At 39.9% G+C, this 72,089-nt stretch overlaps 1 protein-coding gene across 1 annotated transcript; it reads right to left on the bottom strand.

Annotated features, from left to right (window-relative positions):
• Positions 1–18,220: 18,220 nt before the first annotated feature.
• MOXD1 (monooxygenase DBH like 1) lies at positions 18,221–67,922 on the bottom strand. Its single transcript, XM_061474916.1, has 12 exons — positions 67,647–67,922; positions 56,095–56,241; positions 54,468–54,635; positions 54,258–54,341; positions 35,511–35,690; positions 33,315–33,417; positions 31,358–31,524; positions 29,701–29,892; positions 26,734–26,793; positions 24,679–24,821; positions 20,260–20,428; positions 18,221–18,716 (listed from the first exon to the last, which is right to left on the bottom strand). The coding sequence occupies exons 1-12, from the start codon at positions 67,917–67,919 to the stop codon at positions 18,552–18,554; spliced, it is 1,851 nt and encodes a 616-aa protein (XP_061330900.1). The 5' UTR covers positions 67,920–67,922; the 3' UTR covers positions 18,221–18,551.
• Positions 67,923–72,089: the final 4,167 nt, after the last annotated feature.

The raw sequence follows: 72,089 nt of genomic DNA, 5'->3' as shown, positions 1-72,089 counted from the left end.
TAGGTGTATCCACCAGCAGCAAGCTAGAGAGCTGCGAGTACCTTGACCACAAGCCAATCCCATCAGTATTGTACTGTTTATGGGCCATTCCTCACATTCACAGCCAGCCCTGGAGTAGGCTGTGTCGGGACAGTCCAAAAGAGCTGGGTGTTCTTGGCCAAGGAGAGAGTGTTTTTCCACAGCTGGGACAGGAAGGACTCTAGTGGGTACTCGTGAATGGGAGGAGAGCTGGACAAGCTTCTGCTCCTGGGAGGAGGTAACTCCTGGTCACTGGTAAGCTGTCAGCAGAGGAAGAGTTATGTGCACGTCTTTCAGGGAAGACAGAAATCTTGGCAGTGACTACGCTCGTTTTCTACTGAAACGCCTGATGTTTGAGGTGCCACCTGGAAGTCTCAATTGACAGGCATAAAGGATTTGTAATGTTGTATGTCTGCACAGATATTTCCATACTGAGATCAAGTGAAATCTCTATATTTGAGATGCACAGGAGTGCACCATATCTAATGTCATTCTAACCCTAATTAATTTACTCTTTTTTTCTGGTAATCAGAGGCAATTCTCCACCCACAGAAGAATACTTTGAACCATCCCTTTTCAGTATTAGGTAACAGAAAAATATTCACTCTGTGACCACAGGAAGCATCTATTTTATAAGCTGAAACAAAAGATCCCTTAGCCTTAGAAAAAAGTTATTCAACCCACTTTAAACCCAAGTGTGCTTTAGAATCTTAAAAAATGTATGACATGAGCTACATAAACTGACTGCAAAAAAAAAAAGACAATGTTTGTTCTTAAATTATTGCACAAGAATAGCTACAAATAACTCTTTGTGTTGCGATACAGCATAACAGAGAAACTGTTTATTATTTTGTTTTCAATAGATCAAGCTCCTCTCATCTCTTCTGAGCCAGATGTGTACCAATGCTGCAGTTTTTCATGGTCTGCCATAGCTCATCAGGTGACTATCTCTAGCTCAGTCCTATTTGTTAGCCATTTTCATTCTTGGCTGTAGTTGTAGCACCCATAGACCACAAATGAAAGCAAATTTATGAGCTGCTCTAACTTGCAGCCTCCCATCCATGATTCTAAACTTTTCTATTACCTAAAATAGGCATTCTGTTTCAACAGTACTGTGCTTTCCCCTTCATGTCTGATGGGTTTCATCCTCTTACAGATCCTTCACTGAGGACAGGGAATTCATGTGTCTAAGGCAGGGGAAACACCATCCTGAACCATGCGCTCTCCCATAATCAATGGCTTTTCTATGCTCAGTGGCTTAAAAGTTCATCTAGAGCCTTGGTTTTCAGGGCCAGCAGCTTGATTCTGTACAGGTTCCCATTATACCTAGACTGCATCAAACACCTGATGAACTGGAAAACATCATCTTTCTAGTAATCCGTCTGCCTCCTATTTTACACCTCTTTTCTTCCTCCAGGAGGTAGTTCACAAGATGCTACTGTAGAAGTCCTTGCCTTCAACATGAGTATGTAACTTCCTCCCTTTGCTGTAGAAATAACACAAAAAAGACCACAGCTGTAGAGTTGTTCCTACAGGCCTGACCAGGCACTTTTCAAGGTTTATCAGCTGGGCAATGGGATATAAGACAAGGAGATTTTGTTTGCAAACTTGTTGTTTATTAAAAATCTAACTATTGAAGGGTACAGTTGAATATAACATTCTAGATAAACATACACAAAGTCATTTTCTGATGATTGCTCAAAATATTTTCACTCTGAAGCCTGTGCTCTGTTTTAACTTTCAGAGACGTTACTACTCCCTTCATTACAAGGTCAGGACAAATATTAAACAAATCGGAATTCAACTATGGACTTACTGAATTATGATGATGATGATTCCTACAGTATATCATGTATCATTTTTAAAGAGCCTCACAACCAGAAGAATGGAAAGAAGTTTTTAAAATACATTTCACTGAATCTTTAAAATCAGAAGTTTTTAAGGTTTCCATCAGCAAGCGAGGGAGGTACAGGCCAAGTTATCTGGTTGCCATGAACTGTAAAGAGCTACAGTTGAGAACTCGTGTTAATGTGATACAGTGCTACGAGATTACATGCTTCAAAATACATAGACTTCTCTGAAGAACTGAGCATCATCAAGCTGTTATAAGTGATTAGAGATATGCAGGGGCTTTCAAATGAGAAGTGAGTGAATAGACAGGCTGGATAGTTGGAGTAAGAGAATGGCAGAGATTTACAAAGTCATGAATGGTGCAATAAATGTGAATAAGAAATTCTATTTAGAACCTGTAGGCTGGTTTTTAAAGGTTGTATGTGTCAGTAGTCCTCATGAGACTGAATCAGAATTGTTATTTCTGAATATATATGAAGGTATAAGAAAGTTTGCAAAAATTATTACCAGTTCTTGCCAGTACTTTTGAGCACTCAGCCTGGAACAAGTAACACAATGCCTGTTAGAAGTCCAGGGCATCAAAATTTCCTTCAAGGAAATGGAGTGAGTAAGTGGCCAGTTACATATTTCATTAGACAATCAGTGAAGATCATCTGAAATTGTCATGTGAAGTTTCAGGAAGCCAAATTCTTGAGATGTTTTTGTTGCTGGTTTTAATTACTGGTTTTGTTGGTTTTAATTGTGAATGCCTCAGATTATCAATCTTGAAAAGGATCAAAATTTACCTGAGACATAGTATAAGATAGTATAGATGTTTCTTGTATGTTTTAAGATTGTCCTTTGCAAAACTTACATGTCTTACTACAGATGTGGTCATAAATTGATATTAGTGAGGTTAAATGAAGTGCATTTTCATGTGCTTTAAAATAAATTGTTCTGCAACACCTGTGAATGAAAGAGAATCTCATATAGACAAAGAGGATGGCTAAAGCTCTAATTTAAATTTGGTTTAAACAAATTAGAAGATCACAGACCATCTGAGTAAGCCCAGACACAAACAGAACATCTTGACTTGGTTTGCACCCAGGTGCACAAGAAAAGTTTAAGATTCTTCAAGGTAACAATGAGTGATTCAAGCTGACTTCTAGTCAGAGGCTGTCAGATATCCTATTCTATCTTTTCTCTCTTTCTCAGCAAAACTCTAGCTTCTAGCCCAGGGCCTTAGGTGGCAACATTACCTCTCTGATGCTCTCCTGCTTACAGTAAGCCAGTCATTTGGCACTGCATTGTGACATGTGGTGAGAGAAACAGCATCCTGCAGATATTGAAGATTATCAGTTCCTCAACAATGTGTGTGTATAAATTGAGAAAAAGAGTGCTGGTGTTATGAAGAGAGGGAAAAAGAAAGAGAGACAGAGAGGAAAGATATCATTTGTTATTGGTTAATATTTACTATCAGGACAGCCCCCATGCAATGAAAATATTTCCCCCCTCAGGCTCATTTTGCTTTTTTTTTTCCAAACTACAGCATGAAGAAAACAGGAAGAAAAAAAATTCCTCTGTTTTTCCAGATATCATACCAGGATGCCAGCCTTTAGCTAGGTCATCATATCAACCTTGCCGATTGTTCAGCCCACTGTGATCTGCGTAAGTTGTTTTAGCAGTTGTGTACCAACGGCAAACATTCACCTTTTGCTTTCCTGTGTCACTGAGCTTCTCTCTTTGCCCAAGAGCTCCTGGCCGGCTGCCACAGACAGAAGATTCACCATCTTGACTCGGTCATATTTATTAACTCAGTCTAGATAAACACAGCTGATCAGCAGCAGCCAGCATACCTTACTCAGCTATTTTCCCTGACAAGCTCTATAGTCATGGGGCACAACCATGGTATTGACTTGGAGGGTGACTATGTGCACAGAGATCTGGAGAAGGATGCGGCATCAGTGAGAACTGCAAAAACACAAGGCTTCAAAACAAGTCCTGTGAGCCTCCACAGCTCCTAGGAAACAACCTTTTCCAAGCTGACCAAAGAAAGTATGAATTAACAAACACAAATTTAATTAATTCACTGATTCCAACGGAAAGTGACATTTCTTGGCCCATCCAAAGAAAGGAAAGAATGTGAGTTTAAAAACAGGAAAATATTACAGCCAAAAGGACATAATTATCTTCAGGGAGGCTGATTAATTGCCTGAGAATTACATGGTCTGAAAGCTGATGGATAAATGTTTAGTAAGTACCCATGACCAGTTCATAATAAATTCCCTTGAACCTAACTTTTGCCCCACTTGTGGCAAAATTGCTTTCAGCTTAAAGATGTAAGGATGTTCTGGATTGAGTGTGCAGTTATGGAAAGGAGGAGTGCCAGTGACTGATTTAGGTATCTGGGAGAGATGCTGCAAAGACGATTGCATCCTGGCAGCCGTTTACCACCATAATGATGTTTGTCATCTGCAGCCACTCTGGCATGGGCAGAGGTACATTAAGCTCACATGTACTAAAAGAAAATCTTGAGAATCAGAGAGTAAAAATGGTGAGCAATATGATTACGTGCTGTTGTCCCATCTGTCTGCTGTTTAACCATCTGTTACTGCACTGAATTACTCTGTCTTTCATTTTCTGATTGACATTTCTCTTTTAAACAATACAACTGGCTAAATGCTTTCTGAAATCTTCTGTGTGGGACTATTAATGCTGTGCTAAATAAGCCCTGGAAGAGGAGAGTTAGTTTGATGGGTGCAGTTACTACCAGAGGTCTGTTGTGGGAAGAAGGAGAATGGGGTCTTTTCACTGCTGACAGCTGTAGCATAAATCTTTATTAGTTTTATTGTATTAGATTAAAACAGTTCTCAGTTGGGCTCTGTGAAAGTCAAGGCTAAACATTGCCTCGGTTTTTCACCCTGAATAGGGATTTTGTTCCTGTAATCCTCTGATGTCATGAGCTTGATTTACCCCTGATGCAATGCCCACTTGTACGTCTTCCCTGACTGCCAGCAGCACAGTAAAAGGCACAGGGGGATGAGGGAGCCTGTGTGTCCAGTAACCTACCCACCGGGGCATGGCACTGAGAACAGAAAAGGAAGATGAATAGAAAGCAGTCCACGTTCCAGTCCAAACAAGCTGAATAAAGTTACAGAACTGGATAAAATAGTCCCTCTTACCTTTGGACCTGCTGTCTCAGCTCTGGAGGCAGTAACAGGCTGGCTTTGTTTTTGTGATCCAGCCTCTGGTTTGTGGAAGAAGGCCAACTGCCAGCTGCCCTCGCCCCATGCTGGCAAGGGACCTGGGGATGCTCTCTCCAGGACAGGCAGCGGGGAGATGCACACCTCTAAAAGTCTTAATTTTCCACTACTTTGATGTTATTTGGGCAAGCATGAACCATTCCAAGGGAAGGGGTGATACAGTAGAAACAATATGTAATATTTTCCAAGTAACTTTTCCCTCACCTACTATCTTAAAAAAGAAGTTGATATTCTACTATTGGCATTTACCCTTTTCTACAGTAAAATTACATCAGCATAGAGTAGAAAAGAAAGGAAGGCAAACTCTAATTGCTAGTAATATGTCATTTTCTGGGCAATTTATATTTCGGAGTCTGCTTTTTCATAACACAAAAACAAACCCAGGACTTACTGACCATAAAAGTCACAACTGAATTAGGAATTAACATGTGTGGAACAGTCTGTCTAAGCTTGTGAGAAACCCAAGAAAAATACTGCATGTGAAGTTTTTCATAATTCTCACTGCTAATAATCATAATTCAAAAAATCTCGCTAATTTTTCCACATGTGATAAAAATGCTGAGGAAAAGGATGATCACAGTGAAGGGTAATACTTTATATTAGCTTCTGAAAGGAGATGTAAAAGTGCACTAATGTCTCCGGTACTTCTATATATCTCCATAGGAGATGAGTTAGAAGGGAGGCAAAAATCAGCATTTAAGAAAAAAGGTAAGAAAGAATAAAAAAGACATTCAAAAGACTGTTAAATTATTCAGCTTTCCAGTAGGATAATTGTAAAGCTTCTTAACAGACTCAGTTACTGCTAAGGTTTCCCCATCATTTCCCATTTACAGGTCCTGTTCTCAGTTGTGTATAATGTTTCTGAATGCTTTGTTTGGACAGAATTTTCCATGTCTAGTGTCTGCTTTAGGCTGCGATATTTGTGGAAAAATTCAGCCAGAATGATTCACTGGTTTCCAAGTAACAAGTTAGTTAAAAATACATTGTTTTTCACACAGTAAAAATGTTCTGGTTGCCTTTTCCTGAAGGCACTGAAGCACCCCTCTCATTTGAAACGTAGAGTACAAATTGGTCTTTGCACAAAGACTCAGAGAAGAGGGGTGCTCAGGCAGTAAGAATGGGCTTAGAGCACACTCTGATGTACAGGTAGTAAATCAGCATGTCCAGTAATCTCTCCCCACTGGGCTGCTGTCAGCAGATGTCCATCAAATCTGTTGTTGGGTCAAGCATCTTTTTCCCCTCTCCCTGTCTGCCACTCCTGTGCAAATACCCTGCAGCAGTCTATATGCATCAGGGAGCTTCATGTTTTCTCCCTGGACTGCTCCTTGGCTGGTACAAATCATTGAGGTCAAAAATTTCAGATGCTTCTCTCTCCTTGTCCAGGAGGAACCAAACTGTAGTCATTTGGTTGCTGAATTGTTGATATCTGGGAAGAGCAGTTGGCTTTTCCATAGGTAGCACTAGCGGCATCTCTGATTTTCTTGCTATTTTTGAAGATGAAATTGCAGAAGAAAACTGGTTTTGAAAACCTCCCAGGTTGCAAAAGCAGGCAGTGACAGATTGGCTCTTCTCCATGTGTGCCTTTTCATCATTTGCTGTTGGTTTGCACAAGATCTCTGCCTTATTAGTTACAGAGAATAAATGGTGGAAAATAGTGAATAGCGCTAAGAACTGACTAGCAGGTTTTAAGTAATGCAGCAGCTACTTATGGAGCCTAGGAAAAGGGATATTGTTATGTGGTTCATCTCTTTACACAGGGGAAGAACAGAGAGGTGGTGCCACTGGGGAAACCCCAATAATCCATCAGAGAAATGGGGCATTGCCAAAACACTGCCAGCGTATCACTAGCGGAGTCATCAGCCCCATGGGGAATGACTGGGTTTGACACTCACCACAAGAGTTAAGGGGATAGGCTCTCCAGAGCATGCTACAGACTGAGGGCTCTAGATCTAGGGGTATGTGACTCCTTATGGGATGCAGAGGACAAGCATTTTGGGGCTTATTATAGGATGCTTAGGGAAGAACCAAAGGCAGGGAGATGGAGAAATCAATGTGGTCTGGGAAAAAAAAACATGGGTGGAAAAATAAAGAGCTAAGGGGATAAAAGGGGCCGGTCGCACATAAGCAAGCTGCTGGTCAGTACGCTTGTCTGGCCATGCCCCACACTGCATCAGCACAGCCTGTTCTGGCTTCTCATTCAGCTACATTTCTAATTATTTTCCACTGCATTTGTGTGTGTGCGTATGGGGGACTCAGTGTCAATAGCTGGAGTAGGACCATAGGGGTGCCAGCACCTGGATCTGGTGAGAATGTGTGTGTGAAAGTGTTCCAGAGAAGGGAACAGGATTAGGCTGTTTGTGCTGTCTGTGCATGTGTGTCAATGTTGGTGGCGCTTTGTGGGGCCAGCAATGTATACGTGTATATTTGTGTATATGCATACATTACGTTTGTGTATGTGTGGCTGTAGGGGAAACACACTCAGCCTTGCTCCAGGCTGGACCTGGCAGTAGCTGCATCTCTGTTGGGATAACAGATTCAGCAAAGTCCAATAGATTGGGTATTTCTAAATGTAGATTAGTCACCCTTTGTGCTAATGGGAAGATGAAAATGAAATGGACAAAAAAAACAGGCAGATAAAACTGATAAAAGCCTTTTAATAGTTCCCATTAGGTGAGCACTGAAACATTACAGTATTTAAAACCCTGCCTCTCCTAGGGCCTGTCATTATTTTAAACACCGGTGGTTGGTATGTTCAGACACAGCAGTCAGGGCTGATTGGATCTTCCCGCAGCAGGAGCAGCATCCCAGGGAAACGTCCGTCTCTGCTTGGCTGCTCCAGTCAGGAGAGATGATGTGGGCACCCTGTGTCTCAGCAATGCTCTCCTCAAGAGTCAGAGCTGAAAAATCACCCTGCAGTTTTGGGTGCTGGAGCCACACTGGAGTTATTCTGCCTTGGTACCACAAGATGGCAGGGCCTTAATTTTAAATTTCTATTTCATTTTCTGCTTTATTTATTCTGTTTGGGTTTTGTTTGTTTGTTTTTGTTTGGTTGGTTTTAATTTCCTTTCATTTGCTGTCTGGCACTCTCAGTTATTGCTATTCATTTTATTGAGCTTAAAAAAAAGAAAAGAGTTTAAATAATGGTTTTTAGTGAGGAGGTTTTGTCTGCATAGAAGTTTTGCTTTAGCTCTGGAATGGGTTAAACTCTTCAAAAACTAACACCACTTGACGAGTATAACTTGGTGCATGCACTGTTTTGGTTCCTTTTGGTACCATTTATTTCCTTTCCTTTCTGGGAGTGGGCCAGCCACTGCAAATATTTCTATACTGGTATAAATTACAGATGTAATAGCTTACACATAAAATGCCTCAGCTTTTGTCCCTAGGCAAGATTTTAGTAAAATGACTTTTATTTGAAAAAGACAGATATTTGTGTGTGGTGTTTGTTGTGAAGGTATTTTCTGAAGTGCACAGAGCCCATTACTGATGTCAGCTCCTCCGCTCTAACCTCTGTGCCTGCACAGGATGCGACACCAGAAGAGGTAAGCCAGGCAGGGACTGAGGATGGGGTTTAATGCAGGTGTGTACACTGAGTGCTTCTGTCTTCCTTTCCTTCATTACTACCAAGCTATCCCCCTTGCCTGTAAGGGCAAACAACAGGCTTTAGGACTGGCATCAAAGACTGTTCAACACCATCCCCTCTAGCTCTTTGTCAGAAGAAGGCATTTTCTCGTCCTGTGAAGCGTCCTTTTTAGCCTGGAGAAGCTTAGAGCCGATACCACATGTAGATCTCTCAGGAGGCAGCAGAGAGTGCTGTTCAATAAGCAGTTACTTTTTCAGTCTGGTTCTCTCTCTTACCCCCAGAGTTTTAATGCAAAAAAAAAGAAAACATGAAAAGGTGAGAAAAATAAGTACTTGACTCCTTCTGATCATAGGAAAGAGCCCTCCATTCTCTGCAAATTAAGTGGTGTACTAAGTACAAGCTGGTGTGGGACCAAATAAAAGACATTAACGTCTTGTACAACCTTACATCTCTCTGTGTGCTTGGCAAATCCTTTTCTTCTGCCTGGGCACCTCAGCAGCACATTAGTTTAAGGCTAGCAGGGGGTGCATAGGGCACCAGATTCACAGCATGTCATGAGGAAGGTGTCAATTACCTGCTACGAAGTCCAGAATTCACCCTTTTAAAATTGCTCTTCTGCTGTTACCACACTCTGCAGACAGGAGCAGCACCCTTGTTCTGGCAGCCATCAAGGCTGAACAAGCAAAATAACTAATTTTTTAGTGCCAGTCAAAGTATGTGGCTTTTCTTCTCAGGAGAAAAAAGAAAAATGAAAACCTTGGTTGTAAAAGCAAGATCAGCGGGGATCTTGCATTAGATGTGATGAGGTAGTGGAGGAATAGGAAAACTCTAGTGAGGGCTGCGAAACAGGAATAAAGGGAGGGAAGCTAGAGAAAGGAAACTATATCAGCAAACCAGCTGGGAACTAAATCCAAATAAATGAAGACAACCCCTAGTCCAGCAAGTACTGATTGAAAGGGAGCAGCCCTACTTTTCCCATTGCTACAGAATCTGAAAACTGAGAGTTTTCAGTGAAAATTAAACTTTGAAGAGGATACTGTATAGATGCATCTATTTTAGTGTCCGTGCTGGGGTTGAGGCTAACAAATATATACAAATATTTTTCTGATATGAAATCTTTTCGTCAACTTGCAACCACCAAAATTTCTAACCTGTTCCAATGTCATACATTTTTTAAAACCATATATATAGAGACACACTCTACAAAATGATGTTTAGACAAACTCTTAAAGAAACAAAACAAACTTAACAAACTAAATAAACTAAACAAGCCAAACTAAAGAAAAGAACAATTTCTGAGTATCAATTTAGACAAACAGATATGAATCCTTTAACAAAGTTTTGGTTACGATCATGATGCATTCAAAAATATACTTACAGAAAAAGGAAGTGTTTGGAAAAGGCATGTTTTATCTTTGGATTGACAAACGAAAGTTCTTATCTTGTTACCAGACTGTCTTTGGCCAATAGAGGAATGTTCTGTAAAACAGGCAGTTTTTAACAAATCTAAGATTACCTTTCCGGATAGTAAAACCCCAGAACTTCAAATAGGAGATGAACAAGTGATTGGACAGATTTCATAATCTAGAATTCTTGGCTAGTTGTCTTTTCCAGCCTTCCATAATTTCAGTTTGCCTAATTGTCCCAAAACTCCTTTTAATAATTCCTTCTCCTCTTCTGCAGCAATATACTTGCTGTACATTTCTGGCAGCCCTCTATCTGTGTGGTATCCAGCTCATTTTCACAGATTTATCCTCATTGGCCTGCTTGAAATGGTTTGGAGTATGTTTTAGTTGAACTGCAGATATACTTCTGGTGATGGCATGGGAAGGCTACTGAACTTAAGACTTCTAAGTCTGGTTCAATGCGTTAGATATGAAGCTAGTTGTTCTTTCCATCATGCCTTTCAAAAATACCTACAGATTTCATATACAAGGAGCGTCTCTTTTCTCTCTTCAGCTCAGTTCTTCCCCATCTTAGCTAAAAAGCACTAACCTTTGGAGATATGTTCGCCTGGACACATTTATCTTTAACTTTTTTCCCTGCTGTCTGGTTCCTATGATAACTTTCTGACCTGCTTTTCTACATCTTGCTAGTCTTCAAGGAATAACTCCTCTGCTGCTGAAGCATGACGTAGACTCATATTGCTCTATAATGGATTTGTGTCACCTTCCATCAACAGTGAATCCAAACCTGTTAAGTCTGAAAATGGGTCCAGGTTCAGTATTTCAATTACAGGCTCCCCAGAGAGGCACAATCTGGGAATAGCTTCTCCTGGATTTATTACATGATGCCACAAATAATGGCCAACACTTGAGCAGCTTCTATGGCTTTCACAACATACTGCAGACTTGTAACTTGATGTCTAAAAGACATAGATATTTATAGAAGTTTACTGTATTCCCCAGAAATGCCTTGCAAGGTTTGCACAGGTTTTGAAGTTTTCAAAACCTTTCCCATTAAATATCTTTGAACATCCTTTGATAACAAGCCAGTCATGCGATCTTAAGACTATCAGTGAAAAAGAAAAATACTGCACAGCATCCTTTTTTAGACCTGAGATCAGAAATTCTCTATAAAACCAACAGAAGACCCACAGAAATGCTGGTTTTCTAATTGAAATAGGTATTTTTAATGTATTTTCTCTTGTACTGATAATTTGTGCTTAAATAAACCTGAAAGGCATTTGAGATTGTCACTGGTTTTATTCCTTCATAAAGCAAGATTCTTCACAGTATTGTGTCAAGCTGTAAGAACCTTGTATTCTCTAGTCCCCACGTTAGAGCAAGGGAAAGAGTCAGCAGCTTGGATTTTGCCAGGTTTCCTTCCAAGAGATTAGAAAGTGCTAGTCAAAAAATTTATGTTTCTTAAAAATCCCTGCAAACAGGGAACTTAAAGCACAATTGAATAACAGCGTGCTGAGGAAATAGTTGCTCAGGCCTATAAAATTGAAAGAGTAATTTTCTTTTTTTTGTTGTTGTTTTGCCACTATTTTGTAGGGGAATTGTAAACTACCTGTAATGAGACTGCCTGGCGGCTAATTAGTGAAAGAAACACATTCAGCTCCCAGCTGGTTTCTTGCTTACTAGGATGGAAGAAGGTGGAAGCACTTACAAGGTGGAATATATGTAACCCATGCGAGGCACACATAGGAAAAGAGAGAACGGCCTTATAAAAGGCAATTTACTTTGCCAGTGACTCTTTGAGTCTCCAGGAGTACTTATACAATCTGTTTGTGTTTTACAATAAGAATTTTCTCTCTCTCTCAGAGCTCACATTAACACTACAGTGTTAGATGCCACCAATGGTGAAATTGCAATATGTTGTCCCAGATCAGATGTGGTGCCCCCGATCCACAGTTACATGAGTCTGGTATAGGGAATAGCAAGTGTAGCAAGATATTTACTTAAAGTAAATATTTTGTCATTATGATCTTGTGTAAATCATTCCTTCACATGAAATATTGTCAGGGGAGAGTTTTCCATCAAGGAGGAGCTGTGTTCTGCACTGTCCTCTTACTAAAAAGCAACTAGAGGCCTCAGGTGGCTTGAAGCTGGGTAGACAGAATAACACTTGGTGTCATTTAAGGAGCTCTGACTTATCTATCCCAGATAAAAATCAACAGGGAAGGACGGCAGCTGTGGAAAAAGGACTGCCTTTTGGACAAGTAAATACAAACAAACAAAAAAAACCACACACACAAAAAAAAACCCAAACCACATGCTTTTAGCAACTGAGGCTTACAATACAAAGAAAAGATATACGTTAAATGAAAAATATGTCCCACTGTGTATTCTGTATCTTTTAAATGATTAAAAGGTTGTGATATTTCAAAATAAGTGGTCAACCCTCTCCCAAAAATTATGCTCTGCAAGCTAAGAACTGCTCTGCTGCAATATACATCTCTTAGTTAGTTATCTATCTATATGCTGACTGTAACATAATAGAAGTTGATTCCTGCAATATGGTCTGGACATGACCTTAATTAAAAACATACCAGAACTCAAAATTGAATAGAAATAGTTTAATAGTTTAATCCTAACAAGTCTAGGACATAAAAGCTTTTGCCTGTCCTAGCTAACAGAAGCTGTGCTCTGTCCTGCACTCATCCAGACAAGGGAGCAAGCAAAGAATCACACAATGATTTTATTCTGAGTAAGAAGTGATAAGGCAATTGCTACTATCTAAGCCTGTAACATTATCACTTACACACTTTCAGCATACCACCCTTTCTCTTTCTGAAGTCATTCATTTACACTTTAGGATTTGTTCACATTTAACTGAAAAGGTGGATATTGAATTCCAAAGACTTTCTTAAGAATCCCAACAATACGTCTGTAATGTTAAAAGAACACTCCAACAAGTGTTTAATGAGCCACCTCTACACCATTCATCAACCTTCCTAATGGTGCATGATGGTTATATGCTATAATGAGGATTTTGCTTCTGAGGCAGGTATTCACAGGGTACTGAACATTTTATCTGTCTATCAAAGCAAACATCCTCCTTTGCACTATTAAAATGTCCCACTTTCCTTACACCTTTACATTCAACAGCTGTGCATATTTAAAATCTATACAGTATATACAATCCATCTATGAGTTTTCTTCAGTTAGAGTTCCCATCACATATTAAAACACAGTTTTACCCATTATTTTTGGTGCATTTTAAAACCAATTAAATGTATTTCGCCTACTTCTTCTTAGTTTCATTGAGACCCAAGGCAATTTGCTGGGCAGCCATGAAAAAACTGGTGGCCACCATGAGTTCCAGCCCTCCTAACCACAGCCAAGGGGCAAAGAGCAGCAGAGCCTTTGAACTTCCCCATGCACAGCCAGCACAAAAGTCATCGCTGAAGTCCTAAATGACAGGTCACCCTCAGTGCTACAAAGGCTGGGAAGGCAGGACATGGAGCAAACAAATGCTGATGGGGTCAAAGCCTCGCTCACACAGTTGCCCAGGAAAAGCTTCCAGTTCACTGCATATTTTTACAGCTCTGGTACATGTAGTCTTGACAGTTTCTACAGGTTGTCTTGAAGGTAGATTTAGAGCAGGTACTGGAAGCTGGATTCGCTGTTATCCTCTGCTTTCTGCAGCTACATGAACCAAGGCAAAGTAGATTTTAGAACAATTACATTAATGACAGCATTTAAAAATCATTTTGCACCACTTAATGTTGGCACTTACACACCATGCAGAACAAAATAATACTCCAGGAGCATTACCTCATATAGGTAATATTCATCTCACCTTGGAGAAGGATGAGTAAAAGAAACAATCACAAATTTAGCAGAGAAGCACATTTGTACCTGAAAAAAAAAAATTGCAGTGTAACTGTACCTCTTGAAAATGCTTTTTAGCACTGAAGTAGATGCAAAGAAAACCAAATGGGTAATAGGAAAATCCCTATCTGATTATGTGGGATTGTTCAAGAGGTGATAGGTGTGATTCTTGTTCAGCAGTTTGAAAGAGCTTGCACTGAATTTTTGCATGTCTTCTTCTGAGTGGGAAGCAATAACTCATGCTGAAATGGCCAGCCCTCAGAAGCAGACTGTAAGTCACGTTTTCTAGTCTTGATGTACAAACAAAAATTGTCTTCATACCTTTATACTAGGTCAGTGCTTTAAACACCAGACTTTAAGTTTTGGTAGGTGGAGGTGGCACCTGCCTCGCAAGAACTTTGAAGGGGCTTAAGAAAGGAAACTACATGGCTGCTGGATGCTGCCACTCCTTTCTTCATCTTGTGCCAGGCTTAGTGTGCCCACAGGACACTGGTGCCATGGCCACAGGACACTGGTGTCATGGGGGAAAGATGCTCTTAGGGGTACCTATGGCCTAGGGAAACCTGTGGGGATGGAGGAAGCAACCCAGAAGAGCTCTCAGTGTCACGCCTGTTATTTTCTTGTCCCAGCTTTCCCCTCTTCTAAAAGGTTTGGGGTAAGTTTCCTCTCTCCCTCTCATGCAAGACAGGGATGTAGTGAAAATCAGAAATAAGCGTCAGAGAGCAGAAGGAGTGGAAATTCTTAAACATTCCATAAGTAATAATTGGTCTAAAAATAGTCACTTTCTTCATGAAGGGAGAAAAGAGGAGAATGAAGCCAGTGTTTCTGCTGGGGTTTATTTATTAAATTCATGCCTCTTCAGCATCTGGAATAATACAGCCATACAGTCCCTCTTTTTAACCGGCCAGTCTGGCTACCAAGGCAGAACTCCCAAGGGAAAGGTCTTAAGCCCACCACAGTCTTACTCCCACTAGCTGAGGCTGCTTATCGCCCTTGCATTGGTCCACACTTACACCCAGTCTGGATGTCACTATGACGGAGGAACGAATGGGCTGACATGGTGTAATACAATGCGCCTCATGGATGTGAAGTGTGAACAGAGAATGACACCCTCCTCTATAGGGGCAAGTGAAAGAGCTACATAGAATTCGGTGCTCCCTTCTCAGTCTTCCTGAATTCTGGTTTGATGACACACAAGCAAAATTCCAAACCGTTGTTGATTCAGATAACGTGAATATTTGAGGAGAGCCATATGCTCATTAAGTGGAAATTTCATAATGAATAAAAAACAAAGCCAAAAGGAATCAAATAGTATTAATAGTATATCTATAGACAGTCTACAGGTGACAAACAGCTGAACCATTGTGTGGGGCATGTTTTAAGCAGAATGGAATTTTCAGTTTCTATTCCAGAAAACAGCTCCTTATCCTACTAAAATAATTATATATTTACCTTCTTGCTAGAAACTCTTAACACATTTCTTCACACAGAAAAGCTCTGAATGGCAAAATTGTTAAAAGAAGGTATTACTTTTAGTCTTTCTGTGCTCATCATTCCTAACTCATTGATTTTCCATTGTATACTTAATATCTTCTCTGCTACCATGTATACTTATAACTATTAGGAAATATTTGGAAAGCAACACAGTGCAGGAGTATATGCTTTAGCATAGCACAGTATTAAAAGAAAACTACAGAAACCTGTGCTTTAGAGCTTTTTGAAGTGCAGTCTGACTGGGTATCTGTTTGTCCCATCTGTTTTTTCTCCAGCAGCAGAGTTACCTTGTGGCATTTCTCACCTTCATTCTCGCTTTGAGTTTTTGACAATTTCAGACTTGAATCTTTTATTTCTTATTTAAAGTTTCTTTAATAATGTAATGTACTCACATTTGGTTTGAATCCTTTTAGTTGGAAGCATCTCAGAACTCCATCACTGGTCTATCTTTTTATTTACCGGTGAAACAAAATTTTCCTTTCCATTATTACAGAAGTCATAAACCAGTTTCAGGTTAAACAGAAATGAGCTTTTAGTGTATACAGCAGGTCTTGCTGATATATTGCCAGTTATCTCTCACAGACATGCTTTCTGAACTGGCTTTGCTTTATATCATCTCTTGGCACACTGGATGGCAACAACAAACACCCATCTGTTCACATACCCTTAGAATGAGTGCTCATGGAAAGGAAATCCCCTTAGATAAGAAACTGCATCAAATCAAAGAACAGCCAAGTAAATGTAAAAATACCCTAGATCTGCTTTATCTCTGTGGCAGACCAAGCCAACGTAGGACTGATGCCAATAGCCCATGCCTATTAGCAAATGAGGCAGTATTGTGTGTGGAAGGGCTCCCCTGTCCAACCAAGACAAATGCTCTTTTCTCATTTCATTCCAAATTATTTTTCCCCTTGCTCCCTGACAAAAAGCTGTCAGAACATTCCCACTTTAAGGATAGCTTTAAAAGAAAAGTTAAGTCTCCTGCTGACTGCTTTTACAATAAGATGTACCCTGGACTCTGTGACATGTTAGCTTGTAGATGCCCTAGCTTTGATCTGTACAAATAATGACTCAGATTTTTCTGCGTATAATTCTCCATTACCATTATTTGATTTCCATTTTCCAATGACTTCTATTCAGGAACATAAAAATAGAAAAGCATAGTTCTTCTGTTGGCAGGAAGGAGACACATAAATGATTACGTTTCTTCATGCAAAATTCAGGGGTTTGACCCAAAACAATATGCTATTTGACATACACCTTTTCCTTACCTTATCCAGCACCAGTAGGAAGGACAGCAGAACACACTACTGACCAGGTATATTTAGGGCAAGCAACTGCCCAACAATAGAAAAAAAATTTTCCCAGGATTTGGTGGGAGTTGATCTTGCCCTAAGTGCAGACTACAGCTTCAGGAGGGTTTTGTAGGCCCTGTGAACCTCTATCTTCACAGCATAAAATTTGTAATGAGATTGTTATAGCTTCTAGAAAATTAATCTATACTTGAAATTATCTCATCTCTACTTGAGGCATTAGTTGCCTCAGTGCCTCTCTTCTGTGTCGATTATCACACACATTGTCATGTTGGCTGGCTGCCCATAAAGGTGTCTTACCAGCTTTGTGATGCTTTCTTTCTCACTTTTCAAATGCAGAGCAGACAGATCCTAAATCATTTCCTCATTTGCTTTCTTATGTGGCGTTTCTCTGCATCAGAACAGCTTGCCCCCATTAAGAGGTAACTGCACAGGCAGGTGTCACTGTCAATGAATGAAGGTGTTTAGAAAACCTGTTTATCTCATCTCATCTAAGTCAGGTTTTTGACCTGCTCTGGACTCAGCACACTGCACAAGAGCGTGCTCAGCGACATAAAATGAACATAACAAAGTCTGTACGTAACCAAGTCTACAGAAGTTGTAGTGCAGGTGTTGCAGGGGTCAGGGAAGCATTCTCTACATCCAAAACAACCTATTTTTGTAGCCACACACCAGTAAAGTTCACATAGCACTGTGGAAAAATTGTAATTTACTGTAGCTGCAGCATGGCTATGAAAAGAAGGGGTTTTTTGGATGTTCAAAGCCCTTTTCTACTGCATTCATAATTTTCTGGGGGAGCAATAAATTAGGTACCTTTTGGGAATCCTCCCTGCCCAGCATCATCTGAGTAAAAATGTTGCAGATTTCCAAAGAAAGAAAGAAAAAAGTGTACATATGAGACCCAAAGATAATCTCTTAATCAACAGTATCTTGACGCTCAGCATGTGCTAACAATAGCTCCTGGCAGGCTCGTACTCTGTTTTCCCATGCATGCCAGAGTCTGGCTGCAAGACAGATTTTTATTGCTACTGCTATCCAGATCAAATCTAGCAAAGGTGTGCCTATCTCTGGCCAAAACTTTACTCATTCTACAAATACCTTAAGATGAAAGAAATACACTGATTTGCCAGGGACTGGAGAAAAGAAAACCGCGCCAAATTGAAAGACTTATACAGGAATCACTATGGGGAGATTTGGGGTTCTGCCAGCATTTTCATCACTTTCACAGCCACAGTGCCTGCTTCTTTCAAGAACTGAGATGGTTCACAGTGTCTTGCTTCCAGAAATGTCCTCCCTGAATGAAATCTTCCTGTAGCTTTATGGCACGTGTCAGTCAGACACGCCCAAATATCTGTTCACAAGACCTGCCCATATAACAACAATTTCATACGATGCAGATGTTAAGAACAAAGACAAAATGATACAGCACACACCAAGTTGAATGTGGTTAACTAAGTTGCTTTTAGTTTATTAATTTTACCCATATACATAGTTGATTTTGCAAACACCATGTGAAAGAGCCAGGACAAAGTGTAACAAAATGGTACAGGAAAACATTTCAATATGCAATGTGCCAGTGTACCTATTGTGTTTTACACATACTTTACATTGAAAACCAACACCTCCCCCCAGTTTTCAGAGGAATACACATTTTATTTTGTACTGGCAAATTTAGTTTATTAATATGTAAAAAAATAAATCTACTATAGCAACAGTGCAAACACATCAGAACTTGCGTGGCATACAGAACACAAATGAATAAAAAATATTATACAAAGGGCACAATGTTTCCTATGGCACTGGCTGTGACACGTACAACAAACAACAGAGTTAGGAATAAACTGCAATGTAAACAGGAAGATGAGCTGCATATTACCGGTTCTGTCTTGTATGGTCTTTCTATTTCAGGGGGTAAAGCTGTCATGCCTTGGATCTGCAATTAAAATAATAAAAAATGGCACAGATTTATCTCATAAAATTAGAAATCTGTACTTTGCCCTCTAACAAGTTGGCCGCTTGGCTGCTTGCACGAGAATCTATTGGTAGTTTTGTGTTCAGGTTGTGACTTTTGCTGTGGAGATATCAAATTCAGTAAAAATATTAATATATTGCCTGCTGAATGATCAAGCCAGTGTGCACATCCATTGTTCTCAGCTCAGGAACACCTGTACACACTGGTGTCCTCTCCTGCAAAGCAAGGTTAGGCTTGTGTTGGTTGACTGCTATGACCTTATTTTGCTTTGTGGGATTGTTCAGTTTGTCTGGTTTTGTTTTTTGTTTTGTTTTCATCTTTCTCACAGATAAAAATGGAAGTTTACAGTGTTACAGTACTATAGAGGTGTTAGATGATATTTTAACACGTTCATTTGTATATAGAAAGCTTACACTTGCATGTGCAACGTAGCTAATCGTTACACATGATTTCACAGAATCACAGAAAGGTTTAGGTTGGAAGGAATCTCTGGAGGTCATCTGGTCCAGTGTAAAGCAAGGTGACATGCAGTGTCATGTGTTGTACTTCAATATATTGAGTATTTTTTACTATTCCCTTAGAACTCAGTGCAATTTTTATGCAGCTGGACATAACTGCCAGCTTGTAATGGTTTTGACAAGAAATTAGAGAGATTTGGATATGCTTTTTCTAAACGTATTTGCCTATGCTTTTCCTAAATGTACTCCTTACACGCTAGAGAAAAGAAGCTCTGCAAAATATGAACTCCTGGGACAAACATTTTTGGAAGTCTGAATGGCCACTTGCACAACATGTCCTTGCTTTGGTTTTGGTTTATTTTGATATGTTGCGACTATCCTGCACTGCAGAAAAAACATCTAAATATTGTCCTAATCTTAGCAAACATAACACAAAACTAAAACTGATTGAGGGGCCATCCCTAAATAAGGATTAAGGTATTTTCAACTCACTTCCTCTGCTTTAGGTTTTTCCTCCTGGTAACAACTCACTGGTTGACACTATGAATCTGTTCTTGATTTTGAATGTCACTAATAAGGGAAGGGAAAGGAAAAAGTCCTAATCTTAGCTTCTATGAATATGCCTTAGTCATTTGAAATAGGAAACTATGATCAAAAGGAAGAGCTAAGCACTCCCAGTTCCAGTGAGCTCATTCTTTGATTACATTTTTTAAGTTGTAAGTATTGTTCCTTCATCCTGCAAGACAAAGGGGAACAACATTTTCCAGAAAGTGTATCATTAAAAAAAACCCAAAGCCTATTCCCTCTTGATAAAATTTCTGTGTGCTTTTCATCATCTTAACTTGTCCTCTGAAAATAATTAGTGAAAGAGTGGCTAAGCAGCTGTACCAGCCAGTAGTTGCAAAGGTTAAGAAGTTTAGCCGAAACTGGAGAATAGTCACATAGGCTGTTAGTAACCACTTTTCACTTACTGATAGATGGTGAAGCACAGTAAATCACATTTATTTCATGGTACTGTTGCCTCCTTTTTAACAGTTAAGACTTACCGACCATTCTGCATTATCCGTTTTTGAACATCTCACATTCACTGGTAGTTTAAGCACAAGCTCATTATAGGAGACACCCTCTGATCTGGACCATTTGAATTTGTTCATTGCATCCATAAAAGACAGGTTTTTATATTGCTTAGGGCTCTTGATAATGAAAGGCCAAGTCCTAAAGAAAAATAAATAAATAGATTTTTTTTAAAACAGATAAATACCATCAAGTTGTAACTGATGAAGGAAAGAATCTACTCAGAAAACCAAATGTACTATTAATATGTATATTATGCCTCGCTCATTCTCAGCCAAGTTCTCTGCTACTGATAACTGATGCTGTTTCACGTATTTTAACAGACTTGCAAAAGGTTGTCAGCAGTTTAGGACTTGCTACCAGGTGCTCTTAGAAATTAAGGACTTTAAGTTAAGAAAAATAATTACATTGCTCTTCTCTGATCTACAAACTGAACACACAGGCAACACAACACAGATCTTCTGTTGTAATTTCTCAAAGACTCAAACCAAAACAAAAAAGCCACACCCTCTACTAGGCTTGGCAGGCAGTGTTGCAAAGAAACATTTGCCATTAGAAAGGTGATTCCGCATGGCTCTGCCAAGCTCTGGTTGTAACTCAGGTAATAGGTCAAAACACAGCCCAGCACAGGAGTTGCTCTAACATGCATCAGCTGACAGCAGTGCCAAAAGATCAAATTACTGGTGCTGTGGACAGAGACCTGCTGCTCTGCTGTGAGAGATCTGACTATCTGCCCACATGCGGGAATCCTCCCCAAGAACAAGTGAGGCCAATCCCATTGCCCACCAGCCAAAGATGTGGAAAGGGAAGGAATGAGATTTCTTGTCTTTCGTTTAGTAAAGAAAGCTCAAAAATAAATACAAAGGAAAATAAAAATAAAATAAATAAATAAAACAGCTAAAGAAAACCTTTACCATTGTTCTACCTTTCTCCTTATTTGACTCTACTAGGATGAATGGAAACAACATGGTAGACAGGTCAACTTTTTAAAAACAGAAAATCCAGCACAGCTAGTGGAAGGATGAAAGCAGCTAAAACTTTATCTAAATAACCTAATTAATAGTTTGGCTGGAGGATGAGTTATCTTTTCAAAGCGCTTTAGACAGATCTGTATTATCATGCAGTAGGCTGTCTCCCACTTGCTTCAGGTAAAGCTCTGCCTATGCCAACTTTCTGCTCTACTCAACACCTAAGCACAAAGGACATAATTTTAATCAAGCAACTATTTTACACTATTGTCGCCCAATCGCTTTCATCTCAGCCTCTCATGATTTATACCACTATCTGCGCCACCAGGCTGAGAAAAGAAACTAACTTTTAAAGTAACCCACTGTGCCTTGATCCTGCTTTCAGTTTGCCTTCATGTGTAAGTCAAGAGAGACATTAGAGGAGTCAGTGAAGCAATTCCAGTGTAAGACTGACACAAGAGAGATGAGTATCAGGTCACATATCCTTAGGCTGACAGAGCTTAATGAAACAAGAATTGTGGATTAGGTCATAAATACTAGAGGCATTAATAATCTCCTCTTCTAATTACTATTCCATTTGTGGCAGACAGTCTGCATACTTACTCTATTCAAAACATCTTTTATTTCCCCAGGCCAAATGTGCATTTTTTTCTTAAGTACAGTTATCATGAATGAACACTCAAAAGAGCATACATTTGTTAGAATATTTTCTTCCTAAGCTCAGAAAGACTCTTTTAGCTAGGACTAATTTAGAAACTATGTTCTCTCTGTATTAAAAGGGATTGTAAATAGCAATAATGTGGAAAATGAAGTAGACATTGATAGCATGATGACTTTCTTCAGACTCTTCTGTCTTGAATATAAATTTCAGAACTAATACAAGTAAGCCTGCCATGTCAAATTCCTTCACAGTAATACTTTTACATGGTTTTGTTAAGATAAACTGTATAACAAAAGGCAAGTTTTAAAATGGAAATAATGACGACACACTATTAGTCTATCCATTTCATTTTAAAATCTTACTCTCAGTTTAGTGCAAATAAAAATATAATTCACCTTTCACTGATAATAATGCATTCTACTTTCTATTGTTTGATTTTTTTTCTCCATTTCATTCATGTGGGAACTTTCTTTTTTAGACTATTCTTACTTTTTTTTTTTTTTACAGTCACTTCCACTGCTGATCTGCTATTGAGGTGCTTTGATTTTAATCATTGTAAAGAACACTAAAAAACCTGAATACACTATGTATTGTTTTTTATGTATTTACACAAATTTATCCTGTCTATAGAGGGCTTCCTCCCATCTCCTACCAAAATTTAGATTTTATGTTATATTCTGCAAACCACTCTTGCTCTCAGTGAGCAGTACCATTGTGCAGATCACACCACTGATATTAAAGGGCAGAAAAGCAAGATCCAACAACGTGATCAAAGCATTTTGCTCTTGCCAAGGACAGCAAGACTTCTAATGACTTACTGAAGAAACTGTAAAACCTTGTTTAACATTCAGTAACCTGTAGTTTACCCCAGCAGCCAGATGTCAGCTGAATTGCATGGACCTTCACGGTGGTTATTACAAGATCCTGAGTTGCCTAAATGGCAACAGCACCCAGTCCCCTCCACAGAGGGGATATTTAACATTTGTGGTGCACTATAGTAGACAGATGTTACTACAAAATTATATTACTCCTTTTGAGCTGAGTAGTGAGCCAATTTTCAAATTTTTGTGGGTTATTTTATTAGAAAGAAAAATTCCTGAATGAGCTCCATCTTTTTCTTTCTGACATGGATTTACATCTCAAAAATGTGCAGTGTCCTGCTTTCCTGAACAGTAGGACACCAAGACTCAGAAGACAGTGCCTTTGCACAGAACTGAAAACCCCTGCAGCTAACAGCTCACCCAAAAAGCGCTTTTCTTCCTCTTGGCTTCCATGTTTTACTCTCTACTTACTTTACATATCCTCTGATTTGTTATTCTTCCAAAGCCTCCATTCTTTCGTTTCTCCCCATTATAGTGCTTATTTACCATTCATCTTTTACTATGAACAATTTAATATTTTCTCAATGCCTCCATTTCCTTTCTAACTTACAGCTTCTTCCCCTTTTGTGCATTTTTGTCAGTGTCACCAAGACAGTGTTAAGCTTTTTATGTGAGCAAGAGTTCTAGGATCTGGTTCCATCAACTTTATGAGGTTTAACCACGACAAGTGCAAGTTCCTACACCTGGGTCGGAACAATCCCAGACACAGCTACAGGTTGGGCAAAGAAGAGATTCAGAGCAGCCCTGCAGAGAAGGATTTGGGGATGTTGGTTGATGAGAAAATGAACATGAGCTGGCTTCAGTGTGCACTCACAGCCCAGAAAGCCAACTGTATCCTGGGCTGCATCAAAAGGAACGTGACCAGGAGGTTGAAGGAGGTGACCCTGCCCCTCTGCTCTCCTCTCGTGAGACCTCACTTGGAGTATTGTGTGCAGTTCTGGGGTCCTCAACATAAAAAGGACATGGAACTGTTGGAACAAGTCCACAGGAGGGCCACAAGGATGATCAGGGGACTGGAGCACCTCCCGTATGAAGACAGGCTGAGAAAGTTGGGGCTGTTCAGCCTGGAGAAGAGAAGGCTGCGTGGAGACCTCATAGCAGCCTTCCAGTATCTGAAGGGGGCCTACAAGGATGCTGGAGAGGGACTCTCCACTAAGGACTGCAGTGATAGGACAAGGGGTAACGGGTTAAAACTTAAACAGGGGAAATTTAGATTGGATATAAGGAAGAAGTTCTTTACTGTTAGGGTGGTGAGGCAATGGAATGGGTTGCCCAAGGAAGCTGTGAATGCTCCATCCCTGGTGGTGCTCAAGGCCAGGTTTGACAGAGCCTTGGGTGAGATGGTTTAGTGTGAGGTGTTCCTGGCCATGGCAGGGGGGTGGGAACTCGATGATCTTAAGGTCCTTTCAAACCCTAACTATTCTATGATTCTATGGTTTCTACGGATTCCATGATTCTAATTACTGACAACAAATCTACCCAGGGTAATTCAATACCCATGCTCCCAAACTCCCTTCTCAAAATTATCTTTAGATATGTGTGAAACACTGACATGTTTTAATAAATGGATAGTTTTGAAACACTGATAAGCCATTGATAGTCTTTTTACAGATGGTTGTGGTGAAAAAAGATGCTGTGAGAAATATTATTTCTTTAACATAAGAAACTGCTTTTTAGTAAAAAGAAATAAAAATAAAGGACGCAAAATAATTTTGCAGGAGAAATAAGTAGCATCACGGCATATTGATCAAAAAGAAGTGGCATGAGTGACCCTGCAACAGGCTGCACTAACAGAAAGGAATAAAGGTTGTCTAAAAATGACCTTATAATCTCACAGACAGAAACAGAGGAGCTACATATATTCATAAACACTTTACTTGCCTGACTGGTCTATAGATTTCCTTAACACCAATGAACTGGAGCTGCTCCATTATATCTGGAATACTTGCACATCGAGTGAGGTTGATTCTTGGGTAATAGAGCAGATACGATAGGCACATTTCATTCCTGGTGCTCAGACCACCCTGAAAATGGATTTTTCTTTTAATCAAGATAGCACTGGAATCCCACAGATAAAAGCACTGATTAGCATTTATATGTTAATGAATTGTGTATCAGGAGGCCCAATTCAACATGTTTATCTTGCACTTTGGGTTATCAAGCAGCAAGAAGTTATTACATAATAAATTACAAAATACACTGCAAGCTCAAGCAGTATCTGCCCAGCTTAAAAGATACAAGAAAGTAAGAATAGCAATAAAATAAGCCTCCTATTATATTGAAGAGTACTATCTGAGAAGTTCAGTTTTAATTTCAGCTATCTTCAATGTACTTATATTACCAGGCTTCAGCAAAAGGCCTTCAAAATGAAGCTGATTTAGGAAAAAACTGGTAAGATAATTAGCCTGTTCAAATAAGAAATTAAATGTGCTTTGTCTGGTAAAATAGAGGCTGGGGTGGAAATATATCAATACAGACTATTCTTCTACATACACATGCAAATAGAGTAAGAAAGCAGTTAATTAACATACAATGTTGACTCAAGAACAAATGAGCACTAACTATACAATAATTAATTAGGGTAAGGTTTTTAGCTAGCAGAAGAAACAGACTGTTAAACAGTGTTCCATTGAGAGCCACAGGGCAAGCGACTAATTTGAAATCAATCTTGGCAAATATGGGAAATATTATGAGCTGCACATTCCTAAATCCTGTGTGGGAACAGTTCCACAGATCTCACAGAACCACGGGAATAGGAAAGGAGAAGACAAAGCACTTGAACCAAGGGCCTGTGTGGCCACCACACAGGAAAACAGGACAAAAACTCAAAATCCTTTGTTCTCACTCCTTTGCTTCTCTTTATATATCTAAAGCATGGACCTGCATGAAAGCTGTGATTCAGGGAGAGGCATCCCTGTACTCTCTGCATGCCAGAAGCAGCTTTTCCTTTCCAAACAGAAACCTCTTACGTCTCACCTCTTGGAGGTTTGGATCCAGCCCCTCCAGAGGAAGCAGGATCAGCCCCTGCCAAAGGCTGGGTGCCAGCAGCTACATCCCTCCCATAAATAGAGTGGGTCTGGCATCACTCTCTGCTTTTGTAGCCAGCTGGCACAGTCCAGCTCATGTCCCAACAACTGAATTTGCTTCACCTCCAAAAACAAGTGGCCACATCGCAATGGCCGGTGCCTGGCCTCTGCTACCCTAAAAACTTGCATCTGGGAGACCAGGTGCTGTCATGTGGCAAACCTGAGCCGGACCCTATTGATCCCAAAAGGGATACTCACCCCCTGGGCATGGCCCTGCCTTGTCCACTGCCAGAGACATGCACCCAGGGCAGCATAGCTGCTCCTCGTGCCTTGGCTGCAAGGCTGCACAGGTATAGCACAGGCTTCTCCTATGCTGCCCACGGCATGCAGTTACAAAACATATCGCATGAGAAATATAACTGTGCCAGCCTCCTCCTCCCAGCCTGAAGGACCTGCATTCTGCCTGCATTCTGTTAGGCACAAAAGTAACTGGTCCTGTCTTGGTCGTGGCATGACTAAAAATCAATATGTAAGAACCGGCAATTACAACTTGGGGAAAAATGCATAACAATATAAAAATAATTATTGAATATGAAGAATTTGCATGTTAATACATGTCATGAAGAAAGCATTCCCTATACTAGAGAAGTCTGATTTTTAAAGATCTTCTATGAGCTGGCTTTCTTATAATATAGTCATATGAATGCCTTGCGCAAGAAAGAGATCAGACTATGATCGTAACAGCTCTGATGACTTTAAAACCCAAGAATCTATGAAAGGAAAGTTAATACATAATTACTTGTGCACAGGCATTAGCGTAAGTTCATACTTTTTAATAACATTTTATGAAAATATTTTAGTTCCCGATATTATCTGCGTACTTATTTTGATCTATTAAAACTTTTCTTACCCATGTCATGCGAATTCTGTCCACAGTACTGTAGTGACATTCTGTGATTAAGTTATCCCCCTGAAACACAAGATTTAATAAGTTCACAGTTCTGAAGTTTATCAAGACCAACTTCAGGTAACCACGGATGACAGCAGAAATAAAGATCAGAGCAGTGGATATGACTTCTTGAAAAAGCAAAGGATTAGGTAATTGGCATACGGTAAGTCTCTGGCACTTAGCATTCATATTATCCCAGATCCTCAGGAATTCCCCCATGGATTTAAACAGAGATTTATTAAAAGTCTTGTCTGTTTTGCTGGGTTTTTTTTAATAGCAATAGAAGTGCCCAGTTATAATCCTATTTTCAGGAAAATTATATATGTAGATGATGCATACACGTGATTCTTGCTCCAAAACTCATCCAGTGCTACTTTGTATAGCTTCCCCCAGGCCAATTTATCCTGCCAACTACAATAGAAATACTTGCCAAATGAGGAAAAGGAGGTTTTCCACATCACAATAACAACTGTTTATCTGGCAAGCCTGGAAGTAGAGGAGTGGCAGGCACAGACTTCACAACATTGACAGGTATGTATGGGAAAGGCTGAATACTCACCTTCTCAAGTACATACAATTAACTTTTTGCTGTCTTGACAAACTGATCTACAGTTTAGTAGTACCGCTATTCCCTGTACTTAATCAAATATAAATCTCAAAATCATTATGATAACAAAGTGGAAAATAAAATATTGAAGAACACAGCCAGATGTCAAAGATCTGATTTTTCTGAGCAACTTGATATCACAAGGATGCCAGAGGCTTATTTACTTTGGTTCATTTTTTTGTATTGTCATCTTCCTTTGTTGCCCATTGTATTATTCTTCCATGAAAAAAATCATATCAGCCTTCTAAGGCTGAGAATTTCTCATTTCCTGTGGGCTGTCTCATTGCCAGATCAATGCTAGCACTAACTGTTGCTGCTGGAAGAAGGCGTGTCAGCCTCATGTTGGCCAAATGGAGACAGAGGTTTCTGAAGCAGCATGAATTTACACAGCTTCACTGCTCCCAGCGGGAATATACTGGCTCCCACCAGAGAGGTCTCTGGCTTTCATGGCTTACAGGATGGATAACATTCACTAAAAGCTTTCCTTTGTGAGATTAGATCTTTTGCTGCCAAATGCAGAAGAGAGTGCTAGTACGTGACAAAACAAATAACCTGGACTCCACAAGCTAAAAGATGGATACACCCTTGGAAAAGCCTACGGAAGGAGAGAACAACAAGAACTTGTATGTAATTTTTTAATATTATTAGTTAATTGATTAGACTGTGGTCCGAATTACACCATCAAATGTATGTAAAGCTATACCATAAGTTTTGCATAAGATGAAAACAATGAAAAGCATGAAAAAGGCTTACTTCAGAGAAAAATTCCAGCTTCTACTTGAGCTGTCTTTTTTAAGTTGCTGATATTATCAAATGACTCTTTTAGTTTTTCTGCTGTCTACTCCCTTTTGTTCTTGAATTTTAAGAGGCCTCTCTCTATAATCTGCATGGATTTTCCTAAAAATATTACAGGCTTTTTCTGCAAACCTGTCATCTTCTGCCAGCCATCTTCCTAAACCCTTCAAGACTTCTTTCCTGGAGGAGGTAACACTAGTTTGCCTTTGAAGTCCCTGCGGAGTACAAGCAGTTTGACTTCAAAGAGTAAATGCTGCACCTGAACATCAGGTTTTGCTGTACAAATTAAATCAGAGAGTTAGCATTTTAGCTTCTTCCTTTTAAAGGACAGATATTAAAGTTTCTCAGTGTGAGAGAAGAGATGTAAGAGAGAAAGGGCCTTGAAAAGAAGCCTGAAGTTTAGACCATGGGGCTCCTGACCATACTTGAAGTTCAGTTGTTGCAAAGGTCTTTTTAGCTCCCTTTCCCTTACTGGCTCCAATTGTAAACAAAATCTGGTTGTAATCCAATTGTTTGATATTTTGCATCTAACCAATTCCATCAAATAATGGGCTTGTTTGCATGAACCAGGACACGCATATCTCCAACTGCTCTGCTGGCCAGATCTGGAGCACCCAGTCTTTGCAGCCCTTAACTTTGCGTCCTTAGGCCAAAACTTCAAAACCAGATGCTGACAGGAACTAATAAAAGATGAGTGAATAATTTTTAAATGAGTGACTCATCCAAAAATTTACACTCTTTTCATGCAATACCTGTGGCTAGCTACCACTTTATGATGTAGTTGTAGTTGGGATTTTTCTGAAAGGTATATTAGATCATATGTGTATATTATATCACAAAAACAGCAGATGGAATTGCATGATTTCTTCAACCAAATGGTTTTGTTTGCGAGTGAAACTTCAAGTGGAACATGAGCATGGAGTTTTATTCCCAACAACAAATAAAAAGGTGAAAACCAGAAGACTTGGCTGATTTGTAAACATGTCTGCAAGGCTGGATACTTGCTGTGTGCAAATACTCAGGATGGGCTACTTGGTTCCTACAGCTCTGTAAAGCCATGAAGTGGCATTTCCATTCTTCAGCTGCCTTCATGCTCAAAGACGGCACAACCAGGCACATGTGTGATTTTATAACCTGATTTCATATAAACATAGAATACTAGAATCATAGACTGGTTTGGGTTAGAAGGGACCTTAAAGCACATCTACTTCCAACCTCCCTGCCATGGGCAGTGACACCTTCCACTAGACAAGGTTGCTCAAAGCCCCATCCAGCCTGGCCTTGAACACTTGCACAGATGGGGCAGCCACAACTTCTCTGGGCAACCTGTGCCAGTGTCTCACCACCAGTTCTAGTAAAGAACCTCTTCCTAATTCTAAATCTACCCTTTCAGTTTTAAGACCCCTTGTTCTATCCCTATGATTCTATGATAAGAATTTCTGTAGCAAAATTAATCCTAAATCTGTATCAGTGTTAGGCACACGATCTCTTAAATAATTTCAGGGCAAGAATTAAGAGCATCGTACTGGCATGATGGTTCTTTCTTCTTTCAGGTACTGAAATTCCTGGAAGTTGAAGTCAAACTCATCATCATAAGCAAGCAGCTTCTGCTCCTCGCCGTTGTGGAAGTGGCGCATCCTGATAGCTCTGCCAGCAAGATGAGCATGAAGAAGTACTGCAAACACATGAATCCCAGCAGGTCTTTCAGCACCTAGAGCCTAGCCAGGGGAAATGAACACCATCAATGTGCCCAGATGAAATGTAATGTAATGCAATGTACAAACAGTGAAAATATATTAATAAATGCATTTTACATTCCTTCAGCTTACAATAAAATTCAGTCTAAAACAAAACCAAAACTCTATGTGAAATTAAGGGTTTATATAGAAAATAAAAAGGCTTAGGTTTTGTGGTTTTTTTTTTAATAATAAAAATATCATCAATATCATGCCAAGAGAAGCACTTTAAGAGGCTGTAATTACAGTATGTTCTATTACCCTCCTTCAAGTCAACTGGTAGCAAAATACTGTAAGTTTACATCTGAAACATTTTTCCAGATCAGAAACATTTTAAAATTAAGTTTTCCAAATTGACACAAATCTGACATCAGCCTCATTCTAGCTGAGATCTACAGATTCAAACTTACCATGTCCTAACCTTTGATTCTTGTTCAGAGCCCAAACTGGAAATAATCTGTTATCACAATACCTTTCAAGTATAGCCTTAAGATCAGAAACCTCATTTTAATGAGGTTTTTTTTAATTACTCATTACTAGTGTAATCTATTATCAGCCTATCAAGTAGGCTGAAAAATGCAATAACAGTATGAATATTTAATGCCACCAAGAAGAAATCTAAATTATGTATCTAATTTGCCCTTAGAATCATAGAATAGTTAGGGTTGGAAAGGACCTTAAGATCATCAAGTTCCAACCCCCCTGCCATGGGCAGGGACACCTCACACTAAACCATCTCACCCAAGGCGTCGTCCAACCTGACCTTGAACATTGCCAGGGATGGAGCATTCACAACCTCCCTGGGCAACCCATTCCAGTGCCTCACCACCCTAACAGGAAAGAATTTCTTCCTTATGTCCTAAACCACATCATAACAAGCATTAATTCTTTATAAATGACAAAGCATATGAGAATCTCAAGTGATATATCAATCACAAATTTTGGGCAATGCTTTTGTTATCTGCAGAGATGTTTAAATTATCTTAATGAAACCAAGTGTTTAATGAATGCATAATTTTGTCTTTGGGGCCATACAAAAAAACCTGTTCAGGTCTTTTGTTTCTGTGGTTGGTCTAATACCTTTCAGGCTTTCACTTCATTGTTAGGAGCCTTTGGCATATGCAAATATCCTAATTAGTCTTTCTCAACATTTTTTCTGGGCTAGCTATTCCAGGCTATTAATAGCTTTGCCATGGAAAGCAATGTATGCTTATATATTGACACATAATCAAAACATTGCAAGCACCGTGTCATCCAGTATTACTCATACTGAATACTGAGCATCTACCCAGATCAAAAATATTCAACATTCTGGAGGACAACATGGAGCAGATGTCTTTGCTCACATGTATTTAACAGGTAAATATCAATCTTCCCTAGAGGTTAAAGTGCCTGTCCAAAACTATTTCTAAGGATGAAAACCAATGGATTCAGTCAGGAGACATACCTCTTCTAGACATTCCAGCGTGCAGTGACCCTCTGACACAAACTCAGGCATGCCTGGTGGAATATTGTGGAAGAGGCTGACCCAGAGACCAGCTTCAATAACCCCAGCATCATATTTCCTTAAAACCGGAGTATAAATTAGCCTCAGACCAGAGTTATCTACCAAGCCTGCAACGAAAGAACAGAATCAGCTGTGGCTGTAAATTGGTATTTTTTTTTTTAAATAACAATATAAAATCCTATTTTTTCACATTTTTCTAAGCATGTCCTAAGTTTTTACACAAAAATCAAGGACTTAACCTCAATAACCTGGAAATGAGTCAAACCATGTGCGGGAAGTAATAAATAGGGCAGCCCACAGAAGGGTTATTAAACAGGGTATCGTGGTATCTGTGGTGTTGAATGTGAATGAAAAATACATGCTGTCCATAGTTATCCAACACTGACCTCAGAGAAAAGTAGTCAGAACACAGGAAAAGCAAACAACACCAAGAAATAATAAGACATCAGAAAGTTCCATGTATGATTTTCAAATGACATATTTAAAGCATACCTTAAAGTTGTTACGAGTTTGTGTCCTGGGTTCAGCAGTAGCAGTCATTTTTCTCTTCCTTGGTAGCTGGTGCAGTGCTGTGTTTTGACTTTCAGCTCGGGAACAGAGCTGATAACAATGATGTTTTGGTTTGACCAAGGACTTTGTGAGCCTCATGCTCTGCCAGGGAGGAGGGGAAGCCAGGAGGAAGCAGAGACAGGACACCTGACCCAAGCCAGCCAAAGAGGTATTCCATACCACAGCATGTCATGCCCAGGATGTAACTGGGAGTTAGCCGGAAGGGCTGGGACTGCGGGGTTGGAGGAGGTATCGGTCGGTGCTTGGTTGGGCTGGGGGGGGGCAAGTTATCGGTCGGCTGGTGGTGAGGTGTTGTATTCTCTTCCCTTGTTATTTCCTTTATCATTGTTATCACTGGTGGTAGCAGCAGTGATCTGTGTTATACCTTAGTTACTAAACTGTTCTTATCTCAACCCGTGGGAGTTGCATTCTTTTCGATTCCCCTCTCCATCCCTCCGGGAGTAGGGAGAGGGAAGGAAGGGGGGGAGTGAGTGAACGCGTTACCTGACTGGGTTTAAACCACGACAGTTTGTTTGGTTTTGTTTGTGGGTTTTGGTGTTTTTTTTTTTTCATTTTCCATTTGTTTTCTCCTACTTCTGAATTTATCTATTCACTCACCTTGAGCCCTAGCATTAATTATATTTTTCCTTTGTTTTGGATTGCCCGTCATGTTACAGCATACCCCAGATGACGAAATACATCCCTTTTACAATTTTCTAAATTAAGAAAACATCAACCATCCATGAAAATTGGCTTCCTTAATCACAAACTTGAAGATAATAATAGCACATTGAATAAAGTAGACAATGACAGAGGATTTTAGTGCTGCACTCATTCAAGGACTTCTCTTGATTTCAGAAAGTGGATTAAAGAACCAAAGCCTGCTGTGAAAAGGCTGAGTTTTAAAGAGTCTAAATTATATTAATTTATTTTCTTCACCTACATATTTAGCCTTAGCTTTGTATTTGTTCTGTTTGCTGTGCAATGCAATGAGAAGCACTTGTATCTAGTACATTTTCCAGTTTTGCATGTTATAGAATCATAGAATCATAGAACGGTTTGGGTTGGAAAGGACCTTAAGACCATCAAGTTCCAAAGCCCCTGCCATGGGCAGGGACACCTCACACTAAAACATGCCACCCAAGGCTCTGTCCAACCTGGCCTTGAACACCCCCCGGGATGGAGCATTCACAACTTCCCTGGGCAACCCATTCCAGTGCCTCACCACCCTTACAGTAAAGAACTCCCTCCTTATATCCAATCTAAACTTCCCCGTTTAAGTTTTAACCCATTAACCCTTGTCCTATCGCTACAGTCCCTACGTTGTAGAGAGTGTGAGGGTACAAACCTTCTGTATACGATGGATTGTCGTAATGTACCTCCATAAGAACAAACAGAGGGTCAGCTGCTGTGCCAATGGATAAGCCAACATGAGGAGGGTAGGTGAAGCCCTGGAAAGCGTCACACACATACAGATTTAAGGTATTTTTGGCATGATTAAGAGTTAATTTCTTTTTATGATACATTGACTATTTTTGCAATCATATTAATGATAAAATTTACAAGGGCAACTTTATTTCAAACTTTGTGAACATGGCATTGTGGCATAATACATTTACTATATAGCCAATGTGCTAAATAACAATGTCAATATAGAACGGTAGATCCCATGCTTGCTAGAGGATAAAGCCTTGGGCAAACTGGTCTGACCTTACCACTGACCCTGCTTTGAGTAGGAGGCTAGACTAGAGACTTCCTGAGGTCGCTTCCAACCTGCCTTATCCTTTGATCTTATGACTATTTATCCTGTATTTATTGCTTGAGCGGAAAAGGAAGATTCCATTTTAAATATATAAACATTGAATCATCAATCAGTCAGTCTGACAATAAAACCCTTATGAAAAAGTGAATCTACATTTTTTAATGTTCCCAGTTTCTAATACCAGTAATTTCCAGGGAATACTGAGGTTGTATGTGATTAGAGCATTTTTCCTGCACAAATCACTGCATTCCAAGTAAATTATTTGAATAATAAAGATGATCTTCATGGCTATATTTACATTAGCAAGTCATGTAGTGCAAAAGTAGCTCTGTACAGTTCAACAGCTTGTATTGGACCCACTGTCCCCAGATGATGCTCCTTAGGACAAGCTGTGGTCAGACCCCATGCACTGAGACTCGTTTACTGCTGGAAGGTGCTAGGTTCGCACCTGCATGTTCAGTTTAACTTCATCCCAAAGGGGGTTTTGCAAGTTCTTAAACCACTCATGATGATAAACAGAGTGTGGGAAGTGGGGATAACTGGCAGATATACTTCAAAAGCTCACTCCTGATTCAATCCAAAATTGCCAGTATCTTCTAAGTCAAGTCATTTACCAAATTCACTTTTATAGGAATTAATCTGCATAATTTTATCATTTATAGCTAATATTTTAATACACAATTTGAGATTCTAACTTTCTGAAATGGGCAATTTGATATACAAACTTTCTAAAACTTGGCGGACATTAATGAATTAATTGTAGAATATAGTAATAAAGATTATTACCTCCATTTCATTATCACCACCACCTATGTACGAGTGAACTGAATTAAGTGAAGTGAATACTCTGAATAAACCCGAATGTAACCCAGATCTGTCAGATTCCTCTCTAAAGATCTTTAACAATGGGATCCTCCTTGCAAAAGCCTCCACGATGCTTGTCAAATGATAACTTATTTATATAAGTTTTTTATTTCACTTAGATTAAGACAGTTAAAAGTACAAATACTGGGTCAGAGCATAGCTGATGGCGAAAATGCACAAAGCACACATCAGGGATAATGCTCACAGTGGATTAAACTTCTTTTCATGGGTCCATATAGCAGCTCTGGCTTCCTCACACTGCAGCACTTGAAGACAGCTTTGGACTATAGACAAACAAAGGCGCCAGAAACTATCATCAGCCTTGGTCCCCCTCTATGCCCACACCATCATTTGTATGGGCACACAGTGATCAAGGAGGTAAAGAAGGGGTGGGATTCTTCTGGCAGTAATACTGCCTTGTGTCAGCTGAAAGCATTAACTACAGTCTAAATTAACACATGAAATAAGCTAAAGACAAAGCCTGGGGTCATCAGAGACTCTGTTTTCTGTAGATATGCCCCATATATGCCCCATTTTTTTCTTCACTCTCCAGAGGTATCAGATACTGGTCATTGCTGGAGGCAGTGTACTCCCCATATTAGATGCGGCAAGCTGATACAGCAACAGCCTTTCATGCTCTCAAGCCATCTTTCTTTCCCTAAGGCATCAACTCTCTATACTCTTTCCATTACTTTTGGCTTGTCATTCAGGATGATCGTTGTTGTATTTCATACTTAAAAGTCAACATACTCAATAAGAAATTGAGGACCTACTGGTGAGGCATTTAGGGATTGTGATTGAGTATACTTAAAACCAGACAGATTCAGTAATCACTAATACATTAGCAACAAGTTTAGTATGATATACACCCTCCTAAAGCCCCACTGATGAACCATGTTAGACAGCCATGCATCCTACCTCTCCTCCAATGGCCCAAGCAAAAATGACTGTTTCACATGTGAGAAAAGAGTCTGGCATGTTGGGATGGTAACACTCATGCCCGTAGTCCAGCACACTGTCATTCAAATTGCTGCTGCACTGATAGAGCAGGATATGGTGCACCAAATTTTCGTGGCCTTTCTGGATCAATGGCTCAACCTGTCAATGTTAAAATGAAAAAGGAAGAAAACACATCTCAAATTTGACTATTTCAATACAGGAATGCAGATAGAACTAAAAATTATATGGTGCATTTATTTTAAAAGAGGAGACTTGACGCTAGATTGCAGTTAGGTTCAGACTTTACTCAACATTGCAACCTCAAACATGGAAAATTTCATTGCCCAAGTGCATCCCTCTGTTGCCATCCATCTTGTTCTCTCTTTTCTCACCCCAGTCTTGCTCTGTCACTTGTCTTTTTCCCTGCCCAGTCTTTTTTAGCCACATTCCAGCATGAAAAGGATACAAACCAGCTGAAAGTCTGTTCAGCTCAACCAGCTTGGTATCTGAACCACTCAGAACTTTTCATCCCTGTTTCTGCCTCTTTTGTGCTACTTCAAATTAGAGCTACTCATAGATTTCATACATCTAGGGTGAGCCTGGAGGTATACCCCGCATTTCTCAACAGTTCAAGATGGACTTTCACATTTTTTTGACATCTACAAGGAATTAGAATTATTTTACAATCTGCTCAGTTGTAAAGACTTTATTAACATAAAGTCATTCCTGAGAAGTTGGGTGCCGCAGCCTGTCTATGGCAGTGATGAGCTGGAGGGCTCTCAGGGGTGCCTGCATGCCCTCAGTATAATTTGACCACCAAACTTCAGGGTAGGCTGAAATTATTTTATTCCCATGTAACAGTGCTCACTCTCTACTTGGACGGATGACATTAAATCATCTATGTCAGAGATGACATCCCTGGGGCAAACATGAATACTTCTGGGGGAAAAAAAAAATTCCTTTTCAGGAAGATAATATTCTACAAAATATCAGCATATAGAAAACAGTATTAAAATGAAAGGAGTTCTTCCCCTGCTTTTACTTTCAAAGATTACATCCTGTTCTATCGTATTCAAGTTGAGTTAGATAAACATTAATGTTTTCACAAAAAAGTAAGGTTTTGGCAATGCACCTCTGAAGATGGTTTCATGCAGTATTGCCTTTTACTATTAGGAAAGAGAAGATACTTTAAACAGGCAAAAAAAAATATATACATCTTAATTTTGCATCCATGTGTTTTGCAAACATACCAGAGGACCAGAATGGAATAAGCAAGAACAGTTTATTCCATTATTAAAATACTGTCAGCACAATATTGTTACCAGAAATACATCTCTCTGCACTTTGTTCAAACCACTAAACCAATTAAAAAAGAGCAAGGGCAGGAAGAAGCAACCAGAGCCTGTGCATATCAAGACCACCCTCATTGATACGAATCTGCAAAATACTATTGAAGTTGGGCTCTCAGGGAGTCCAGCTGCTGCTGAGTACCTGCATGTCTGTCCAAGAAGTGCACAACCCAAAACCACCCACTTCACTGCACTTAGAAGTCAGTGGAAGGATGCCAATTTACACAGATGCACCAAAGTTTTGTTCTGATGGAGACTGAAATACTTCACAAGAGAACTTCTACACTGTTCTCAGTAATCCTTATTTCACTTAGCATTACCATCATCATGAATTACCGTACTATGGAAATAAAAGGTATTTTTGAAGGCTGTAAGAGCCAGTTTTCCCATCTGATAAGAATTTATTCCCAAATAATATCAGACTGACAAAGACTGAGAAATCAATTTCAGCTTCTTCTTTCTGCTCTATCATATAACACATACTTATCCAAACCCTGCAGAACCAATATACACTCATATCATGGCAGCTTCTATATTAAATAGCTGCATATATCTCAAGAATTCTGAAGTTCCACATAATATATAGATTAGTCAGGGAAATGGTTATGAGAATATTATCCCATATCTACCCCCCAAAAAAAAAAAAGAGTATTTTTGTTCCAACATGTGATAGTTCTGCCTGCTGCTACAAGCTCCCAGCACCTGCTGTGCTTACACTCACTACTTCAAAACCAACTTCCCCTAAAAACAATGGGACACCACCAAAATTAGAAACTCACATCCTGTCATTCGTTTTTAGTGTCAGTTACCTAAACAACAACAGCATTTCGGAAAGTAGTTTTGTTCAGCTTACTTTAGTGAAGACAAAAAAAAAACAAACAAAACAACAACCCCCCAAAAACAAACAGAACAAAGCCTTAAGCATCTTTCTGATGCATCTTGTAGGACAACTTATATTCTTCAGAAGCACAAGTAAATACTAAAAAGCAGCAGCAAAGTTACACTTTTCACACATCTTATTACAACTTGGTTAAAGAGGTGCCACCTTGCCCTCTCCCTTGTTAAATAACTAAAGAAGAAAGAAACTATTAGGAGTGGGTAAAAATTTATTAACAAAAATCTTAAGAAAATCTCATTAATCACAATCTGTTCATTTCCCAGAAATGTATGAGCATTTTTTAACGGTCAGCTTCCTAAGGCTCACAGCATTACTGTTGATTGAAACAAGAGAAGAAAGAGGAGCATACGCCCTAGACACTTCGGGTTCCCTTTCTGTGATCTGATAAATAGTTAGCTGTACTTACTTACTAGAATAACTTCAGCTGAAAATTTAAAAATACAAACTCATTTTCTATTGCAGTGATTAAGTGCAGCAGAGATTTAAACATGCCATTCTACATCCCAGGTAAGTGCTGCCCTATTTACTCAGCCATTTGTTATTTTAGCTTATAGAATAAGCTGGTTATTCCAGCTGCCTCTCTCTTCCTCTCTCACTTTCCATAAAGAGCTTAGTTTGCTCCAAGCTGAAAAGAAATTCCAAAACCTTTTCTTTTTTTTTCTTTCCAAATAAACAAAATTCTTGTTTTCCGGCCAGCCTCACCAGCAACGATGAACAATGACTGAGCTTCTCAAAGATGGGGACAAATACAGCATATTGCCAATGCATTTTAAGTGCACATAAGTAGTCTCAGGTGTAAAATTAGTTTCTAGAGCAGGTATCTACAAATAAATATCTAGATTAGGGTGGCCTGGTTTCCAGAGTACTTGCAGCTTCAGTGAATGACAACACAATCTGTAGGGCTCATGTCCTACAAGGTTATCCCAATTTTAACAGAGTTTTATCAGTCTTCATCTCTAACTGTGGGCATTCATTTTTCAAACACAGACTGTTTAATGTACACATTCAAAGTTTCCAGTTTTTTGACTTTTTAAACATAAAGGTTTTTGTTCTTTGATAGACTTTATTCCCTAAATCATGAAACTGAAAGGTAAATTATACTGAGGTCTGCTTTTGCACGTCTCTAGTTACAACAATAGTGGACCGACCCCCAAAAGTAATCATGGCTGTCTTGTTAATTTGTCTTGGGAAATAGTGCAACTTTTAGGGTACTTACGAAAAGATAATCATTTACTGTGGTAAATTAGAGCAAAGGAGAAAAATACATAAAAAACCAAAAGATAAAAACAGGCATAGTACATTACACTTGATAAACCCTGCAGATTTCAGTAAACAATTCATTTTTATTTGGATTCTCATTTAAACATAGCCTTATTTACTCAGTTCTTGTAGCGTAAGGGGACTGTCAAATGACGCTTTCAGCCACCAATAACTGAGTAATTTAGATGGGTTGCAATGAGAATGGGAATCTGCCTTTCAATTTCACCAACTATGAGGAAACCTGTGACTTTGAAACATAGTTCTTTCCCCTTTCCTTGCTAACTCCTACCCACATCTAGATAACCAAGGGAGTCAAGAAAGAGGATGAAAGAAAACTGAAAGGGAATATGCATATAACTCCCTATTTTCTCCATTTTACCTCATTTTTGAGGTTCATCATTGCACTTCCATCCATCCGCTGCTGCTGACATGCAAGGAAAACACAGCTGTCAGGGTTTATCTCTCTGCCATATTGTGAGTAAGCCTGCAGAGATACAGCACCACGAGGGCACCTCGGTGACTTCTTCCCCTGCAGGCAAAGTGCATTTTCTGCTTGACATTTCCTAACTGCCAGAGGCTTGGAGAACGAAAGCCCTATATCCACCCTGCATCAAAATGCCAAAAGCATTTGGGCCTGCAGAAAGTAAGTGCATGCAACAAGAAAAAATATCTCCTGCTTTTCATGAAACCTGCAGAAAGAAGCTCCTGTTTTATTATTCACGATGATTTGCTTTCTGCATCCTCTCTTGAAAGCCTAGGTGAAAGATCTTTCTAACTGAGCACACTGAAATATATGAACCTATCAGACTCCCACTAACAAGAAGTAAAAAATAGTAGATGCACAATAGTCCCCCACCACATCAAATCAAGTTTTCCAGAGAAGGAGGTACTTAAAATACGCTGCATTTAAATGTAAAATGAAGACACTGCCTTCTGCAACCAAAAGTATGAGTTACGGTTATCGTGTTTGGTTAGCATGCCCTGTACTTGTCGGACAGGTTAAGAGGTTTTACAGAGCTCCTTTCATCATACTGTTAGATATGGTGACATCAGAATCTCAGTACTTCTGAAAATACTTCAAAGAATAGAAAATAACAAATTTTCCATTTATTACCAACTTAAAACAGATAAGAAATATGCTTTTGACCTGTTAATTTAACAGAAACCCTATTCTAGTCAACAGGCTGACATCACATGCACAAAGAAAATGCTTACATCTGCCATTGCCGGGTTATTCAGCTGCAAATTTCCCTTCCTCTCTTCTCTATTTCCTGTTATCCCTTTGGATACTGCGCAAACTGAACATACCGCATGCAGTTGTTTCTTAAAAAATACCAAGCCAAAACTGTAACGTGATAGAGCCTTGCATCTCAAGCTGCTGATAAGCAGGGTCAAGATATTGTGTGTATGATGTATTAAACAGGATAAAAATGCAATCAGCTAAAATGGTCCAAAAAGGTGGATTCCCTACAAGGGAAAAACATTTCCAGAAAATTGGAAGTCTTTCTTGCTTATTGCTGGTTTTCTCCCTTTTTATTTGCTTTGCTTTCTTTGATGTTAACAGCTGTGGTTTGCTCCTCATGCCTGCTTGTGCGAACTATGAAAGTGAGTAAACTATATCCATAGTCTCTCCATAGTCTCCCTGCTAGAACATATAGGCCACTGAATGTCCCAAAACAAAAAGCTGACCTTATTTTTATGTATGAAAATGGAAACAGGCTGTTGATTTTATTGCAATCATGCTTCTACACTGAAATGTCAATGAAAAAAACATTCTTTATTCTGGCTCATGAGGTAGCTTCAACTTAATCTTACATTTTAAAGACACTTTGGGATGGAATTTTGCTATATAAATTAATAAAGCCACAGTCTTACACAGCACAGTATGTAGCTGGTGGTGACACAAGGAAAAAACATTATTCTATAGTCTCAAAGCTTAGAATGAAAATTTGACATGAAATTTTTGTCTGGTACTGCTGCATCTAAGAGAGTTTCTAGTCTGTGGCTGGTTATTTTACTTACATGAGATCGCTGTGTCTGACTGACTCAGACCAAAAAGTGATGATTGTGAAACTGAGTGTTGGCTGAACTTGAGAGAGTTCCTATAGTGAAAGACAAAGTTATAGGGTCTCTCCTTTCTCTACTCAACCTCAGGAAAAGCTATTACCTTCTTAATGATTACTCTCATCTTTGCTCTTCTCCCACAAATGTCTGTCATGTGCATACATTGAAATATTAGTCTGACTTAGAAAAGTTCTTCAAAGGTATACACATTGTCTTCTTATTGGGAATTGACAAGATTTTTTATAATTTTCCTTTTCAAAAATGTAGCTCTGGAATGAACAAATATTTATCTAATATATCTTTTTTAAGTTTTTAGATTTTTCTTCAGAAAAACAAATACTTAGAATACTTGGCTCATAAATTGTTTTTTTTTTCAGCAAAAAACCTCCATGCATTCAAAAAAAACCCCTCAATGATAATATGATTTTATTTTCATATTAATGTTCTGAAAGAAAAACACCAGTCGCTTGCAGCCTAACATTGCTTCTTGCACACAACCCAGAGGTGGGCTGAGCAAAAACTCAAGAGCTGGAAATTTGCCTCTGAGCTGGGGTAGATAAATCCATGACTCCTGGATATACCAAGATTTTAATCCTAACAACCTAACAGCTATCTGGTATCAGTCGAAAAGCCTGCCTAGGTCAGCATCACATCTAGGCCACTAATCTGCTGCAGACTTTCAGCCTGGAGTTCAGGCATCCCGGGGTCAAGCAGGGACCACCCTCCCAGCGCTCCCACCCCACCCTGTCTGTCAGAAAGCATTAAATTAAGTCCACAAATAGTTGGAGCTGAAAGAGATGCCTCCAAAACACCCAGCTGCAGTCTAGCATGGGCTAGCTGCCTTAATCTTTCCTGAGACCAGCGGTATCGTTTGCACATACACAGCTAAATTCCCATTTCTGTTTTCCTCACTGTACAAACCAGATACTAAATTCAGTCATCATTACTAACAAAGCCCTCAAAATTACTCTCTGTCCCAAGTGCTTCTGAGTCTGTACTGTTAGAAAGTCTGTATTTTGGTGAGTGAACTACAGGAGAAAGAGCAAAGCCACTTGCTTTCTAGTTCATTGATGGTCATCTATGTACAACAGGAAGCATTACTGCTTAACTTGAATTATCCCTTAAATGTAAAAATATTCCCCCAGATCATTTTCACACATATGTTCCACATTTCCAGCTGAAGAAAAATATAAACTGTGCAGTTAGTGATATCTTGATTCTCGTATTTTAATAAAAGAGAGATGGAGATGAGAAAAAATCCCAGGTAACAGCAACCACCCTCAACCTCCATAATGTGATTAGGTAAGGTTTCCTTGGAGGATGAAAATTTTCCAGACCAAAAATATAGGTTCCATACAACTTAAGGCATTGAAATTTGCATGATTTGGTCCTTAGTATGCGTGGAGGTAGGTTTTTTTACAAAGCGAGATTCAAATAGAGGACATAAGCCATATTGTTGGCATTTGGATTTAAGCTGGTTTGGGTATACTTTAAAACACATAACAAAAAATCTAACATCACTGTGAAGAAAAAGTCCTTGTCACATGAATGAAAATCCTTAGTTAAAGCACAGGTATTTCCTGTTCTTGGTGTAAAGAAGAAAGGATTTGTTTATTCAGTGACTCCTTTGTTTAATGAAGGTTCTTATTTAAGTTTTATTAGTATACTGCATTAAGAAGCAATTACCATACCTCCATTTAAAGCTGCAGATTTTTTATTGGAAAAGAATATGTACTTTCAGGTAAAAGTTAACTGTTGCTGTGCTGTTAACTTGGAGTGGAGGCTATATATCTAACGCCACACAAATCTTTCTATCCCCATGTACTACTGATAATGATTACACTGTACATCCAAAATTTCTATAGGTCGGTGTGCAGAACTACTTAGATATTTTACTTAGGAAGAGGAATTAAACAACACAATAACTAATAAAACCAAACATTTAAAAATGAGAACTAGAGATATGCTTAGGGCTTCTTGGTCTCTCTGCCATCAAGTCTATTGCTACGTTCTTATTCCTAATTAATTGCCTGGAACTCTGCCACTCGTAAAGAGTGGCATGCAGTAATTCAGGCAAAATCCAAAAGAAGCATACCTTAAAGAAATATTCATAAAACATTGTTTCTGCCTGATGCACGTCTGAAGATCTAAGATAAAGCATTTAGTCACAGTTAAAAAGTATAACCCTGAGGAGCAATCTGATAAAACACTCAGGTCAAGAAAAAACATGTTTCCTTTGGTTACGCTTCCTGGTAATACACCCATTACACTCCTAAGCAGCAGAAACACTGGCAGAGTGGTTGTGGTCTTCAGGGAGGCCATAGTTTCTCAGTGCAGTTGACACACTCCAAACATAATCGGCAATTAATCAGCAACATCATTACTTTCTTGTGAAAACAATATTATAATAATATGTAAACAAATATGTTTCAGATCTGAACCCAAAATTGGTAGCCTATAAATAGTTTATATTTATTCAAGAGGAACATACAGTTTGAATAGCATAAATAAAGTCAGCAAAGGTATTCCCTTTCATATGTGCAATCACCATTTGTGCAGAGGAATAAAAAGAAACTATTTCTTTTGAGACGACAATGGAAGAGGTTTTAATTCTATTGTACAACTGCAAAACATTCCCCATTTATACTTTTTCTCCTGCTGCCTGGGATTGAACACACAGCTTTGTCTGAATACAGAGCACATCAGAATTTACAGCATGTCCATTTCTTGTTTTACACAGGGACAAACTGTTGGGAAACGTTTTCTGACAAGGAAATGCTGACTACTGTGCAGGACTACCAAAAGAGTGCACACAAGAAAGACCTGAGGTATTCAGATACTGAACTTCTACAGAAGTCACCAACCTGGATGCTCTGGCACCTAAAGCTTGCTTGAGATACAATAAGCACAGCACAAGGTTCATGATTTTGAAATGACACAGCCTCCTGAGTCAGTACAACAGAACAGCATCCATGAAGTCACACAACAAGGGCCATTTTCAGATGACATGGCTCTTTTGAAGTCATTTGAGACTATTATAAAATAGATAGTAATGGAAATGTCACTGAAATGAGGGGATGGAGAAAGGAGACTGAACAGCATTAGTCTACAATTTATAATAGTTCAGTTAGATTATGATGCTTTCTCAGGTTAAGGTGTTTGGGGCTTGTTTTTGTTTGGTTTTTTGTTTGTTTTGTATTTTAGATGCAAGATGTAAATTATTTTCATACTAGATAAAACTTCACTCCTGGTGCAAACAAAAAGTATGCACCATCTATCTGTAGTTTGGTTGTCTGCCATTTGTGTGGATTTTGATGTCATGTGTGCTACGTATGGACATGGTGGAGTTGTATGTTCTGACTATTGTCTGTCAATGAATCTATGCTCTGGACATAGTTGTGACTACTGTTCATTGCAAGTGGAAGCAGAGATGAAGAGGGTATCATAATATCATCCTCTGAAAACTAACCCCAGTAGCTAATGCTGGGGTTTCAGAGTGAGGTCAGTACTGAGGAGAAACTTATTAAACAGATCAGAAGTGCAATTTCCTCTCCACTTAAATGACATTGGAGCAATGAAATGTGGCCCTACAGAAAATTTGCTAAAGATGAATGATGCTACTGAGTGGCTTGTCTGAGCTAGAAAGTTGATCTTAAGACACAATGTCAAAATGCTAATAGGACAAAGTTAGATCTGTTCTGTGATCCATCCAGACACTCACTTCTCACTGTGCAAGTCCCATCAAGTCAGATTTTACTACCTAGGAACCTGCTGTTTGGGTATTTGCAAAGAAGATGCTTTATAACTGCTCATCTAAGGCCTAATTCTACTCTGAAATAATTTATTGCCTGCTATGGTAACAAGTGTTGATCAGTTGGCTGCAATTCCCAGACATATATTTTCAATGTACTACATCATCATTGGCTTACTCTAAAACCAGACATAAAGCTAAGGATGAGGAAGAAGAAACAAAGACATGATAGAAAATGGGGATAATCAGTATCAATCCTCTCCTGAAGATCATCCTACACATCACATCAGAATTGAGAGGCTGAACTGAGAGAGCTTCACAAAAATTGTACCCTCCCCTTCCCCACTGTCCTGGGTTCAGCAGTAGCAGTCATTTTTCTCCTTTTAGTAGCTGGTGCAGCGCTGTGGTTTTGACTTTCAGCCTGGGAACAGCACTGATAACACCGATGTTTTTAGTTGCTGCTCAGTAATGTTTACTCTGACCAAGGACTTTGTGAGCCTCATGCTCTGCTAGGGAGGAGGGGAAGCTGGGAGGAAGCAGAGAAAGGACACCTGACCCAAACTGACCAAAGAGGTATTCCATACCACAGCACGTCATGGCCACTACATAAACTGGGGGCAGTTACCCGGCAGGGTTACATCACTGCTCCGTCAGGCTGGGTACCGGTCGGTGGGTGGTGAGCAGTTGTATTCTCTTCCCTTGTTATTTCCCTTACCATTATTATTATTGGTGGTAGCAGCAGTGGTTTGTGTTATACCTTAGTTACTGGAATGTTCTTATCTCAGCCCGTGGGAGTTACATTCTTTCAGTTCTCCTCCCCATCCCTTCGGGAGCAGGGGGAGGGAAGAAAGGTGGGGGGGGAGTAGACTGCGTGATTCTGATTTATGGTCTGGGCTTAAACCACAACACTCATGCCCACCATTGGTCATATTTTAAGTTAAGGCTCCTGTCATCTAACACTTGAACTTAACTAGAAATTACACAACTTCCCACTTTCATTTAACCAGAAAATAACACAGAATCATAGAACAGTTAGGGCTGGAAGTGACCATCAGTTCCAGGATCATCTAGTTCCATCCCCCCTGCCATGGGCAGGGACACCTCACACTAAACCACGCCACCCAAGGCTCTGTCCAACCTGGCCTTTAACACCGACAGGGATGGAGCATTCACAACTTCCTTGGGCAACCCATTCCAGTGCCTCACCACCCTAACAGGAAAGAATTTCCTCCTTATATCCAATCTAAACTTCCCCCGTTTAAGTTTTAACCCGTTACCCCTTGTCCTATCACTACAGTCCCTAATGAAGAGTCCATCTCCAGCATCCCTATAGGCCCCCTTCAGATACTGGAAGGCTGCTATGAGGTCTCCATGCAGCCTTCTTTTCTCCAGGCTGAACAGCCCCAACTTTCTCAGCCTGTCTTCATACAGGAGGTGCTCCAGTCCCCTGATCACCCTCATGGCCCTGCTCTGGACTTATTCCAACAGTTCCATGTCCTTTTCATGTTGAGGACACCAGAACTGCACACAATACTCCAAGTGAGGTCTCACGAGAGCAGAGGGGCAGGATCACCTCCTCTGACTCGCTGGTCACGTTCCTTTTGATGCAGCCCAGGATATGGTTGGCTTTCTGGGCTACTAGTGTACACTGCTGGCTCATGTTCATAAAATATGTTCATAAAACATAAAATATGTATTTTCCAACCACATGCTGGCATACATTGCCATAATGGATGGATGCTGGTTTAATTTCAAAAAGAAAAATCAAAGAAACTGCATTAAATTAACTAGATGTTAAAGTTTGCTGATGATAGAAATTAGGTAGATTGTTTTTGCATACTGAATATTGAATAAATAATGCAACAAAAATAATGCTTTAAAATTATACAAGTGAAATGAAAGAAGACTAATACAAAATAAGAATATGACCCACCAAGAAATATAAAGTCTGTGGTCATATGTAGTTTCACCTTTGATCATAGAATGAAATAATATATGAAATAAATTTACATATGAAATAATTCAGCAGAATACAAGAGAAGACAGTATTTTTGTTATTTCCTGAGAGAGTTGCTTGGGAAACTTCTAATTTCCAGCCAGTTTAGTTATATGATTCTTTAACACTTCAAAATCTAATGGTCAGTTCAGGCTTGCGCTGAAGAGACAGCCCTCCAGATCAAAGGGCAGATAGCTTACAAGCTCTTCAGCATAAAATGATTGCTTGGTTGCCAATCTAATTTACTGAGGCTGAAATGGCTTTGCAGGGGAACACACAGGAAAATACAGACCATCTGTTTATGTCAGGCTGCATGATGCAATTTGCTAGTTATCACATTTAGCAAAACGTAAAAGTTGAAGCCAGAGAACAACAAGCAGTTACTGTCTGGTATGACTCAAGTTAAAAATCAGTGCCCTCATTTAAGTTCTGACGGCTACAAGCTGCCCGTCTGGCTTTCAATCAATCAGTCTCTTAAACTGGAGTCCCTTTGTATTTTCACACTGGGGTCTTTCGTATTACTAAAGCATTCCACTGTCAAAAAGCAGAGTTACCCTTGGCAACAAGTTTTTTTCGGAGTTTTTACTTCCTTATCAGAGATTGCCCCGAAACTGAAGATGAAGATTAACTAGCAGCTGCTGGTGTACGCTAATACAGGCCTTTCTTTAATTGAAAAGAGGCTCCTTTTTCCAAGGAGATTAACAATGGAAAACTCTGGTGCTTCTATGAAAATATGCCCAATGTACTGCTTCTCAGCTAATGCTAAACAATTAAGTTTTTTCTGGTGATATGCTTGACCTATTTTCACTAGCCACATCCTAAATTCCGTGACAAAAAATTACATAGGGCTGTGGTTGAAGAAAATCAGTTTTTCCTAAAGGCAAATTTTTAACGTATTATTTTTGCAATTTTTGCTCCTATCACAGTCTTTTTTCTCCCCTGACCATTTTGGTGGGACATGCCTCCCCTGATTCATCCATTGGAGAGCTACGTATCTAATTCAGGTCGGTTATCCAGGTTCCCTCATCCATCTGTGGAAAGAGAGGCTGAACCATACAAGGGATGCTTGAGTTCATGTATTTCAGACACCTCCTCTGGGATGATAAAAACAGTTATTTTCTGCCACTATAAGGTCATTTAAGCACCTGGCTCAGACCTGTAGATAAGTCAAGTTATATGAAAGGAAGCCCATCTTTGTGGTTGGAAATTTACTGTCTTTAATATGTTGCCTGAGTTTAATACGGTAGTCATGAGGCATACTTAAGAGATGCTGCGTTTTGACCATGGAGCCTAATCCCCAGCATGGGGTTTCTTCCCCATTTCACAGCAGCACTAAACCTTCTCACTTCACTCTCATAAGCAGGTTCAAATAATGCATGCGAGAGGAGTGTTTTACACAGAAATCCAAACATTTAACAGCTGGCAAAATGCAACCTACTGTCCTCCTTTCTAACGCCAAATGCCCGCTAAAATTGGGCATCCCATTAAAAATGTTCTCTTACAGAACCTGAAGTATTTTATGTTCTTGAGCACAGCTGCATCACAGCCTTTCTGCCAGCATTTCTCTGACTATACTAGTTTCAAAAAATCCGCAAAGGTTTGGAACTATAGGAAAATGACTAATTCTGACAGAAAAGACATGTAGACCCAGCTAAATGGGCCCCTACTACCCAACAGCATTTGTTATTTTACTTGAACAGGTTTTCCTAATCTTAATGGTGAAATTCAATGTCCAGCATGTTTCTGTCTATGGGATTATTACTAGTGAAGCCCAGGAAACTACTTTTCCTGAGGAAAACACAGCATATTGCAAAGAAATTAAGAAAACACAAGGGGGGAAATTTACAGAGTGATGAAACTAGCATGGACACACTATATACTGAACCTGAAAAGCTTCACACAAATTGATTATGGCATATCTGGCCCATAGAATATACACACCATTCTTTCACCAGTATATATTGTAAGTTTTCAGAAGTTTACATAGCATTAACAATTTGCCAGGTGTAGTGGACAGAATTCACAGAAAATCTAGAGACAGTAGAGGAAATACTGTATCTTAAGGGTTTTTTAATTATGGCAGGAAAAAGACAGTGGAACAGATGGGAAAGCTGCGATTAACATGAAGCCAAAGTAATGAAACTTTAGCAGATACAGTTATATTAGTAAGCAATACAATTAAACTAACAGAGGACATGGAGTATTGAAACCTAAGAGAAGGACAGTAATAATAAAAAAGCTGTATCTATAGAACCACAAGTAGAATGAGCAGTAAAAACAAGCTTTGAACGTAAAACAAAAGCTGTATTTACTGAAATATTGCGAAGTATTTCTCATGAATGTGAAACAATTTTCACTTTCATGTCACTGGTAAACATCTGCATGATGCCAGCTCACTGTAAGCAGAAAATAAATTCAGCAAATAGGCAGAAAAAAAACAAACATCAACACATAGTCTTATGAATTGTCACAGTGGTGTCAGCACACACATATCTACACACATTGAATATCATGAAAATCAGACACCTCGACAAGAGTTAAAGGACTTCACAAGTTCCAGTGTGCTGCCACAGAGTAACTCTCTTTTTAAACAGAAAGAGCAACAAAAGACTTTTAAAACGTGTGATTTACAAGAGGGAGGGTGCTGCAGAAACTGCCCTTTTTGGTATGCGCTCCTCTGGGTCAGCACCTTTCGCTCTGCAAACCCCGACTCCCAGCCCTGGTGCTGCACAGACTCTGCCTGCAAGGCATCTTCCCACCCAGGTTGCTGCCCTCGAGTGGCTTCAGCAGGGGGACAGAAACCTTGCTATGCAGAAGTCAGCGCACGGACATGTCTGTGTGTCTGCCCTATCAGCAGGTCACCCCCACACACACACCAAAAGGTCCTGCTGGAGCTGAGGCGCTTCCCCTGGTGCAGTCAGTGAAACCAGAGAACTTTCTTTAGGGATGAGATTAAGAGGTACACTCAGGACCAGTCAGAATAATAATACAGAGAACTGTGAAAATCCTAGCAAGAAATAACCTTACTCATCTCCAGAAAGTCTGGGCTAGTAAGTGGGATGCTTTTTTCCTAAGAAAGCTACTTCTGAGAAAGCTCCTGGCTAACTGCTCTATGTGACAAAAGTAAAAATCCCCAGGATAGTAAGCCTGAGGCACATACCACAGCCTGAAGCTCAAAGCAGCTAAACAGGCCAATGCACACATAGCTGTAGGAGAAGTTTGCAGACAGGCTATGATGCATGCTCTCCCATGCAAAGAACAGTCAGGGTCCACCACTCCAGGACCAACCTGCAAACAGCTGATGTGAAGAAAGTCAGCTGCCTGCTATTTATGGTCCAGTGGGAGGTGTCCCTGCCTGTGACAGGGGGCTGGAACTAGATGTTCCTTAAGGTCCCTTCCAACCCAAACCATTTTGTGATTCTGTAATTACTTCCAAGCAAACCCTTTCATCTGTTCTGCGTATTGCTGTTTTAAAAATTGACCTATTAGCCTGATAATGGTTCTACTATCAAAAAATACACAGGAGAGAAAACTTGTATAAGTTTAAAGTATTTTCAAGCAGCCACTGCTTAGCCAGGTAAGCAGCCTGAAGCTGAGGAATGACGTGCTCCACCAGAGTCATAACTGAGCTCGGTGCCTCATATTGGTTGTAATCTGAGTAATCTTAACACTATTATGCCCAGCTGTTGAGAAATCATATTATTTTGTTTCATTTCTTAGCAAGCATAATGTCACTATGAGTTAGATCTCCAGGATTTCCTGGAGGCATCAGAGAAAATCTCATAACAGAAGGAAGGCATTGTAGGGACATGTAAGAGGACACAATCTCTTCCCTAGGAAAGAAGCTGCAAGAGATATAAAACAAAGGAAGATTAAACAGAAAGTCCTAACCATGGCTGGGTGCCCTGTTATCACAGTGAAGCTCTGTTCTCCATTGGTAAATGCAGCATAAAGAGAAATTACTTATGCATGTCCTTATTCTACCTATGAGATGAACACAAGATTACAATCTTATCTCTCGCACAATTTACATGTCATGAAGGGCAGCTTGATCAAGAACAGTCAATGAAAATATGCTGTTTCTCATTACCCAAGGTTCTCGCAAAGTAGCATGAATATTATGTAAAGAGAAAGAAAAGACATAAGTCTTAAATAATTTACCTATGACTGATTCTGAGTTCTCTTATGCTACTTATCTCGTGCTCACAGAAGAACCCACACCTTGCAATCACTACCCAAACAAGCCCTTTGATTCACTTCAAATCAAAAGCTTCCTCATGCAAGCAATCAGGTAGAGAACTGTGCCTGAAGTGCCTGGAAGGCAAAGGCAGCACATAGCAACATCTGCAAAAAAAGTTTCTCATTGCTCAGAGAGTCATTCAGTTTGGGGGACTTTTTTTTGTTCCATGAAAAGTGTGAAAAAGGAAAAATATGTGTCCTGGACATTCTCACTATTCAGCATCAGAAGTGTTTCACTTGTACAAGCACTGGTCTTGTTTCATGGACCAATGGCTCATTTCCACCTGGGGAACTCCTGTTGTGGTCCTGGTGCACACCCTCCTGTTAAGCTTCACCTAAGGAGATTCAGTTCATGAGCTCCATGACTACTCCATGCCAGTAACCATGCCGAAGTCAGGAGGAATAAAGCAAGAATAACTTAAAGATTCACTTCAGAAGCGTGCTTCTCATTCAAACTAAAACACCACTGCAGATGCACCCTAGGACCAAGTACTTTTACTTACACTAGATTGTATTTATGAAATCTATTTGTAAATGCTTTGAATATGTTCTGTGTGACAACATACAGTTACTATTTTTTCAAAATAATGCATGGTCAATGGAAGTTTGAAAGTGTTTTTATTTTGGAATCTGGATTCAGAACCTTACATTTGTTAACCAGAGATAGCTAAAAGTCTTGGCCTCCACCTTTAATGATATGTATAACTTTTTCACAGATGGTTTTCCTTCATTAAAATATTGTGATTTCCTGATGAAATTGGTATTGCAAAAAATACATAATTATTAAAACGTATTATAAAATGTATTATAAAATGCTCAGAGCAATTTTCAAGAATAAAGGAACAACAGAGAAAAGCTGAACAGTATGAAAAGAAATCTTATTGTTGCACCTACTTGGGACTCAAGATCACCAGCAGATCTACACATGCACACAGCTAAGCACACACTTCCATGATGCTGATGGCACGCATGGCCCAACGAGAGATGAACTGCACTTCAGCGCTCTACAGAATCATACAGGAGGACAGAAATGGGCAAAGCCAGCTCATATGTACTCTACTTAAGTAGGGTGAGTTATACCAGAGATGAATTTGTATCATTTTCAAAACCTTTTTTTTCCTGCAAAAATGATATTTTTATGAAAATGGTGTACAGAAGGAATCCAGAATCAACATCTATCTAAGTATTTAACTAACACAGACAGTTTGATCGGGCCAAATATTCATTGTCCTTCTCTTAGTGAAATTCAATCTGTTTGCATAGCTAATATCCTCCGGAGTAGCCATAAGCTCCATCCTTTGTCTATCAGTGGCTTTAGGAAATGTTTAATCAGTATGCATGAGTGCATAGATACAATACCACAACAGCCCTCTATGTGTCATCTACAAAAGTCACATATACATATATATATATATATATAAGTTGTGCCCCTGAAAAGAAATGCTAAGGAAGTATTCCTACATAATTCTTTCTTTCTGTGATCATTTTTCTCTCTCTAAACATTTTTTAAAAGGCAAGATGAAATTTGTTTGCTTTTCTGAAGGCAGTAAATTGCTGAGGATTCTACTTTGATTTCTGCCTTTATAAAAAACAAATTCCTGACTTCAAAATATAACTTGTAAAATTATAACATTCTTCATAAATTGTCATAAAAAAAAAAGATACTAAACTATTCTGAAAAATTAATCAGTGTATTTTTGAGCTAAAATCATTATTTAGCTTCCACCAACCATTTTTAAATGAGCAACTGTATGTGCAGTCAGGCAAAACATTTTAAAAATAAATATAGAAAATACAAATAATAAATAGTTCCAGAGAACTTGTAAGCAGAACAGCTTCCACCAAACTTAACATGGCAAGTATGATTCTGATTGATACACTATTTTGAAGCTCTCTCACTTGAAAGCAGAAAGTTAGGAATCCCAATATATATATACTGTATTACAAGCAAATTCTGCGTTTCATATAGATCTGTGAAAAGAGCTGTCATAAATTTTAAATATGATTAAAGATCAAGTACCAGAAGGCACAAATTTGGGTATTGCAATTCTTCATTCTGATAAAGTGCAGAACCCCACAGTATTTCAGAATAGGTATATAGGTATTACTATAGTATGTATACTAATAGGTATATAGGTTATACTATAGGCATTTCTCAGACATACACTGGAGATCACATGTGAAGTTCTCTGAGTTAATTTAAAATGTCAGTCTTACTGAATGCATTGGAGAAATATAACTGACAATAATAAAAAGAAAAGGAATATAATTGTATACATAAAAGCATTAATAGGTTCTAAGACAGGTAAAAATGAGGGCCAGAGCTATCTCACTGTGCTATCTTAAGCATTTTAGAACAATAATTTGCTGTTCTTTTAAGAGGCCTGCCGTATATTGCTCCTCGGAAGAAATGTGAAAAGTCTTTCCCCCCAGCACTTTCAGTGCTTTCAGTTTTCAAAGTTTTCAGCTTTCAGTTCCAAACCAAAAATAAAAAACAGAAAATGTGCTTTAAGAGAACACGTTTGTGCACCTGGGTTTTGAAATCTTCTTGGATTGCACTGAACCTTGTATGGATGTTGACACATTTTCAATAATTTTTAAATAAACTACAACATCTGTCTTTTTTTTCGATAATATTTGGCTTTTACACAGCTGAAGATAATGACGTCTGTGCTCATTTGATGTCAGGTGGCATAACTCCACTGTGGTAATCACAAGAGGGGTGACTGGAATCAAATAAGAACCTGGCCCTTTGAACAAACTTCACCTTTCTTCTTTTTTTTTTTAATCTAAAACTGTTCTCTGTTAAAAGAAATTCATTAAATTCTTCCACAAAATAGAAACTCGATGAAACATGCTTTTAGGCAATTTGACTTTGCCTTTGCCAGAAATGTTTAGAGACAAAAAAACAATTTTCAACCTCATTTTTTTAAGGGAGAGAGGATATAGGGGAAGAGAAAGGAAGGGGCTCTGTCCCTACTTGTGGCGGTTGTCAGGTCCTAGGCACACACGTACACATGCACATACACTTACACTTGACCCATGTTTGCCAAGACAGACAAGAGGTATTGTTCTCCCTCCAGTAAGTAAATTTTGAAAGTGCAAGAACTGATTTGAAGCATAACTGTTATCTAAACTTCTTTAAATTTGCTTAGTCTGAATCACTTACCTTTGTCACATGATGCTTTTCATGCTGTACAGGAATCTTAAACATTTGGCACCAGTATGTTGTATCCTTGTCTGGTACAGGCACCTGTCTTAATAAAAAGGGCAAGGACACAATATTATAAAAGTCACATTACCCTGCTGCATAAGCCCAAAGCTTTGGCTACAAATTTATCTCCATTTCTGCATAAACCCAAAACCCGGAGTAACTTACGTCTTTGTTTGTCAAGTCAAAGTATGGCAAAGAGGCAAATAAGACTTCTTCTTTCTCAGGATTCAGTAAACGGAGACTCTTTGTACCACGATTAGACCCATGGTAGTTTTGACCTGCTTCTCCCATGTCTTTGTGGTGGTATGCCCATATTACCCGCACTGTGCTCTCCTGGAAAAGAAAAACCCACAAAAACAACAAAACCAAAAAAGTCCGTAAGGAATAGGAACGAAATCTTCTTTACATAGTTCACATAATTCCTGTGATAGCTTTGATGTCAGTGTTGCTGTATTTGAACAATGTCAACATGTACTAGAGAATCAGTCAATCAGTCATCTACGGACATAATCTTCCCTTTAAAATTATAATGTTTTATACTCATGGGGGTCATTGCAGATATGCAGAAGATAAATCTCTCTCTGGTAGATTCCTTCATTAATGTTGTGAATTTAAATCTATCTACAAACAGCAGACTCACAAAGAGGTAACCAGCTAAATGCACGAAAAAATAGTTTTTTAGACATGTCATTTATTTGGCCAGCAATCAGAAGGTTTCCCAAAAAACCAGGCACAGCTCTGTAAAGATGTGAATACCTTCTGTGGACTGTTTTCCTTACATGCTAGGGAAGATAAACATTCAATTACAGAGCAGATCTGCATCTTAAAAATCAGTCTACAGCCACAGCACAGAGCAATTCTCTGTAAACCATTCTCAGGTTACAATAATCACCCTTGAGAAAAAGTACTCTAATAAATCCTAAAGTGTCCCACAATGTTAAACTACACTGAGAATCTGGAGCAGGTGTGGAAACCATAGATCCATTGACTGCTTAGAAATCTGGCTGTTTATACAGCTGTGGTTTGCTTCCTGCATCTTTCAGCTCATCATGTTGTTATTATTGCGTATATTGTAAAAACATGGATAATGATAATATTGTTGAACGACTATAGCAAGGCTTTCAAAATGAGTAGTAAACAAGCCAAAGCATAGGAGGCCTTGAAAATCTCTCTAACCTATCTGTCATTTCCAATACAGAAGTCATCACCTTCATATAATTCAAAATTATGGTTAAGAAATAGTACAGCAGTTCCTAGGGCAACAGAAGAACTTACCATGAGAAGTATTTTACCATAGAAAGAAATTTATGATAAAACTCTTCAAAGTCTTATTTTTGAAAAAATAAAAGAAACATATATACTTTAAATATATCTGCTCCAAACTTTATTAAAAGTCTATCTTTAAGATCAATTACAAGTTAGCATAGGACCTAAAAATTATTTCTCAAGCTGGCATCTCTTGAATGATTGTAACTGTAGGATAGGGGACTTTATTGCCCAGAGGTACCTGTTTCAATCCTGTGTTCACTTCACGTGTTAGAAATTAGAGAACATAATGCACTAGAGAGTGGAAGGACAAAGCAAGCTGAAATTAAAATATAAGAGTTTAATAAAACTAGTGCAAGTATTTCACCCGGTTCATTTAAGTTGACCAACCAGATGTTTTTGGAAAGTGAATTTCTCTAATTCTGTCCTTTTACTAAGATGAGATTTTAATAATCAGCTTCATAACCACATATATATATTTAGTCTATATTACTTCATCTCACCACGTATAGGCAGATCCTCTTACCGTTATGCTCTTGTCATTTGTGTCACAAGTGTGCAGTTCTCTGCTAAAAGCCAATATTGTATGTGTACTGTTTTCCATGGCATACTCCAGATGGTAATCCTGTTGAGGGTCCTTTTTGAGCACTCTGTTTTCATCTGTAAAATAATCCTGTTGAAAAGATGGCCCAGTATTAAATTAAAAATTAAACTTTATATCCAGTACTGAACCCTCTCAAAACACGCCTTTATGTGAAATGATGAACTGTTTTGAGGTGGTATTAAACTTGTTTTTATTGAAAATCTCCAAGAAAGCACGCCTGCTTGCTAAGCAGCTTGAAGAGTATCTTGAGTAACTTTAACACGTTGCCTGTACCTAACTCCAGAAATAAAAGCTATACCCAGCAACCATCATAACTGGGATGTCATGGACTTTGGGAGAATTTACAGAGAGAATGAATTTCAATTCATATTCACATCAACAATATTGCTATTCCCTCTTCTCCCAACTTCTCCTTTGTTTTGTTCTTCCCCACAAAAAGCAAACCTCTTGAATGCACATTGTCTGGAACCAGAAACCCTACAGCTTAACTAGCCCAAGAAGTGCTCAGTTCATACAAAAGATGCTGGGTTGGGGCTAGGTTGGGGTTTGGGAGCTGTTTGTAAGAAAGGCGCTCCATGTCTACGGTTCAGCAGAGGCATGGTACAATGGAGGAGCGGCTGCAGAGATGCTGGGTCATTAACCTCCTCACCCCAAATTCCTGCAGCCCCTGCAGCTGGGATCCGACCTTCCCTCTCCTCCTACTCTGGCCACCTGGAAAAGGCTGGCCACCGCCTCAGATGTGCCTCCTCTGGTCGCCCTCCTTTGAGTTTTAGGCTGTTTCTGCCCAGTTTGGTATAGGGAGGGAGCTTTTAACTAATAGATGTATTTTTCACACCGAACAGGCAGGCACCATTAATTGTGTGGTGTCCTTCACAAAATAATGCAGTGTGGGCTGCTCCTGGAAGGCCTTTACTTCTGCAGCTGTTTAGACCTCCATTCACTTTTAGAGAGATTTATAGCTTTCCCCGCTTGTTAAAGTGAAGGTAAGCCAGCTGAAAAACTATAAAATGTTATGCCCAAGTGTTCTGATACCAGTAAAAGTAGCTGATACCTGATTAATTTGGTAAAGGATCATTTAGGAACTGTAATCTTAAGCTTATACCTCCCCGCCCCAGCTATCTGTGTGTGAACAAAACCACATGCATGCCAGTCAGAGTTCACAAGCTGGTTTGCCTTCTGTAGACATACAAATAACTGCATGATTAAACATTTCATTAAGATATACTAATTTGGGTAAAAATTTGAATAAACTTATCTCAGTCATAACGCAGTTTCAAGGAAAAAAGGGTAAAAAGTTGATAATTTTTTATCAAAATCAAATAAAATTTTAAATATTAATATAATAATATAATAAAATATATAACATGACATAAATTATTATATTAAAATTTAATTCTGTCTTGCCAAAACCACTGAAACAGTTTGGATTTTTTCACTCTGGAACAAATCTAAACTTCAGAAATGTTGAAAGCACCAAAACGGTGCTTCTTTTCCTGTCAGTACTTGTAATGATTCTAAATGAATGAGTATATATGTGAAAGAATACACACATGGAAAAATAATTACCAAAAAGAGCAAAAGAGAGGTCTGGGACCTGAAGCTGTATGCTGAAAGGAAGGGAACTGATGAGTTATGTTTGTTTAGAGAAATAATTTTGGATTTGCTTTTCCAGATGGAAATAAGGGTGTGTTCTGGGATGGTTCTTGAAGATAGGTACTTTATGGGATCAAAATGCTCCACTTTATCCCTGCATCAGAGCTTGGTCAGAGGCAATGTATGTCTATAGACAGCACCATTCCTGCTCTGAAAACACTCCTCAATGGAACCTCCATTTCCTTCTTAAAAATAGTTAGGGTTTGTCTGGATAAGAAATGTAAACTTGTCAGCATCAGCTTTTAACAAAGTGTGATCTTTGCTGAAATGTTACACTGCATCAGAGGAAGGCACCCTTGTATTAGAATAAGCACCAACACATTGAATTATTGAGGAATATGAAATCAAGAACAGCTTTTCCTCATGCGAACAGGTTGAAAGTCTTTGCCTGAAACTGGCGTGAAGGAAAGCTGGGAGCTGTGAAGCAAAGTTAGGTGTGCACACTGAATTATTTTGCTGGTGAACTTCACCATCCCTTAACAAGTCTAGAGAGCACAGCTGTAACCAAAAAAAACCTCTTGTGATGTAGACCTGACTTCCATGAGCCTGCAGGGAGCATGCAAAAATAACTCAAAGAAGGTCTGTAATTAAGGTATTAGCTCAGATGTGCCTTGATAACGTGATTGTCAGTGTCATTATTTCACTCGCCTGGATGATAACCAAAGGCAGGTCAAAGCTCTGGCTCCCTGTGAGGGGCTGATTTTGTGTCTGCTGGCAGATGCATTGGAGAAGGTAGTCCAAAAGCCCACACCCCAGGAGAGGAATACGCTGCTCCCTGTGGGAAGAGCTGCACTGGGAAAGCTGTGTTTGGTACTCACAGCGCTGCCTGCCCAGGAGCTCACTACCTTCCCCTGCTGTTGACACTGTGCAGCACCTCATGCAATGACTCACCTTTAATTATTTTGTGGGTAGATGTTAATCTGACCAACTAACATCAATCTTTTCCATGTGAATATTTCTGTGAAGTAATTAATTCCTTTTCTCCACTTAGTTTCGCTGCCTGACACACGCCACCTGGAAACAACCCTGGAATAGCAAGGTGATGAGAATACCTGGGAAGCAAACTTACGTAGTACCCAGGAAGACAGAGATGTCCATTTATTTCCCAAGTGCTGCAACTCCCCCGAGTGATGTTGGACTGCCCAAGAGGAATCAAGTGTGAGTATCCTTCCCAGGAACTATTTAGGAGTTAGCAAGCTGCCTCTATTACTTTATTCTTATTCCTTTGTTGAAAATATCCAGATGTTCATCACAAAAAAAAAAAAAAAAAAAAATTCTTGAACAGCTCAAAATTTGATTGCTCAACCTCTCACAAGAAATCTGTTTATCCATTTTAAAACAAAATAAGGCCACACTGCCAAATTACACCAACTTTGATCAATGTACTCATCAGAACTTAAAAGCCTTTAAGAAGTGTATTTATGTACAAAACATAATGAACAAAAGGAGGTTATAAAAAGTGAAGACACACTGACAAACTGTGATGCAGCAATTTCTTGGAATAGGAAGAAGAAGTTAGTTGTAGATACAGCTGTATAGATATGTGTATCTTTATACATCTCCTATGCTTTCAGAGCATTTTCTACTCTTTCAGAGTAGAAAAATAAGACTAAATTGAAGTCCTGCTCCTATGGTACAAACGCAATCATAACTACCACATTTGGACAGCCTACACTCCATTTAAGTCCTTGTGCCTACTGAAGGGAGAAAGCTGGCTAGCTCTGAAGGCCTTTGAAAAGTGACATAGAGGATGGATTCACCAGGACCAAAGAGCGGATGTCAGGCATCTGGGCTTTGGCTGAACTGAGGATACCTAAGTATGGTTTGAAACTCTCCCAGGGCTGGACTACTGTAATACAGAACTCATCTAAAGTCACAAGTTTCATTCATGTAATTCTGTAGACAAAGGACTGAGACATTTTCATCAACAGAATTACAGCGCTTTGTTATCTGTCACACATGGTCTGAGATGTGCCTCGTATTGGAAGAGTTTGTTATTAAGAGGTAAGAAAAAGCTCTAATGTGGCAACCTCTTTTACACAGATTTGGTTTTGCTATCCCATCCAGCTAGGTACAAAACTTGTGTCTTTTGTAGGATAGATTATACTGATACAAGTCCCCCTTAATTGCAGGGAGTCCCAGAAAGAGCTACAATCATTACCAAGTGCTTAAAACTTAATTTCTGAAACACTCACAGCACAAACCTAACAATATGGATTGACACACTGATTCGGAGCTTGCATCCAGATTCTTCAGTTTCTCATATACACAAAAGTATATATCATACATTAAACGAAGATAAAGCTTTCAAGTTTCACATCAATTTTACCGAAGTTTAAGCATTACAAAAAGAAAAGGGTGAAATGACTGTATTTTTCTAGTATGAATATTTTAGTTATTTAAACAGTGTTTAAAACACTTCAGAAGTGTTATTAGTCATGCTACATAATAACAGCTATGTTATTTTTACTTCAGAATTTGCTTATGTAAACTATTTATGTGTGAAACATTTAAAGTTACCGTACTCTCTTTGATACTATTGCACAAAATGGCATATTAAACTCTGGACTTGTTTGTACAATCAGTGAAATAATTAGTCATCTCGTTCCTCACATTACATAGAAATTGAAACAACAGATGGATGATGAAAAACCTTCCAGACTTACAAGTTTTTTTCTATTCCTTTCCATATGTGAAACAGATCATGTTATACTGTTTCACAGATCCCATTAACCTCTCTCTCCCTTAAAAAACATGTTTTGTGGCATGTATGGTTTCTGATTGCTGCTGTACAAATAGTCAGGGAGAGTAATTTCTTAAGGATGGGAAAAGACGCAGGTTTCTCCCTGGAGAATGTAAGCACAGCTGCAGAGGGAAGCCTGACCCCAAAAGCATTATCAGCTGTCATCGCAGGCTTGAACAGGTGTTCATGGGACTCCCTCCCCAGATCTTTACAATGTACAAGATTGTTTTGTTTATGATACCCACTTCCCATTCTAAGTTATATACAGCTCCCTTCAACCTCAAGGAGCATAAAATAACTCTTACGTTGTGGCCTCATCCAGCAATCACCCTGCAGGCTTGGCTTACTAGCTGGGATTTATACACTGCCTTTCTCTAACTGAGAGATGGGAGCTGCGTTGCAACCAGTCCTCACTGATGGTCTGTAGCCAACCCATGCAGTTTCAACTATCCTCAAACTACCAAAGTGATGCCTTTGACCAGGACTGAAGACAAGTTTGGCAAAAGGAATTGGGAAGCATTTACCAAGATGAAAGTTGGCGCAGGACAGGATCTATCTTAGTATAAACAGGATGAATAAATAGCTACAGTATGCAAAAGAACTGACCAAAATGTGTGTTTGAAATAAGCACCAAGCTATCCCTCTCTGGGTTTCCAAAAAAAATAACTGTGGTTAACATTTCTCTGTTTTATTGTCGTATTCAATTTAAATGGAATCCTGCTGTTCATGGTTCCAGCACACACTGGATATTGCCACCAAAAAGAAGCTGGTTTTACACTGTATTTGGCAAGAAGCAAACAGAGCATGAGTTTACAAATAAGCAAACCAAACTTTTTTGCAACCTCAAATAAATTTCAGCCTGAGTTTCAGGCAAAGATCTTACTATGCTTTTATGTTAGGGAAAAGCAGAGCTCAACCACAGAAAATTAACACGAAGCATCACTCCTCTGTATAAGAACACCTTGAGAGCATTCCAGTTGACTGATCAAATCTTGGGCTTGGCCACAGATGAAAAAATAGCCTCAGAAAGGGTACAGCAAGAGCAATCAAGCAGATGCAAGAAGTTCCTAAAGTAAGTGAGATGGGCAAGTTCAGCAGCTGCCCTATGAGCAGTCTGCTTGTAATTAATTAACTGATTTTGGTTTTAATTATTATTATTTTTTAACCTAAACAGCAGATTATCATGCAGTGATTCAGTCCTTGCCAGGAATCTCATTCACACAGGCAGTTCCGAGAAGCTGCGCACAATTCCACATTTCCTGGTACAATTCCAATTAAACTGGCTGGAGTAAATATGGATTATTTACTTCAAGCTGTAATACTAACTTTGACAAGGACAGAAATATTTTATCTGTAACAAATAATTCTCTGTGTGTCTTCATTTTAGATTCAGACATACACGTATACACCTATACATGCACAGACACACACATTTTCCACTTGTGTATTTACAGACGCACTAATGCATGTATGTGTGTGTACATGTACATATATTTTCTTTGCAAAAAGAGGTTGTGTATTTTTTACACATGAAACATAATTATTTACTTAGAGACATATCTTTCCTCATTCAGACTGTGTCATCTGCATACACTTCAGTGTGTTTCTTGTATCTTGTTAAATGCTGCCCAGGGCAGCTTCCTGGTAGCCTTCAGCTGGCAGTGATAACACTTGGTTTCTGTGGCATTCCTGGGAGACACAAAATTATCATTTTCTCCACACACATGTGAAAAACAATGAAATGTGGAGAGCTCCCTAACTTAGTGCACAAAGGCGTCAGAAGCACAAGTGGTTAGAAGCTGAAAGACCACATCGCTTATCACTGTGGATAATTTGACTTTGCAGAAGGACCTATCCAAGTCTACATCAAGAATAAATCTTGATTTAAGAGGTCATATTCCAGTTATATCAGAAGCTATAAAGCTAGATTAAAGGCTGCCTTAACACAAACAGACTAGACAAAACATGTAGCAAAGAAAACCTGTAAGTAGGAGATACTGCGTGATCCAATCTTAAAACTGCACCTTATCACAAGGAAGACTCCTTACACAGGAGCCACATTTAAGCAGTACAAGTTTTCTTGGTTTAATTACTTTAATGCAATTATGAGGAAGCTTTAAAAATACTTAAGGGATTTTCAAGCACAACTATTAGTGATACTTGTTCACCAAATTTCTCTGTGTGCTTTAGAAAATCTCCCCTCTTCCCTCCTGTTTATATTGAGAATGAAATCATTCCCCAATTATTTTAAGTCTCTGCATCACTCACTGTGGCAACATTTCCATAGTGCCCCAGGTACTTATTTTTGGGAGCTGTAAAAGAATTTCATTTTCTTTGTTTTTCCAAAATCCAAAGGACAAGGAAAAAAAAAAATCATGAAGAACAAAAAACCCTTGCAAAACAGCCCTACTCCCCAAGCCTGCAAAATACAAGAGCTACAGAATTCTTCTCATCTTTTGTTCACCAACTGTTGTTTCCATGTCCCAACTATTGTACCTCTGAAAGGGAGCTACAAAGCACCCAGCCAGTAGAGATGTACACTGGAGTGTCTCTTTGTGCCTCACATGGAAGCCAAGAGGGACACATTAGTCATCTGGAGATTCTGCCCCAGTGGCCAAAGGCATAAAATACCTCCAACAAAGCCCCATCTAAGATATGTCAGTGTGGCACCCGCTTTGCATCTCTTTCTTGGTGCCTTTCAAATTGTTTTCTAAACAGTTCTTTTGTTGCTGTTGGCATGAGTGCACTTAAAAGCAGCATATCGTTAAGTACAGAGAATGCTCACTGTTTTCTGTCCTTTAAAATCTCTTCCAAGTACTTCCCTATGAGCAATTAAGCTAACTCTATAGGATACATTTGATAACAGATATTCTTTAGTTTGGGTGACAGTTAACAAGCAAGGCTGTAATGAATAATAAAGTACTTTTTAGTGACACACAGTCCCTATTCACCCTAAGTAGGGACTATTTTTGTGCAAGTTCAACAGAAGATTCTAACAATGCAACCCTCTTGTATAATGTGCACAAAATAGGCATTCATCAAGGAGGATTACTCTCCCCAAAATGGGGCTCTCAGCAGCTACGTGCTGCGGGTGGGGATGCACAATTCCAGACAGGGGTGGAGACCGAGGAAAAGGCATGGGTCTAGCATGAAAATGCATGCTGTGTCAATTCATAAGCATAAAAGAGATGCATTAAAAAAAAAAAAAAGAAAGGAAAGGAGAAGGAAAACAAGAGGAAAGAAAACTAGATGCAAAAGCTAAGCCTGCCCCAAGAACTTTTATGACAAGTAACACATGCTGCAGGTGACCATGGCAATATTTCAAGGTAACATTTTGCTAAGTACCAACTCTTCTTCCAAGTCCACTCCCTCCCTGTAGAGACAAAGGCAGCTCCTGGCTTTCCAACACCAGCCCCCACTGGGATCTTCTACTTGTTCTCAAACACACTGACCCAAAACTCACATCCTCTGCTACTCTGTCACCACAGGACTCTTCACTAACATGCGAGTATAATCTGTTCACTCATCTTTTTTTCCCCTTCTGCTGGGTAGAGGTACCTCCTCCATGACAGTGCAGTAATGTTGTACGTGTATTCATATGTATTCATGCTATGCCCTCTACATCTTCCCAAAATACGTCTAGGCTCCCACTCCAAATACTGACCTTCTGAAGCATTAGGATAGTAAATGTATAATTCTCCAACCATTCAAATGCTCTACAAAAAACTATTCTAGTGCACCATGAAGGTTTGTTCTTTGTAGCACTTCATAACACTTTTCACCTTGGTATATTTAGAGAGAACTAAACCTCAGACTTTCAGATAATTTTATCCTTTACTTATGCCAGACACGCTTTATCTTAAATACAGCTCAAACACAGAAAAGCAATCCAACACAAATGACTCACTACACCCAAGTTCAGGATACACCTAAAAACTGGCAAAGTAAATCCCAGTCTCAGATACCCAGAATTTTGAACCACCAGATGTTTTTTCAAAGCAAGCACTGCCTGCCAATGGTGGGAATATCATCTACTTGCTCTGAGAGAATGAAGTGGAAATGTTTTCTCTCTTCTCTGAAAACTCTCTGGAAGTTTGCCTCTACCTTGATACACAGATCTTCCATAGACTACGGAGAATCTGCTTTTACCTTTACTGATGGCCGAAGCCTACATTTACATGCTTGTTCTGAGAAGAGGACTCTTCCCTCCAAGAAGATGTTCTATTTTTAAAGGAGAAGAGAGAATTTATAGGGAAAAAGAGTCTAAATTCTCCCAGGAGACTAGCAATTTCATTGCCCACTTGAAAGGCTATAAAGGTGTTTCAGAACATCATCTGAAAATCAGGCCACTAACAAGCATCTCGAAACTTTCAAAAAAACCAAAAAATGACCCTTCTAAGAGTTTAGACCACGATGCACATTTTCCGACTGATGATCATGGAATAAAAACATATTTCTAAAACCAAAAAGAAAAGTAAGCTCTTTCATTATAGGGTGTACTTATTTTATGGAGTGCAGCTAGGCATAAAACCACATACTTTCAAGGGTACTATCTATGAAAAATTCTTTCTCAGTAGTAAATAATGTAAATGATGCTGATGCACACTTAACACAGAACATGGTGTTAAAATATTAACTGTATTTGCTTGTCCAGTAAAGGGAAGAATTAAATATTATTGAAATAGCATTCTAGAACAAGTTCTTCATTTTATAGCAATCCCGCTGACTGGACAGAAAAAGCCTTTGGACAAATTTTGTTTCTTCATGATCTTTGTTTCTGTTCTTTCCTTATTGGTGCAAGTTCAGAAATATTTTAACTGAGCAGCTTTTAGAAAGACCTCAGTCCAGTTTAAAAAGAAACCTTGCTGCCTAGAACTGAATAAGGAACAGGCATGGAGAAAACCTCATGCTGCAAGCAAGCTTAACAGTTTTTCTTCTGTGCCTTACATACTCAAAAGTGCAACAAAACAACTCATACGTAGCTCTTAGAATAAGGTATGTTTGTGTGCTAAATTAGGGTTTCAGAAAAATATCTGGTGTTCTGTAACAGGAGGCACTTGCTACAGTCCTTCCTTCTTCTAACTCAGTTGTATCTGTCATAGGATGCCAGTGAGTAAAATCTGTGAAAGAATGGAATTAATGTGGGGTCATTTTTAGAGGATGGTGAACACTTCTGAGGGATGCAGAAAAGAGCCACAAAAGTGCTTTGAGTGCTGGGGAAAATGTCCTGCAGCAGGATGCTTAAAGAGGTCAATGTACTTATAGTGTGTAAAAGAAAATTGAGAAGTGATTTGATTACAGCATATAAATAACTTTATGGAGGTGGGATGTGGGGGGAATAGAATTTTTAATACAGTAGAGAAAATACATAGCTAGAACCTGAATCCAGACAAGCTAATACTGGAAATCAGGAACAGCACAGACTCTCCATTGCCACAGACTATCAAGGGAAGTGATGGATAGTCCATCACTGGATGTCTTTACGCTGGGTTTGGATGCCTTTCTAAAAGGCTTGCTTTACCCTAACAGGATCTATCAACTAACCAAGCACAAAGTCTGGGTTTCTTTCAGTGGTTACTAAGTTTATCTTCCAAAGTGTAAAGCTCCAGAAAGCTTTACATCCTGTGAGCCAAGAGCTGGTCGCCTGATGACCAGAATAGGGTTTTTTTATGTTTTATTTAGACTTTTCAGGAAAAAAAAAAAAATAAAAATTGAAATATGGAGAAAAAATACTCTGAAAATCAACAGTCTTAACTTAGTTAAGACAAGTATTTGCCTAACTTCATATAGCAAATTTACAGGTGAAAAAAAAAATATGCTAGCAGCTCCCTTTTTTCAGAAAAGTTTTGATTTTATAAGATCTTGATAAATATTAGGGAGAACATATTAAGCATTTAGTCTTCTTAGGGTGAAATGTTAATAAACATCCATATTCTTAAATAAAAAGCTCTCAAAATTTGAGCAGCAGCTTCAAAGATCAACTAGCTCTAATACAATGAAGAAAAGACAGACAACTTCTCCTAGACCAAACTCTTAACAACTGGGTGTTACTCTCTTCTTAAATCACCTCTCTAAATGTTATTATTTAGGCAACTGGGGAGAACAAGGTGTCATGCCTGGCCTGATTCCCCCTTCACTCACCCCTAGGACAAGCTCCTCCAAGCTGGAGCTCAGGTCGCTGAGAGGCGACGGATGGTGCTGGTCCCTTCCTTTCTCACAGCTCATACACCACCAGTGCCCCTCAGATGGGATGGTTTGCTGGAAGCCCCAGCAGAAATTATGTCCCATGCTCCTGCTTCCAGCCATAGCCCTGGCAATATCTAGACACCTACAGAAACATACTTAGAGAATTATGCCAATACAGTCAGGGTCCTCTGAAATTGCTTGAGAAGAACAAGCACAAAGACCAGGATCCACAGTGGTTACTCTGTAAATCCTTTCAATACCATGGTCAAATCAGCTCCAGGTGAGGAAAGGAGGAATACCAGAGCGAGGAACAGCATCGGCTGTGCCCCAGCAGGCTGGGAAGCTCGTAGGATCGTGCCCTCACGCCGGTGGGATTACAAAGAGACAGGTGAGCCTGCACCGGGACGGCCAAGTGCCCTCCCTTGCTGGCAGGGTGAGGGGAAAGGAGCCACACCTCGCTGGGAGAGACTCTGCCACCCTTCCCCAATCATCCTTGGGTCTGGGCTAGGGGGGCGGCAGGGAGAGAGCGCCCAAGGGGAGAGAAAAGTGCTGCTGCATTTTCTGGGTAAGGAGGAAGGAAACTTGACACCTTTGACAAATCCTGTGTAAAAGTTTAGAGGGAAGGTTAGCAGGGAGCGGATGGAAAAGGAGCAACTCCTCCGGGGGGGAAGGGGGGGGGGGGAGAGGACAGAACAACAGGGGTACCCCAAAAAATGGAAGAAAGAAGCAAAGAGGTTCGGAGATGAGAGGCGACGAGGCTGCAAAAGAAAGAGGGGCAGGGAGAGAGGGGCGTCTCGGGAGAGAAACAGCCGGGAAAGGCGGGCGGACAAAGAGGGTCCGAGACGGGATCGGAGCGCCGGGAGCGCTCCCAGGCAGGGAATCCGGGCCTTACCTGCAGGTAGGGCTGGCCCCGCTCCACGCCCCCCACCACGATGTCTGCCGAGGCCATGCCGCCGCTGGCCGAGAGCCCGAAGCCCACGTATCCGCGGGTGCGCACCTCCAGGCGGAAGGCGAGGGCGCTGCCGCGCCGGCCCCAGCGCAGGAGGTACGCGGCCGCGCCGTCCAGCACCGCGCTGTGCGGGTAGCTCCGCGGCGGCTCGGCGACGGTGGCGGTGGCACACAGCAGCCCGCCCAACACCAGCGCCCAGGGCCGAAGCCGCCGCATCCTCCCGCCGCTCACTAGCGGTTGCGGGTTCCTCTGTGTGTGCCCGAGAACTCGTGTGTCCGGACGTGTGCGCGCGTGTGTGTGTGTATGCGCGGAGAAGGGGGGCCGTGTGCCCCGGTCACCCCGCCCCGCTGCGGGCGGCTCCGTGCCGGCCAGCCCCGTCGGGGCAGCACGCACTCGGCAGCAGCTTTGTTCGCTCCCCGCCCCGGTCAGGCGCTGCGGCCGCCCCCTGTTCCCCCGCGCTCCCCATCGGGGCAGGGCCGCCCCGGCAGCACCTGCCGTGCAGTCGCCGCGGCTGCGGGGCTCCCGCGGGCCCTTCCCGGGGAGGCGCTCGGGGTTCGCGTTAAGGGGTGCAAATCCTCCTCCTGACCTGGAAGCGTGGAGGAGGTTGAGGATGAGGCTCCCCGCTGCGCGCCGGTCCTACGGGAGCGTTAACTCCAGTGGATGAAGTCCGCGAGCGGAAGCCCGGAGCAAAGGAGAGTTTTCCAGCTCTCAGCTGCACCTTCCCTTAGTGTGAGAGCACGGTGCCGCTGCCGGGCGGCCAAGCAGGAGATCCCCGTCGGGAAGAGTTATTTTTGCTCCGTCCGTAAGTGGATACTGAGGAGCTCCAGAGCGATTTGCACTGAGAGGGCTCCAAAAGCACAGCCCAAACCCCCACCCCGGTCCCCTGATCCCCGCGTCTGTTCCCACACGGCTGACGGGGACGCGCTTTCATAACAGGAGGTGCACCCCCTTCCCCTCCCGCGTACCCTCAACTCTACCGCTATTCGGTGGCAAGGTAAAGATAAGAAACGTGGTTTTGGAGGAATGCTCCCCAGCCCCTTGCAAATTAGGACGGAAAGAAAACAATGCATAGCACCCACAACGGGGAAATCACGGGCCACAAGAAGTCGTATTGGCCTTTGAAAGCTCCAAGCAATGCAAAAATCAGTTTTAAAATGAAGGTGTGCTGTCTGAATTGTGTTTTGCTCATGATTAAAGAAAAGAGAAAGAGCCTGGCAATCAACCGAAATGAAACATTAATTCTATGAAAACCAATCAAACTAGTACATGAGGGAGATTAGTAATGCTTCCTTTTTAAGTTTTTGCATAAAAATATTTCACAAATATCACTGGGGCTTCCAGAATATCACCACCTACTGTGCTGTGAGGAATGCATCAAACTACAAAACAACCCATGGAAAAGAAAATGCTTAAAAAATGATAAGCACCAAAAATTACTATCACCTAAGTCATCATAAGAAATAAGAAAACCATTAATAGGAATCGGTGACATGAAAATGGTTTTTAAATGGAATAGATTGGCGTGATCCTCCTTCCAATTACAGCAGTAACTTCAACAGTACAAAGTTAGATGACTGACAAAATAGAAAATGGTGAGATGCTGAGTGTTTGGATTCTCTTCTAAAAAAGTGCTAACCCCTACAAGTACATGTGGATTAATATAAGGAGAAATTACAAATGTGCAGTACCTCGCAAGGCCAAAAGTGTGTCCTCAGCACCCAGCTGGGGGATCACATCCTTTGTAAAACTTTGTGTGAAAGGAGGAATACTCAGAACAGTTACAAAAAGGTATGTTTCTGTCTTCCAGGGGAAGGGACAAAGAAGGAAGGAAGGATGGTTCTTAAAATCAGCTTTTTTCATAATTTTCTTATCAGACTGTATGCTATGTTTTTACATAACAGAAGCCCTGGATAAAGTTTCACTCATGTGGACATGACAAGCTCATACAACACTTCACTTTTTTCAGAAAGAACAATTGAATTACACATCTGGTAGGAGAATTGCTACCCTGCAACTACAGCAGTGGTCACTGAAGTCCAACTAGTGTTTCCTATTGCATGCACTGTAGAAGCATTTGAACAAAATAAAGGAAAATACTCACTGTAAAGTACTCCATCATGTCTCAGTTTGATAAGGATGGAACTGATGACATTTTAGAAGCCTGTACACAACATGGAGTATTGATATATAGGGAAGGATGATGGAATATCCCATACAGCATGCTGTGCTGCATGGCAAGCAGAAATAGGGTTCCTTCCCCAGCCAGCCTGCATGCAGGTGCCATGAAGGAAGCAGAGCTGTAGGTAGGTGTCCACTGTTTTCAGTAAGAACTGTGCACCTCCCCTTATGAAAGATTGGCCTCCATCCCTTGCACCTCCATCCAGATCCCTGCTCCTCTTACAGCCCACAGGCACAGACAAAAGTGAAAAACAGGCTCTGATGAGCTCAAACTTGGGGTCAGCTGAGATCATTCAGTTCACTCAGCCAAAAGCCAAAGCAGCAGGATCAGCTAGTAACTTGGACAAACTGCGGTATCTCAGCCAAGCCAAACCAGAGGTTTGTTATAGTGGGTCTGGTAAAAGAGGTTTCACTCACAGGAAACAGTCTGCTGTTTCTGGTGAGTTGCAGAGACCTTGGTGGTGGACAGCCCCTGCACAACCTGGCATGCCAGTGTCCTGTGCTGGCAAAGCCTGTGGCCAGGGTGTCTCTATTCTGTGGCTCTGGAGCTAACTCCAGATTGCTTCCAAGCTGTATTTCCTTTTGTGGAGGAAAATGTCATTTTGAAGCCTGAGAACTGGAATGGAAACAATACTCATGTTCTTGAAATCTCCTGTGGGATCAAATGATCATCTCTTCACACAGCTCAAGGGTCAGTCTGCTGCTTCTTGGCAGCTCTTATTCCCAAAAGCCCTTATTCCCAAAGCCCTGTGACCTTCGACCAAAACCTGGGGTTGCTGGTAAGATCTCTTCAACAGTGGAAGCACACTCAGCGACACAGTTCACCCCATCATGCTGGCCATGTGCAGACTAGTAGAAGTGCAGGAATAGCATCTCTATTCCTTTCCAGCCTCCAGCAGATATTTTTCCATTAAAGCAAACCATCCAAATGGTTTTGCAGAGCTGCACACTTGATCTACAAATATTGTGGCAAAACCAACCTTTTTGAACTTGCTGCTATTTATAATCCCAAGAACAATACGCATGTAATAAAACTTTCCTAGTAGAGCTAGAAGAGGCACTTTGTGGGTAGAGAAGCACAATTCCCAAAACTCACATTAAGTGACTTTGGTGACTTCACCAAAAATCCTTTGCATCATTAGGAAACCAAACATATGAAGAAAACACAGTCTAAATCTGAGCCTTGGCCTAAAAGTAATGCTGCTGGCAGGAGCACAGGGTGACATCAGATGACCACCTTCTCCTGGCTGAACTCGGTCCCACCACTTCTCGAGTAAGGCAGTCATCTAACCAAGCTCAGCAAGTGTTTTTCTTTGTAAAATCTCTCACTACTGTTACTGATGATGATATTGCCAATTGCTCCCTCACATGAACAGCACGGTTCATGTACTAAATTGCTGATTAAAAAATGGCACCTTCTTTTTCACTTGAAGCAAAAAAGCACAAGATCTATAAAGCATTAAAACTTACTAATAAGGTAGACATCTTTTGATACAAAACAGTGCAGTTTGCTGTAGGAGTTACTCTGCTTATCAATTCCCAAAAGTGTAAGAAGAGAAAGAACACGGCACAGCTGAAACAACAACCTGTGACTATCCAGAAGAGTGGCCCTCAGCTAGAGAGCTAATTGAGTTGCATGAGAAACAAATCTTGAGAATCACTTGAAGCCAGCAGTGACAGCGGGTTTCATAAGGAGCAACAACATGACTGTCTTCCCCAAACACACCGCTTACCTGAGAAACACTCCTGCACCAGATACCCCTTGTCTAATTAGTATAGAATCATTTGAAACACTCAAGGACCTTTCAATGCATGCAAATACTTCACATACAAGTGTGGCACCAAGTACCTGTAATGCTGTGAAGAACAGTACATAGCACCTATTGTAAAAAAAGTCTGCTATGAAACCTATGAAAACATTTAAACTGTGCATGCCTTGTGTGACAAGCAGATGGACAAAAAGGTAGAACTACAATTACATGTGTATTATCTTAGTAAAAATAGATATGAAGCATATGTAGCATTTTAAAATGCTACTTAGACTTAAAGGTACATATGTTAAAATGTATTCCTCTTCAGGGAACATCAGTGTCAGAACAGATCCACGCAGTGAAAAGTAAAAAAGCTGAGATTGGGTTAAATTCAAATGAAAGGTAATCAGTTCTTCCCCGTACCTGAGGAGATACAACCGTGCAGAAATGCCACTTC

Source organism: Pezoporus flaviventris, unplaced genomic scaffold (genome assembly GCF_033815535.1).
Source record: "Pezoporus flaviventris isolate CSIRO_AGI_PZ_B2104156 unplaced genomic scaffold, CSIRO_AGI_Pfla_v1 ptg000081l, whole genome shotgun sequence".
Lineage (NCBI taxonomy): Eukaryota > Metazoa > Chordata > Aves > Psittaciformes > Psittacidae > Pezoporus > Pezoporus flaviventris.
This window is presented reverse-complemented; position numbering and strand designations above follow the sequence as displayed.

Excerpts from the sequence above, each read along its gene's own strand:
- MOXD1 (XM_061474916.1), bottom strand. The coding sequence starts at position 67,919 with ATGCGGCGGCTTCGGCCCTGGGCGCTGGTGTTGGGCGGGCTGCTGTGT. Across the intron at positions 54,636-56,094 it reads CAAATGACAAGAGCATAACG|GAGAGCACAGTGCGGGTAAT; the intron begins GTAAGAGGATCT and ends TTTCTTTTCCAG. Across the intron at positions 18,717-20,259 it reads CGGATAATGCAGAATGGTCG|ATCCAAGGCATGACAGCTTT; the intron begins GTAAGTCTTAAC and ends TTTTAATTGCAG.